The sequence below is a fragment of the Notamacropus eugenii genome, chromosome 5, assembly GCF_028372415.1.
Source record: "Notamacropus eugenii isolate mMacEug1 chromosome 5, mMacEug1.pri_v2, whole genome shotgun sequence".
Taxonomy (NCBI): Eukaryota; Metazoa; Chordata; class Mammalia; order Diprotodontia; family Macropodidae; genus Notamacropus; species Notamacropus eugenii.
Window position 1 is genome coordinate 283,134,845 of NC_092876.1, and position 72,089 is coordinate 283,206,933.

Below are 72,089 nucleotides of genomic sequence, written 5' to 3' on the forward strand. Positions count from 1 at the left end.
GGTCTACAGAGTAGTGATAGGTTGCCTAGCAACAAGTTTCCATTCCTTTTGTACACACACACCCTCTAGCATATCTGTTGGCATTTTGTGACATCTCTGTCTCTTTTATTTTCTTTCTAAAGAAGCTATTTTACTTTAATTAGATTTCATTTTTGTAAAAGAGGGGGGGAAGGGGAGAGTGAGAAACCCAATGTGATTTGCTGAGGCCCTGTATTACACCCCTAAGGATGACCACAGTCATGATTTTTTAAAATACATTTTTTATCAATGCTTTTTTGTTATCACTTACCAATATTTTCCAATATTGGTATTTACCAGTACCAATCTTTTCCTCCCAGTAGAATCCTCCTTTGTAACAAAGAGATATGGTTAAGCCAAAGAAGGCAAAACATCTTAACAGCATATTCCCAGTTCTGGACCTATGTATAATCCATATACTTTTGCTAAAAGGAGAAGGCATGTGTCACCATTAATGTGCTAAAGTCAATTCATGACTACATTAATCTGGGTTCTGGTATCTTTGCATTATTTCTCCTTTTATATTATTTTATTTATATTATTATTTTTATATTACTTTATATTATTTTTGTGTAAATTGTTCTCTTCATTCTGTTTACTTCTCATCATCAGTTTATACAAGTCTTCTTAAATTTCTTTCAATTTTTTGTCTTCATCTTTTCTTACAACGTAATCCTATTCCATTACTTTCATACACCAAAATGTGTTGTCATTCACTGAATGATAGATATCCACTTTGGGTCCAATGTTTTGCTATTACAAAAAGTAGTGCTTAACATTTCTAGGGAGGATTTTCCCTCTGTCTGTGACCTCCTTGGCATATGTGATCACAGCATTCTTGTCCAATACTTTTGGTGACAAGGATAGCCATAGTTGGGAAAGAATAGAGAGGGATTTAAGCAGTCTGGATCAAGGAATAGCTGAAGACTTAATGTTAGACTGAGGTAAGAAAGGCTTCTTAGATTTTGTTTTTCCACCAAGAAGTTTCGAATGTTATTTATCTTTTGATATTAATGGTCATCTTAATGTTCATTGCTAGCACTTGACCTGAAATAATGACAATAACTCATATAAGCATAGGACTTTACATTTGACAAAATTTCGATTATCTCCTTTAATCAAGTAAATTCACTGCCCAAGGAGACTAATTTAAAGGTCACTTTGATGCTAGGAGAAGTTATTCCTTCATTTTGGGCTAAGCTTAGTTAAATCTTTTCAATATTTTGTCATCAAATCATTAGAGATACATTATTTCAGATGTTATCTGTAAAGCACTTTGCAAACCTTGAAGAAGGATACAAATCCTAGTTGTAATAATGATCATATAATTCCCAGTTTCACTCAAAACAAAGTCATGCTAGCCATGTCATCGTTTCTCTGTTGGCATGGTCTTCTTCAGCAAGGAAGGGAGAACACACACAATTGCTACTGGAGCCTAGTAATTTTCTGACTGATTTTATTCAGCCTATCAAAGATTTGCAGGAATCCATGGATCAGACCTCTTGCCTTGCCCCTTTCAATCACATGTCAAAAAAAACCAAAACAATGTAGCTGAAGAAATCTATAAATGAAATATAGCATTCATTCAACAATGCATTCACAGCTTTGTAAAAAAAATAGTCACAGATAGCATTTATATAGCACTTTATGTTTTACAAAGTACTTTACAAATATTATCTTATTAATAGTCACAATAACCCTGGGAGGTAGGTATTATTATTTTCCCCATAATAGGTAAGTAAAGTGAGGCAGAGAGAAATTAATTGACTTGCCCAGGGTCACATAGCAAATGAATAAGTACTTGAGGCAGGATTTGAACTCAGGTGTTCTTCTCAAGTCCAGAACTCTATCCATTTGCAATTTAAATGTAGTAGATACCTTTGAGATAAAAAGCCAATAGAAGCCCAGGTCACTGCTTCTCAGAGGCCTTTCTTTTCTTACTTTAGAGGATGGTTCGTGGGCTGAAGATAACCCATCCTCTGTTTGAATAGAGAAGAATCAAAATCAAAGATTTAGAATTCTTTGGATTCTTTAAGCCTATTAAATTAAACCACTTTCAATGTCTTAGAGTAATTTGGTTATTCATGAGAATAACACCTTTTCCAAGAGAAATAAAGTTAATTTTCCACTCTTCTGCAGAGGAGCTCATTAATTATACATTTTAGATTTCATCAATTTCAGCTAGATAAAACTATTCCTTTAACTAGATGTCAAAGAAGACATACAATATTAAGTTAAAATATACTGGAAGGCAATAAATGGTTATTTTATTAAAAAAAACACAATTCTGTTACTCATAAAATTTTCTCACTTAGTTCCCTAATTGAATGCCTAAGTCTCACATTTAGATAGTCAAGTCAATGTATAATAATCCTGTGAGCTCAGGAGGAGAAAAACTACCTAGAAATTTCTAAACTATTGAATCCCTTCAAGATAAAGGGTAGATGGATAATTTTTTTCCCTAAGTATTTTTAAAAATATTACATTGGCATCTACAGCAGCTCCATCCTTTCACAAAAGCATCACCATGCCTCTTATCCTGCTCTCACTAGGAGTTCACACTCTCCCAATTAGAAAATTGTCTCAAAAAAGTTTGCCACGTGTGATCTTAAAGCTTGGGCAACTTTTCTTGCCAACAAATATAGGAAAAGGAGGAAAGAGAGCTCAGTTTTTACTCTTTGGCATTCTTGATGATTTTTCCCAGGTTGGGGTTCTGTTTTCAACTCAACCGATTTTTCAAAAACTACTCTCTGTTTGGACAACCCCCCATCAAGATGAGCTGCAAAAGTAAATACCACACTCTCCTTAGACTCTGCAGGATGTGACTCTAGCCATCTTCCACAGTTCTCAGTATCTTCTGCTTGTTTGGTTCACTTTCAGGAAAAAAAAGAAACCAACCCAACCCCCCCCCCCCCCACTCTTTTCTATCTCTTCATATCAGATGCAAAGCATCATTGACAATATTCTTAATCTTTCTATTGTTTTAATGGAGGATGGGAGTGGAAGGGAAATAGTTTCCTTTTTTCTACATAAAGATTTGTGTTAACAATCTCCTTGTTAGGTTTTTTTTTTTAAGATAAAAAAGTTGTATTTACAATAACAGATGATAGCTACGTGGTACCATAGATAGAGTACTAAACCTTGAATCTGAAAATTCTGAGTTCAAATTCAGCCTCAGCCACTTAGAAGCTACATGATCCTGGGTAAGTAAGTCACTTAACTTCTGTCTGCCTAAGTTTCCTCATCTGTAAAATGGGGATAATTGCACCCTACTAATAGCATGATTAATGAGATATTTTTAAATTATTTATAATTAATTAATTAAATTATTTAAATTTAATTCACATATTTGTAATTAATGAGATATTTGTAAAGTGCTTTGTAAACCACAAAGTGCTATATAAATGTTACTATTATTAATATAGGAGTAACTTAATAACTATAGGAGTTGTTGAGTCTTTGCACTCAAATGACTGGTGCTTGTACAACTTCACCTTAATATTGTAAGGCCCAGCTATGGGTTCAGTAGACTCAAGACCACTTGGAAACATTTGGCCTCTTATCATGTTCATGTACTCAGATGTCAAATTACTGCTTGGGTAACCAGATATTAAGAAGACAAATCAGAGTGAACAATGATGTTGGTTTTGCATCCCATTCATGTTGAGATTACAGCTTCTATATTTTATGAATATGTTTGTTATTGAGCCGATCTTTTCTATTAGATTGTAAGATTTTCAGAAACAGAGATTCTGATTTCTGCTCCTTACATCTCTTCCCTAAAGTATACATTTCACTGCCCTGCAAGTCCCGCAAGTATTGCTCTTTAGATATTACTAGTTGAATGAATTGGGTTTTTTTTTCAGTTATTAATTGAAACTGAGGTGTGTGTGTGTGTGTGTGTGTGTGTGTGTGTGTGTGTGTGTGTGTGTGTTTGATGATCTATGTGAAATCGATTACCTTTGTTAATTGTCTCAAATTTGGAAGGAAGAACTTATTAGAGCTTATGTGAGTCTGAAATATCAGCAGAGCAATGGACCATTCCTACCAATGTTGCCCTCTTCATGTGGACTGAATGAGGTCTCTGCTTTGTACAATTGCCATTTAGTAGCACTGGTTGTCACTTATTGCGTGCTCTTCACTATAATGGACGAGGGATTTTCTGTAGGGGGCTTTATAAAGATCTTGAACAACAATCTCATGAGTTTAAATTGCTGGTTTACAGTTTTACCCTCTCTGAAGGGTGCTTTTCAATGGGATATGCAGGCATTGAGCCACGTGATTCCTGTGAACTCTAGTAGAAGCTGAGCAGCTAAATTCTCAGTATGAGGGCAAAAAAAAAGGATCTCTTGGTACTCTTGGGGAGGAAGAAGCAATTAAAATTTTGTAGGTTTTGGAGAGATTCCCTTCCTTTTCCTTTTTCATTCTGTCACCATTTTTGCTTTATTAGAAAACAAGCACCCATCTGTTTTCTATATAAAAGAAAATGTTTTTTTAATTGTATTTATTTGCAAGCCAGTAATTCCAAGCACTATGATTAATCTGAGGCAATAAAGAAATGACTTCAAGAAAGTACTTATATAAAGGCCACTACCCTTCAGTGTTCAGTTTTTCTCACATTCTCAAGTTCCTTGGGAAAACCTGCCAGTCGTCTTCAATTTCTGCTCATTTTTTATTGCATTTATCGCTGAATAAGGAAGGTTGGGAGAAGGGAGAAAATTAAATATTGCACAGAAAAGAAAAATACATGTGAATTGACTGAGCTGTCTTTCCCTGCTGTGAAAGAGCACACAATTTAGACTTTCTTAAAAAAATGTTTTATTGAAGACTTAAAAAGAAATCAAATGTGGAGGAATCACTTCTAGGCTCACAGTACTGGGGTATTGCACATTCTCTTTTCTGCTTGGAGGCCCAGGCACATGCTTTGGATGAGATTCAATTCTGGGGAGCCCGGCTTCTAATAAGAGGGCTTGAACTTCTTGTCCTTACACTCTTTAGTTCATTAAGGCCCCCACTCAGGTGCCCTGGGGATGTTTTTGTTTATTTTCCTCCAAGAATGTTGAGCATAAAAAAAGGGGTCTTAATGTACAGTATGAATGAGATATGGAATTGGTCATTTATTTCTAAACATAAAAGGAATACTAAACACAGGACATTCACAAGTACATATTTGACAAAAATGCCCTTAAAAACAGGATTCAGTAATTTAACTTATAACCACTGTTTCAGTCTGCTGGGAAGCTGATACTTAAACCTCATCAGAGCATAGGCAGTTTGTAGGACTGCTAATGAGGCATTTTCCATTTCACCTTGGCTCTCCACAGTCCCAGACTCTCCTATTATATGTCTGCTGGTAAAAAGGATAGGCTGGGGCCTATCCTCTTGTTGATGGTAGTCCACTCCAGAAGTGATGGAGAAGTCACCACAGCATTCCTGCCACTTTGTGTTTCTGACCCAGAACTTCCACATCTCTCAGACTCACTGAGTTACCTCTATGCTTAGGCATATGTGTCTTGGGAGAGGTACCTGTTCAACTAAGATCAGAAAACAAACAACAATATACAAAAAAGGCAGCCCAATCCCAGGCTTAGGCTTGCATGGGGAAGAACACATTCAAACAAGAGACATAGAAGAAAGACTTGAAGGGAGGCAGGGAAGCCAGGAGGTGGAGATGAGAAAGCAGGAGGTTCCAGACTTGGGAGATAAGCTAGTGAACATGCTGGGAGTTGGAAGGCAGACGGTGTAATTTGGAAATAGTAAGGTAGGTTGTATCAGAGTGAAGGGGACGGTAGGGAAGGAGAGGGTGTAAGGTGTAAGAAGATTTGAAAAGTAGGAAAGGGTCAGGTTATAGAGGACGTTAAAGCCAAACAGAGAATTCTGTATTTGATGCAGAAGATGATAGGGAACCATTGGAATTGATTGAAATAGAAGGAATGATATAGTCAGACTTGAGCTTTAGGAAGATCAGTTTTCTAGATATTTGCATCTAGGAAGGAAGGACAAGCTGAGGGGGCAGACTACTCACTTCTGCATGTTCCCTGAGTCATTCCTCTGGCTCCCAAGACAGTAAGAAGACTCTATCATCTCAAAAAGTTCAAGATTCTCAGTGATGTCACTTCTACCTAGAAGTCCTCCAAAACTTCCTGGGGGTCACCTAGAATTAGAAAGGGCAGCTCTGACTCTACTTCATTGTATGCTCTCCCTACATGAACATCACAATAATTTCTAGAAATAGCCACACTGAATCCTACAGCATGACCCCAAGTTTTACCTTCCTTTGTATTAGGGAAAAATAGTTATGAAAGAGCAAACAATACAGTGACCAAGTCTGATGATGTATGCAATACTCTCCCCCTATTGTTGCCAAGTGTTTTGTCAAGAGTAGCCTATACACTTTTTCATTCATTTATTAAATGTTTCAGTCCCACTCTGGTGTGGTTGTGATCTTGTAGATTTCCTCCAAGCAAAGAGCTGAAGTCATGGCTTGAATGATCGATACATATGTTCAAATTTATCTAAATGGTCTTTAGCCCCTTGTACCACCCTATGTGAAAGCAGGCACAGACATGGAGCTCTAATGAAATTATTACATTAAAGGAGTTTTGAGTCAATATGGGTGTGTGCTACTTTTCCTCCCTCCTTAAATTTTTTATTCAAAAGTAATTATTTTTGAAAATAAAATTTTTTTCTTGGCATTTTTCTGTACATATATATATATAATCTAATATGTGTGTGGCATTTTCTGTTATATATAATATGTATATTTACATATATGTGTATGTGTGTATATATACACACACTACATACATACATACATACACATGTATACAGTATGTGTTTATATTCATTATTTGGCCAGTCATCATGAGTCTAAAAAGTATTGTACTAACATAGAGTGTGTTTTTCAAATAACTCTAGGAGAATGAGGAAAGTGAGTACAGGTTATCTAATGACAATGATATAAATCTCTGCAAGAAGAGAAACAGCATGTAGCACCCGGAATTCAGTGATTACTACACGTGCTGATTCTTTCTAGAGGATGTTCCTCTGATATCTAATATATGACAAGAAGATCTAAATTCTGTTCAACAGTGATTTGTGGGATTGGCTCCAGTCTACTTCGTGAGCAATTCCGGTTATGCCCAGTTGGAATATCATATTTGCCCATTTCTAGCTATCCAGATGAATGCAGGACAAAGCATTTTTGAAATGTTTCTTGCATGCAAAGTAGTGTGCATTGGAGATACAAATAGAAAAGCAAGACAGTCTCTGCTTTCAAAGAGCTCACTGTGAAATGGGGGAAGACAAAACATATTAGAGGTTTCAGCAGCAGGTCAGATAAAAAAAACATGGCAGTTCTTAGGACACGGTCCAAAACACTTGATAATGTATCTTCTTCAACATAATTCCCATTTGTAGAACAATATCTGTTTCTAATACTGAACCAGTTAGTAGTGTCAAGGATTTTGATGACAAGAACTTTCTTTTTGTAGGTGAGGCTGCTGAGGAAGAAGAGAAGGCAGCACTTGTAAAGGCATTCTCAGGTTGAATTTCCACAAGGCTTGCTTCTCTGGACTTTGGTAGGATGGAAGCAAAATTGGTGGCTTCTATTTCCTGTGACTCTTGGGTTTAACCTGCTTGTCAGCAGCAGTTCATCAGTGATAAGTATGAGTGGTAGCAAGAATGGTGGACCATTGACTTCCCTGCATGATGACTTTGAAGGCCAAACTAGAAACAGGGTTGTTAACCTGAGGTTCTTGGGCTGTAGATCTTGGGCTACCTCAGGCAGTAAGTCAGTTAAACAAACATTTATTAAGTGCCTACTATATTGTTAGGCATTGTGCTAAGCATTAGGGATACAAGGAAAGGCAAAAATAGTCCCTGACTTTAAGGAACTTATATTTTAATGAAAGAGGCATGTAAAAAACTATGTATATATAAGATAAATAGAAATTTGTGTAGAATGATTTTACATGTGTATGTATACATGTATTTGTGTATGTATGTATGTGCATACACACATACATACATTGTGTCTAATGTAGCCATCTCTAGAGTGAGGTATGGGGAGGAAAAAAATAGATATTTACATGATAAGTTTATTATATATTTAAAAGGAATTGCAAGTTGTACATAATAGATTTGCAGTTTTATGTGCAATCTTTTTTTATTATGCTATGTTATAGAAATCTTTGCTTCATTCTATAAATTAAAAATAAAATAATAAAATAAAAATAATAAAATATAACCTTAAAAATATAAATATAGGGTAGATGGAAGGTAATATAAGAGGGGAAGGCACTTGTAGCTGGAAAGATCTCTTGTAGAACTTGAGATGTGAGTTGAGTCTTGAAGGAAACCAGGGAAAGTGAGAAGCAAAGGTGAGGGGGCAGTGCATCTCCAGCATTAGGACCATCTAGTGTAGAGGAGATGGGCTTCAGTGGAAGAGTCAAGGCCAGTGTGGCTAGAAGGTGCAGTGCAAAGAGGAGAGTTAAATAAAAGAAGACTGGAATAATGAGAGAAGAGGCCAGATTACAGAGGAGTTAGAGGAAAGTTGAGAGGAAAAAAAGAGACACCAAATGTCTGGGTCACAAAGAGATTTAAATAACAGACAAAAAATAAAAGAGTTTATATTTGATCCTGGAGTTAATAGGCAGCCACTGTAGGTAGGTCCCTGAGTAGTAGAGTTATATGTTAGGCCTACAGTTTAGTAAAATGATTTTGACAGCTGAACGGAAGACACATTGCATGGGGAGAGATGAGGCCGGGAGGCCAGGTTCGGGCAAGATGCTACGAGGTTCTTTATTAGCGTGGTAACTATGTGAGTATAGAAAAGCAGACACATTGAAGAGATAATATGAAGGTAGAAACAACAATATTTGGCAACTGATTGAAAATGTGGGTGAGTTAGTGGAGAATGGGAGATGGCATAAAAGCTGTGGGCTTCGGTCACCAGGAAGGTGGTGATGCCCTTGAGAGAAATTGGAAAATCTGACAAGAAAGACAAATTTTGGGGTAAAGCTAATGAGTTGTGTTTGAGACATTTTGGGTTTGAGATGTGTATGTTACATATAGTTCAAGATGTCCAAAAGGCAATTGGAGATGCAGACCTGGATTTCAGGAGAGAAATTAAGACTGGATAAAGAGGTCTGGGCATCATCTGCATGGAGAGGATAATTCAAGCTCCCGAAGTTAATGAGATCACTAGGTTAGATGTAAGTGGAATGAAATGAGGGTCCAGAACAAAGCTTTGGAGAGTACCCACATCTAGTGGGTATGATACTGGTGGTTGTTTTACCTTCATTCTGGAAGAGGACCATGACGTATGGAGGCTGATGCCATGACTTATAAGTGAATTGGATTTAAATGGGGGAGGGCTGGCCAAAGTCACCAACCTTTTTCTCTCCTCTAGAGCCATTTGGATCTAATGGTAAGATAGAGATCAGGACGACTGGAGATGGCCCCAGATGCAGTGGGAGATATTGGCCTTTTGAAGTTAAGGTTTCACTTTGAGTGAGGCAATGCCCATTCAGTGATTAAGGCTAGTTCCTAAAAAAAGAAAAAAAAAGTTAAACAAGACCATCTGATGTAGTGATTGCTGACAGAATGAATCATTCAGCACTTAGAATCTACCATTTAACAGAGAGGAAGGAAGTGTGTTTTAACATTAATCATTGGGAATTGACAAATATTTCATATTTGCTTTTAATTCTGTTGGCTTTTAATGTTTTCATTTATATTATTATGGTTGTGCATTCCACCCCTTAGGTTCCATTTTGCCTCAATTCATATAAATTTCCCTTGTTTTTCTAAATTCTTCATATTCATTGTTTCTTAAAGTGTAATAATTTTTGGTTACATTTATATGCTACAATTTGTATAGATATTACTTTCCTTGATAGTACAATTCTCATTTTCAGATTTTTGCTGCTAAAATATTTTGGTATGCTTGAGACTTTTCTCTATGTCTTTACCCTCTTTGTGGTATAAGTATAGCAATGAGATCATTGGTTCTGACTGTATGAACAGCTGAGTAAAGGGTCTTACATAATCTCAAATTGTTTTCTAGGAGTTAAACCAAATTCGCAGCTCTACCAACATTATATTAGTGTTTATGTCTTCCCACAAGCCCTAAACCTCAAATGTTTCTATCTTTTACCATCTTTGGTTTCTAAATGGGGGTTAGGCGAAACCTCAGGCTTATTTTAATTTGTATTTCTGTTCTCTGTGATTTGAAGCAATTTTTCATAGTATGTTTATAGTTTTATAAGCTGACAGCTTTAGATCTAGAAGGAATTTTAGAGATCATGTATTCCAGCCCTTTTTTTTATAGATGATGAAGCTGAGGCTGAGAGGAAGTAAGTGGCTTATCCAAAATCACACAGGCAGCAAGTGATATAGTCAGGACTCCTTCCTCTGACTCCAAAATCATTGCTTTTTTGACTATATTATTTCCAGCAGATAAACTTGGAGCCAGAAAGTCCTGAGTTCAAATACAGACTCAAGTGCTTACCAACTATGTGACCCTAAGCAAGACAACTTCTTTCTGCCTCAGTTTCCTCTTCTGCAAAATAAGGCTAATCGTAGCACCTAATTTCCAGGTAGGAGGATAAAACGATAATATTTGGAATGTTCTTTGCAAATGTTAAAGTGTTACGTAAATGCTAATCATTCTTCTCCTCTTCCTGCTCCCCCTCTTCTCCTTCTTTTCCCTTTCTTTCTCCTTTTCCTTCTCATTCTTCTCTTCCTCTTTTTCCTTCCCCTCCTCCTTTTTCTCCTCTTCTTTTCTTCTTTTGAAAGCTGTTCATATCTTTTCATCACTTACCTATTAGAGAACAGGTCTTAAAGATTTGAGTCAATTCTCTTTTTGTCCCCAATTTGTTTGTTTATTTTTAGTTTTCAACACTCATTTCCACAAAATTTTGAGTTCCAAATGATTTTGTTTATGGAAAAGCTTTTCTATTTTGTTTAACTAAAATATTATATTTTGTCTGTGATAATCTTTATTCCTTGTCTGTTTACAAATTTGTAATGATACAAATGATAATGGTATTTGTGATAATCTTTCATTCTCTTCCATTTGGACCTTAAATAGTAGAAGATGCTAGTCTCAAAAAATTTTTCTACAAAATTGCTTTCCAGCTTTCCTGGAAGTTCTTGTTGAATAAGGAGCCCCTCCCTCTACAGCAGCTTGTATTCTTGGGTCTGTCTGAACATAGCAGAACAATGTTGTTCACCTCCAGATCCTACACATCTACTTTGTTTAGCTGATCTACTTTTCTATTTTAAAGTTAGTATCAAATTTTTTTAATGATGAAAACTTTGTAATATAAATTTGAGATCTAATAATGCAGTGCAACCCTCATTTCTATTTTTTCATTTTTTTCTTTGTAATTCTTGGCCTTTTATTCCTTCAAAAGGATTGTTTTCTTATTTTTGTCTAGTTCTTGGTAGTTAAATTGGTATAGGATTAGATCCATAAATTAATTCAGCTAGTATAATAATTTTTATTATATTGGTAAAGCCCCACCAAGAATATTGAACATCCTCTAATTATTTAGGGCTTCTTTTGTTTCTCTAACGATTCTTATATTTTATCTAAATCCTCTTTGGGTCTTGGTTGGTTAATTCTTTCATACTTAATGCATTTTGTAGTTATCAAACTTCCTTCTTGAAGAAAGTATTTGTGATATATAAATATATGTTCATACATATAATATGTGTATACATGTACACAGCAACGCACACATGTTTACATGCATGTATATATGTGTACACATATATGATAAACACACATATCATGAATGCTTCCTTTAAAAAGGAAGTTTGATAACTATAAAATAAATATATGAGAGTTAAATTCAGCTAAATTTATGTATTTGCATGTATGAGAGTGTATATATGCATAGCTGTTTTATACTTTGTTTTTGATAACCAATGACATCACAGGGTAGTCTCTTAGCTTGTGTGTGAATTGGATTAAATGAGACATTGTTACACAAAGTCATCAGCCTCACTCTCTCTCCAAAGACAAAAGTCAAGATGACCAGCAATGGCCCTGGATGCAGTAGATAACCTTGGTGTCTTTTATGCCTGACCAGGCTCTAACGCTCCACAGTATCCGTTTCAGCCACCTCCTTGACCATTAGATGATGTTCTCATCTGTCCATTCTGCCAGGAGAAGTCTTCATGTGTTTGGAGGAGATAGACATGCCCCTACCTCACTGACAGGGTTGAGGTATTGGTTATCCTCAACCTGGTTTAGCCCATCTGCTGATAGAATTTTACTGGACTATGGCCATTGTATATGTTATATACCTCCTTGGTGAGAATTGGGTGACCAACTTTGGGACACCAAAGGTAAATAAGTAGCTCTGAAAAGGGCTCAGCAAGTCCTCACACTAGAAGTAATAGTCCTCTCTTAACACCCTGTATACACATGTATGTGTGTGTGTGTGTGTGTGTGTGTGTGTGTGTATACACAAAAGAACTTTGGATTTGATGGTGCAACATGAGAGACACTGGCACAGGACCACTCACTACGGCGTGCCCACATAAGAAAAGGTGCTGTGCTCTTTGAGCAAAGTGGAATTGGGATAGCACAAAGTAAGTGCAGGATGTGCAAATTTAGGATATCCACCCCAAATATTCACATGGACTGTCTGTGCCCAACCTGTGGTAGAGCATTCCAAGCTTGTATTGGTCTGATCAGCCACATACAGACACACTCAAATTTCACTTTACAGTGGTGATGTCATGTTGGTCCTATTTGAACATGAAGGACAACAACCTATATATATATATGTACATATGTGTACATATATGTATATATACATACATATACACAAGGCTTCTGTGCAGTCTATAATCCTTTGACCTCTTTTGTTTCTAGATCCTCAGCCATACTTTCTAACATATTTTTCCACCATCTTCCTCTCTGCTTACCTTTACATCGAAGTCACTGATCTTCTAAACATATACTGATTTAATTTAGAGGGTCAACTCAGTTCCTAAAATTTCTTTTCTTGTTTTTTATCTCAGATGTCAGAGCAAAAGTTGAAGCTGTCTTCATGATAATCTTTTTTGCCTTGACTCCTCCTGAGCACCCACTACAAATCATAATGCCCAAGTGTTGCATGAAGTGATAGTTCTTATTCTTTTTGACGAGACTTGATAAAAACAAGTTTGTCACTTCTTCCCACAAATGGGGTGAAAGGGGGAATTCTTTTCCAAAGGGAGCCCATGAACTAACATTTCAATTAGTTATAATTTGCTTCTTTCTTCTTGTTTCATTTATATCACGATACAGAGATCACTATGACTCACTTTCTTCAGTAGGAGCTCAATTTACTGGTCATTAGACAAGGATCTCATCATCAGAATATCAAGAATTAAATTAATGTTTATAAATAACTTAAAGCCTTAGCATCCTCTTCTCCCCCTTTCGTCCCACTTCACTGTAATAGCCACATAGGACTAAGGGATATTTTGCATTTTTGTTTCATGAGCTTCCATTAAAAATAATTCAGCACTCAGCATATAGCTTGGTAGAAACTCAGAAGGCAAACAGCTGGGGCATATTGGAAGTCTTTTCAGCATGGTAAAATCAGACAAAATGTGCTCCAATGATCTTGCCCTTGAGAATCCAGGATTACCTCCATGCTATGTTGAGAATATGAGGTATCAGAAGTCAGTTTCCATGAGGGAAACTGCCTATGGATGATGAAAATGATGTGCAATTTGATTTAACTTAATGTAAAAATGGATTTCTCTGTTTCATGCTAGCCACATAACTGGATTGTGAGTTCTTTAAAGGCAAGGAACTTTTCTTCTGCCTCCTATGTATTTTCCTCAGCATCTTAAGCAATGGTTCTTAATCTAGGGTCCATGAATGCCTAAGGAGTACATGGAAAGATTTCAGAAAGTCTATAAACTCAGATGAGAAAATGACTTCATCTTTATTTTCATTAACCTCTCATTAAAATTTAGCATTTCATTCAGTTACCTAAAATCATTCTCAGTGGGGGTCTAGAAAAGGTTAAAAACCCTTAATCTAGAGAAAGACCCATAGTGGTGATTCAGCTAAATTCCATTCCATTCCATTTTACCCAATAATTTTTTATTAAGGATATAATGTGCAAAGCTCTGTGCTAGGCACTAGAAAGGATAAAGAATAATTAAGACATAGGGCCTGCTCTCATGGAACTTACAATGTAGCAGGAAAAGATATGGACCCCATGTAAATATGAAATGTAATAAAATCAATATGAAATAATTATAATTAAAAATGGAGTATAATAAGATTCTAAGAGAGATAACTCAAGCTTTTCCAGATCAAAGGAAGGAAAGATTATTTCTGAATGGATGAGTCAGGGAAGATTTCATGGAGAAGATGATTTTTAAAGTGGGCTTTGGAAGAAGGATAAGATTTCAAAGGGTATAGGTGAAGGTGAGTGGAGGGAAAAATGGGAATGGTATTTCTGAAATCAAGAAGAGTCTAATTAAAAGCACAGATATGAGAAAGAGTTGAACTTTACAGGAGATGGTCAATAATTTAGATTGGCTGAAAAGCTAAGGAAGTATCCAAGTTGTGGAGGGCCTTGAACTTCAAGGGGATTATACTTTAAACTCATTGATGGAAGTTGAGCAGAAGCCTGACTTGATCAAATCAATGAATAAATCAGATTAACCTGGGGGAGATCTAAAAGATGGATGAGAAAAGGGAGATTCTGCAGATGGAGCCACCAGTTAATAAGCTACTTCATTAGTTCAGGTCAGTGGTAATGGGGTCATACCAGAGGAAAAGCAAATGAGAATAGCCAAAAAAAAAAAAAAAAAAGTGGGACACAAATCCAGGAAAAATTTCAGAGGTGGAATCAACTGGACTTAGTAACTGATTGGAGGTAGAATTTTAAAAAAGTGGAAATTGAGTTTCTTTCAAACTGTTATTCTAAATCAGATTCAATAGCAGAACCCAAAGTACATCATCTCTCAGATAAAGCTAGTTGTATGCCAGACAACTCTGTTACAACTGAACTGTAAATGGCTCACATCAGCACATTCTGTCAACTTTATATAAACCTCATTTTATGTAACATGATTATAGATCTTCCAAACACTGCTTTGTACCTGCAGCTTGTGGATAGATTTTCTTACTATTCTGTGCCAGCCCTGACTGTGAGCATAAGTACAGACTGGTTAAGAGGACTCGGGAGTAGGAGGCAGGAGGCAAATATCATTGTCATTTCCTTCCTCTTTCTGGGTCTCCATTTCCTCATGTGCAGAATGGAAAGAACAAGTCATAAGAAGACTTACATTTGAAACAATTTTTACAACATCTCAAATCTGGCAAATAGGGAAATTTTCTCATAGAATCTATGGGAGAGGCACCTGATTCAATTCAAAGACAAGAAAGAAAGGGAAAAAGAAAGGGAGAAAGAAAGAAAGAAGAAAGGAAGAGAGAAAGGAATGGAGGGAGGAAGAAAGAAAAATAGAGAAAGAAAGAAGAAAGGAAGGAATAAAGGAAGGGGGGAAGAAGAAAGGAAAAAAGAGAAAAAGGAAGACAGAAAGAATGAAGGAAGAAAGGAAAGGAGGAAGAAATAAAGGAAGAGAGAATCCTCACCCTCTAGGATTTTACTCTGCTGGAGCAGGAAAGGAGAGGAAGCAGTAGTCAAACAATATGTAAACATAAATATGTACAAAATAATTTCCAAAGGGAGAAAGAGTGCTACCAATTGGTGTCTTTCTTTTCCTATTTTCCAACCGCTAATCTTAGAGTCCATACCTATTTTAGTGTAACTAGAAATTGGGGCTAGTTAAGTTGCGTAAATGCCACAAGCTCCTTGTAAAAAAAGGGTAGTTAATTGTCACATGAATTCGTGACTGTCTGCAGGTATATTACTGGCAACACGCTTATTCAAGGGCACATCTTCCTTTCATTTTATTGGTGATGTCTTCCCACCTCTCCACCCCACCCCTCTAATCTGGTCCCATGCTGATCTGGCAAAAGAAAGCATCCCTGAGAGGCTCTTATTGGCAATCTGGATTCATCAAGTGGGGAATTAAGAGTGATACAATCGGAACTTATCTCATTTGGAGCCTAGATATGCATCTTATGTGCCCAGTGCCTTCCATTTCCATGCTTCTCTGGGGGAAAAATCACTAGTTTGAGATACGCCTCCTGTGGGATACAGAAATGTTGTCTCACTATGCCTTCTAATTATTGTGATGAGCCCTCTATATTTTTGGCTCTAGGTAAATGTCCAATAATAGTTTTAATAATAGTTTCTGCAGCACATGGATTTTCCCTGGAGCCTGCCCATCCTACTAATGACTAGGGCCAAACCTGCTTAGCTTATAAGATCTGGCAAAATTACAGTGTGAACTGGTAAAGCTGTGGGCTGTTGTACAAATTATCCTGGGTCTGTCTCTTGTATTGCCCTGCGGAGCTTATCTAAGCCCAGAGCTTCCAGAGGCTTCAAAAAACGCTGACTTCAAAGAGAGTGCTGCACTAATATGAACTCCACAGGGCATGTACATAGCAAATAAGTAGCAGGCCCACAGAGCCTACCCTTTAGGTAAGAGCAAAAAAAGTACTTGGTCTATTGGAAATGTTCACATTGACAGTTAGGAGAGTGTCATAATTATGTTTCAAACAGTTTGAGAACATTCTTTTCAACTTGGAAAAAAAAATCATTCTTATAAGCCAAGCAAAGAATTATATGGTCCCCAAATCCCCAAACCCTCAATCCAAGGGGGATTATGAAATTATTTTGGATGACTGGGATAGAGGTCTTTCCAAAGGGTGGGGTTTAATCACATGAGTGACCTAAAGCAAAATTAAAATCACCCCCACCCCCAAAGCAATGACCTAGAAATCTGCAGGATGCAGTAATGGGCTTTCAAATAAATCAAACCCAAACAAACCAAACAAACACAAAAACTCACTGGAACATCTCCCATTGGCAGCATACAAAGTGGTAATAACAAGTTTTGGAAAACAAAGTTGGATTCTGGAGTATTAATGCTAGTGTAGGGACTTTAACCCAAAGTCAACACTTGTGAGAAATTTGGAATGATCCACTTCCCACAATCTCCTTAGCTCAGTGTCTGACAATTGTAATTATTCTTCATCAACCTGACAGCCAAGTTTGCTTCCTGTGGTGATAATATACCTGCTACTATCCTGATGACATTGGAAAGATCGTTCTGTCTTTGATAGGTATGCTCATTTTTGAAGTCAATATTCTATATTATTCTAACCACTTTTTACATTATTCATTAACTAATCACCATTCAGACTTTTGGTGATAGCATATAACTTATGAAAGATGGAGAAATCCAAAGATATCCCTCCTGATTTTAAAGAGTAGGCAAGTTCACCTGTGACAAAAAAACAAAACAAAACAAAAAAAATGAATCAAATAAAATACCTGTACAAAGCTGGCATTTATTTCTCTCCCTCTGACATCTGCCAAGTGTTTCACTGACCTCATGTCATTTGTTCTTTTTGCATTTTTAAAATTCTGAACTTAACTGGCACCAAATAAGATGACATTTCCATATATATATAAAGTAGAATAGAAAAAGTGGAATGCACACAAAGTATCTTCTGTCTCTATTATGAACAGTGAGATTTTCTTTTTAAAGCTCCAATGAACAAGTTACTTTCAAAACTGTCTTGCTTGTCTATACTTCCTACTGACTTCTATGCATTTAACAAATGTTTAAAAGATTTTCTTTTGCTATTTTTTTTTTCATTTGGTAACACCACTGCTATCCCTACTCCTCCCATCTCATTTATTCCTCGTGGCAACTTTGTGAAAGTAGGTGTTGTGGTGGATGAAGCCCTGGCTCTGGAATGAGGAGGACTTTAGATCAAAACTGGCCTTTAGATACTTCCTAGCTGGGTGTCTTTGGGTAAGTCACTCAACATCTGTTTACCTCAGTTTCCCCAAAAGTAAAATGAGAAAAATAATAGCCCTCATCCTGGAGGGTTATTGTGAGTTCCAAATGAGATAATATTTGCAAAGTACTTAGCACAGTATCTGACATATGGTAGATGCTATGTAAATGCTAGCTATTATTTGTTTTAGAATTATTATGTCATAATACTGTAAATTACATTATCATTATGTTATATATAATATAATTATTATTATGGGATTTTTACTTTTTACAGATGAGAAAAGTGAGACACATTAGATGAGATGGTACTTGGAAAATATTCTATGGTCATTCTTGGGAATTCCATGAATATTGTTGAACTTATCCAAGCATTGTAACTGAATAAAAAGAATTAATATATAAAAAGTAATTAAAAGATTTAAATAGCCACAACTTGGGAGAAAAAGTAAACAATGTAAGTACATATGCATGGAAGGAGATAATAAAGGGAAAGAAGGGGCTGGAAAAGCCTACATGCCGTGTTATAACATAAGGGATAATAGCTTGAAATGACAGAGGAAAAAGGAAGTTAGACAGTAATCCTTTAATAGAGAGAGCGCGCGCATGATAATGAATCGAGTGAGTGAATAAAATGGCTGGGCTCCGTTAGGGCCTGTGAGCCCATTGACAGGACAGAAGCCTGAACCTGAATATTTGGGTCTAACTTTGGGTGAAGTGGGAGTAGTCAGTAAGTGATTAGTAATTCCCTAGATAAAAGGGAATTAAACTGAAGACTATATTTCTGTTTCTTCCAGGGTTTAAGATATAAAAGCAGGAGTTATGGAAGTAAAGTCACATGGTGGACGAGTGTCCAATGGGAGTTTATTATGGAGTAGAGGTAGATATGAAATGTAGTAATTTCATCAGGAAGACAAAAAGAGGGAATAGATAAAAATCTACACTTTTCCTTCCTTGCTAGCTAGCTGAGCCTCCCTCTTGTCTTCACTCCTCCCTAGGCTTTAGCTGCATCATTTATTCTCTTTCTGAAGTATCGTTCCCTCTTATGAGTGTTTGTTTTTAAGTTATTAGATTACTTGAGTTAATAGTGGTATCATTCTCTAGATGGCATGGCCAAGGTGAAATGTACATGGTGGTCAAGTGAAATTAATTGGAGATACTGGAGAAGAGAGGAAAATGAGGTTAGTCAGGATTGCTGAGCCATATAGTAACAGAAAAACAGAAGGCCAGTTATCTATCACCAGATAGATAGGAGGCCAAGGTACACACACACACACACACACACACACACACACACACACGTGCGCGCGCGCACGCACACACATGCACGCACATATGTGTATATATTATATATGTGTGTATGTATGCACACATATACAGACGCATATACATACATACATACATACACACACACACACACACACACACACACACACACACACCAGTAGACAGAAGGCCAAGGATCTGTGTCTAAGTAGATAAAAAAACAGGAATGGTGTCCAGAGAGTGGGATAAGAGGACCAAGCATTGGTGCCTAAGTAAATAGAAGGCTAGACAAACTATTTAGAGATGCCAGAAAGGCTAATCTTGGGTGGAGAGAAAAAATATATTGTACTTTAGGTTTGTTGGCCTGAATACTTAAGTGAAAGAGCCAAACATCTGATATATTCACTATACACTTTAAAAAGTTGATTGGTTAGAAATAGACCAATAAGTACTATTATTTAAAAATTTTTTGAGAAGTTTTACTGATGCCTTGTTGGTTTTTACAACAAAGTAATTTCCTAATATTTGCCCTACTCCCTAGTTCCCTTCTCTTATAACAAAGACAGTTGAGCAAAACCAACCAATCTCAGGGACCATATTTATCAGAGTATGCAGTAATCATCATTAATGGTCCGTCTTCCTCTGTACTGAAAGAAAGCAGGTGTGTGTACTTCATTGTAAGGCCCAGTCTAAAACAGTCCTCAAGGTTCATCCTTACATAAATTACTTAAATAAATTACTGATATATTTAAGTGTGGAAGTTGTATCCAGCAATGCAGATCATAATTCATCTATACCTTCTCATCTTGTGTGATTATAATTCAGATCCTTCCATATGTTCTCCATAACAAATCGACTAAATGAACCGAATGCTTTTCTCTGAGTCTGCTAATATTTCATGGATACCAGTGTAATAGTTTAGTTCTTCATCTCTTATCTTTTGATCATTCTATATAAAGGACCCACTGACTCTTCTGGGGATGCATGCCCTTAGTGATGTTTCTTATGCCACTTCTTACAACCAAAGCATCATTGGAAATATGCTGCAGCCTACTGTCCATCATCATGCATCTTGCCATTGTCCTTTGGATCAACTGCAGTTTTCGTTTTTCATTATATATACCATATAGCATAACAGGCAGAAAAATGTGACATTTGCAGAAGAGAGCAGCTTGGGTTTATGGAAAGCAATGTGTGATTTCCCAAATGCTATCCTTTCAATTCATTTCAGGGAGCATTATTAGATACCGACTCTGGGAAAGGCAGCTAGGTGTCTCAGTGAATAGAGCACTGGGCCTGGAGTCAGGAAGATCTGAGTTCAAATGTGACCTCAGGCACTAACTCTGTGACCCCCCTGCACAAGTCACTTAACCTTTGTTTGCCTAGGAGACAGCTAAGGTAGCTCAGTAGATTGAGCATTAGGTCTGGTGGAGTCAGGAAGACCTGAGTTCAAATAGGACCTCAGACACTTACTAGCTGTAATTGGACAAATTACTTAATCACTGTTTGCCTTAATCCTTTGGAGAAGAAAAGACAAACCACTTCAATATCTTTGCTAAGAAAACCCCATGGGCAGTATTGGTGTGCTGTAGTCCACAGGGTCACAAAGAGTTGCACACGACTGAATAACAACCGTGGGAAAGGCACTGTGCTATTACTGTTGTTGTTGTGTCCAATTCTTTGTTACCCCATTTGGCGCTTCCTTAGCAAAGATACCAGAGTGGTTGGCCATTTTCTTTCTTCAACTCATTTTATGGATGAAGAAATTGAGGTAAATAAAACCCTTGCCCACAAGGGATTTATATCCCACCAAAATTCTATCCTTATATTATGAAAGTAATATTTCTTTAGATTGTTATTATTTGCATTTACCCACAGTGCATGACATTTGACTCTTAACTGTTCTATATTTGCTTAATTTTTCTACAGCACCACATTGATATGTTACCCTGTTAATATGCAATGGGTATTAGAAAGGAAGGGTAAGGATGAAGAATCACCAGGAAGAAGCTAGGTCTCAGTAAATGCCAGAAGTTGGAAAGAATTAGAAAGGAAAACATTTAAGATGAAAGCAAGTTGGTTAGTTTTAGAGCAAGCATTCCAAACAACACAGTAAAATGGGCAGATAGATCTGGAGTGGGACATTGGAGAAATAGGGTTCAGGGCTATAGAAATAAAGGAAGGAGAGGCTGGGGATGAACAATGAGGTTTGTACATTGATTGCCAGGGGCTTTAGAATATGAAGGATTTGAGGCAATGCTAACCAATGAGGAATGAGTTCAGGCAGGGCATCATTGATTGGAGACAGGTCTGTTGAGGGTGGCAGGTGATTAGACTGTTCAAAATCACTCTTGGGGATTCAATTTTGCGGCAAGAGGTAATGTTGTATTCTGTGAGGCCCGCAAGGTTGGCCTAATAGCACAAAGTCTAGGAGAAGGTCTGGCCTGGGGGAATGAGGTCAGGAGGCAGGAGGTGGTAGTTAGTGGTGGGTTTGGTGGTTGTGTGACCTCCACAGTGTATTGGAGAAACCCTGGGGCAAAGATAGAGTCTGAGAGGTGGGTGGGCCACCTCTGGAGCTGTTTCAAGGGATAAAGTCAGAAGTTGAAAGCTAGCAGCCAGTACAAGGACTGACTTGAGGTTCAGGAGAAGGTCCTGGGTCAGAAACAGAAGTGGGTAAACAGATTGGGGATGAAATAGAACTCGGCGGGAAAGCCTTGAAGCAAAGACAGAGGTCGGAATTGGACCTGCCACAGGCCCTAGAGCAAAGACAGAGGCAGGTGGCTAGATCTCATAATACTCTTGCAGATAAATTACAGTGAGGTGTTGGTTAGGTGATAGTATATTTGCACTGATTCTGAATTGATTGAATGAGAAGTTTCTGATGAACACAGTGATCAATCACGATTTCAGATGACCTGTGGCAAAAAGCATCTCTCTTCTCTGAAGACAGGTGTGGACTATAGGTAAAGAATACTATAGGTAAATGACTCTTAACAGTTCTATAATGATCAATATGTTGATTTGTTTGGTTTAACTCTACTTCTGTGCTGCAAAGAAGGATTCTATTGAGAACTGGTCTGATAGGAGTCATTAGGAAGTGACAAAATGTTGTTAAAAAAAGAAAAACATAATTGATTGAATAATCTACCCCAAAGAGTAACAATTAATCGATGGATGTTGACAGAAGAGAGATCTGTAGGGGAGTGGTTTTTTCTGAAGGGGCCTTTACTATTTAACACTTTTGTCAATAAAATACCTGAAAGCATGAGTGGCATGTTTTTCAGTTCTTTTTCAATGAGCATTCTGTCTTTATCAATGCACAATCTAGCGTTTAATTTTCCCATATCATAAAACCCCTGGAAGAAGTTGATCAACGAAATGGCCAACCCATAAACATATATGAAGCAAAAATAAACCACACAACGAATTTCCATTTCATTGGACTTCCAATTCCATGGGACTTGAATGCTTAAACAACGACACTGATCATGTCATTATTTCACACATTTAACACATTTAAATAGAAAAGTCATGTGGAGATAAGGTTTAATAAATTTTCAGATGATATAAAGTTGGAAGGAAATGCTAATGCATTGTCAGCATCCAAAAAAAAAAAACAAACCTGGACAGTTAAAATTATGAGAAGAATCTACTAAGATTAAGTTTAGGAGAAAAAAACATAAGGTTAAAAAACTTCAATAATGCAAGTACAGGTTGAGAGCTGGGGCTAGGTATTGGCTTGCTTCAAAAAATCTGAGAGTTTTAAGTGACTTCTTAGAATTGAATACTTTAGTGGATCTGTGATCCCACTGAAGCAGTTGAAACAGATTGTGGTATATCCCCACCTTCTTATAGTATGCAGTTTCTGTCTGTGGACTCCTGTAAATCCTCCACCGACAGTCCATCCAACATGCTGGGGGGCCTTTCTTTGATTGTCTTTTCATTATATAGACATTTTGTGTTATCTCTTGCTCTTACCACGTGACTGGTCAATCTCTTTTTCCAATCATATTTCTCTTTGATGATGGATTACAAACTCAGTTTGAATCAACAGTGTGAAAGCCTGACAAAAATTAAGATAATTAGGACAGATAGGTGGTGAAATGCACTGACCCTGGAGTCAGGAGGACCTGAGTTCAAATTCGATCTCAGATACTTGACACTTACTATCTGTGTGACCTTGGACAATTACCAATTGCCTTGCCTTTTCCCCTCCAAAACAAAAAGTTAAGATAATTTGAGACTGCATTGTGAGACATGTTAAAAACAATGAAGGTGATAATCCTACTATCCTCTGGACTCAAAGACTATACCTGGAGTGTGATAATCAATTCTGGATGCCAAATCCATATCTGAAAGGGATAAATTGTGCAATAACCAAAGGGAAGTGAACAGGATGATCAGAGGACTGGAGATTCTGTCCTATGAGGATTGGTTGAAGAGTTGGAAATATTTAGCCAGGAGAAGAAAAGATTGGACATGGTAGCATGACAAATGCTAGCTATTGTGTAGGAATGTTAGACTTGTTCTGCCTAGCCCTAAAAGACAGATCCAAGAGCTTGAAGGTCTCTTAACTCCTAGGAAAATGAGAAAGATGCAGAAAGGCAGATTTTGGAGCAATAGAAGTAAAAGCTATCGATTAGGACTTCTCCAAAGCAGGAAGAGCTCTATCAAGGTCCATCTTAAATCACATCTCCTAGATGAAGCCTCCCTTGATTACTCTAGCTGGATATCATCTCGTTATCTGAAATGTAGCTTTTTAAATACTATTTTTATGGAATTTCTCACATATTGTATCACTGATGGATTTGTACATATCTTTCTCCCCTACTAGATTTTAAAATCCTTTAAAAGTCCTCTAAAATATGGGAAGAACCATATTTAATCATTCATAGTGCCAATCATAAAACCTGTTCTTATCTTTCCCTCTTCAGCCTGTCTTTACTGAAGCTTACTCAATAATTGGAATGGGATTCCTGCTGACTTCTCCAACTTACCCAACCTCTGTTCCTGTTGAAATCTTACTCTTTAAGTCCCTATTCAGGATGCCACCTCCTCAATTAGGTAACCTCAGATTCTCCCATCTAGAAGTAAGCTATCTGTCCTCAAATTGCCCTCATATTTTAGCCCTCTGCTCTGTATTTATTTTCTTCCTTGTATAATAATTTTTAGTTTACATGTAGAATCCCTCCCAATCAGTTTGTAAACTCCTTCAGGGAAGGTGCGACACTTTATTTATCTTTGGATTGCTAGCACTCAGTACAGTGACTCTTGCTGCTGCACCTTTGGTACCACTGGATCTTGTCATCTGCCTTGCCACCATCTATGTACCTCACTTTCCAGCTGAAATCATCACTGAATCAGTATTTCTATTGTGACTAGAAAGGGTGAGCCATTCAACTGTTCCATGGCTCCATTTACAATCCCTATTGTTGCTGTTGGTCCTGTGTTCTTAAAGAAGACCATGACATCCAGAAGGTGATGTCATGACTTGCACATGAATTGGATTTCAGGGAGGATGGGCTGTACAAAGTCATTAGCCTCATTTTCTCCTCTATAGTCATCTGGACCCAGTGGCAAGATATAGATCCACTGACCAGAGATGACCCTGTATGCAGTGGGAAACCTTGGCTTTTTTAAACTAAGGTCTTTCCAAGATCTCAATTTGACTGAGTCAACTGCCCCTTCAGTGATCAAGGCTAGATAAGAAATGAGGCAAAGAATGGCCTCTTCTACCAAGTATAAAGAAAATCAATCTGGGAGGGGAAGACCCTCAGGGTTTCTGACCAGAACAGAAACACTTGCTGCTTATATTTACTCTGAGCCCTTCTGGGTGCAAATAATGACCAGGTAGGGTTTGGGCTGGGACTTATTGTTGGCCAATCAATGAGAGACAGAGTGATTTGGGTTTAACATATAGTGCTTAAGAAAGAAACCTAGCCCATCATGCCCAAGTCCAAGATATCTTTCTAGGCTTCTACAATCAAAAATTTACATTCCTTTGGCCAGAGTACCTACAGGTAAGGGTATCATACCTTACCTGGACAGAGGAAGAAGAAGGAGAAGCCAGAAGAGAGACAAGGAGTAGAGGGGAGAGGAGGGGACTGCTATGCTCTAGCCACCATTCCTCCATATTGTTTTGTTTTTCCTTATTAAAATATAAGTTCCTTGAGGACAGGGACTATCTTACTTTTGTATTAGTATCCCTAATTCTTAACATAGTGAATACTCAGTAACTGTTTGGCAATGATTTTCATTTATACATTCATTCAGTGGCATAAATATTCAGTGAACTCATTTCAATTCAATAAACCTATATTAAGCAACTAATATTTACAAAGCACTGTGCTAAGCAACTGGTATGATACCAGAATAGATATGACTTGATCCTTTCCCTTATGAATCTACAGTCTAATAGGAGGATAAAATACTTATACAAATAACTGCAATACATAGCATTATAATCACAATAAATGAGTAGACTAGGCAAAAGGTTATGTGAGGTCTGAGGAGAAGGAGGTCTTGGACATATGAAAGTGGGCCTCATGGAAGAAGCAGTACTTGAGTTAGGTCTTGAAGAAGTAAGATTTTTTAAAAAGTAATTTTTTATTTTTTCCAATTACATATAAAAAATTTTTTTACATTCTTTTTAAAAATTTTGAGTTCCAAATTCTCTCTTTTCCTCTCTCCCCCTCTTCTTGAGAAGATAAACAATTTAATATAGCTTATGCATATGTAGCCATGTAAAACATAATTCCACATTAGCTATGTTGTGAAAGAAAATACAGACTAAAGGAAAATAAAAAACCAAGAAAAAAAGGTTTAAAAATGTATGCTTCAATCTGTAGTTCTTTCTCTGGAGGTAAATAGCATTTTTCGTCACAGGTCTTATAGAATTGTCTTGGATCATTATATTGCCGAGAAGAGTTAAGTCATTCACAGCTGATCATCATACAATATTGCTGTTACTGTGTTCAATGTTCTTTTGGTTCTTATCAGTTCATGTAAGTCTTCCCAGGTTTTTTTCTGAAAATTTCTTGTTTCTTATTTCTTATAGCAAAATAGTATTTCTTGTAGAGGTTATTTGTTCAGCAAAAACTATATGACCAGGACATGCTGATTGACACAGAAGACCCACGGGAAACTGTTCTGGTGGGAAAGATGTTATGGCATCACAAGAAGAAAACAGAAATCCTGCTTTGTTGGAAGCATGAGTTGCTCCTCCATATTTGCTCTGGCTAACAGTGTTACTTAAGTATGTGATTCTTTGCATGTGTTCTTTATGTATAACTACTCTACCTGCTGATAATATGAATAGTTGTAGGAAGATGTACCCCTGGTTTTTGGAAGAAATATTTTATTCCTACTTTTTTTTTTTTTTGCTGCTTTATTAAATGCCTATGCTTTGAACTATGTGTCTTCTGACTGACTAGAAAAGTTAAACTCATTGGTGGGGGTTTGTGAGCTATGATTTTGAACAGAAGATTGGATCAAAGGATCATAGTTCTAGAACTAAAAGGGATTTCAGAGGCTCTGTAGTCTAACCCTCTTAATTTATAGATGAGGAAACTGAGGCCTGCGGGTATGTATGGAATAAAGCTGCTTGTCCAGGGTCACACCAAAGTAGCCTTTCGTGGGGTATCCATGAATAAGTTAAGTGTCTCCAGGTACTACAATAGAAGTATACAGAGACTAAAATGCTTACTTGGAGCATTGGGCAATACCTAGATAGAAAAGATTCTGTTGCTTCTCATAACATACAAATCCTACCCTTACAAGGAATCTCAGGCATATTAAATTTGGATCACCATAATTATAGAAAGATTACAAACTAATTGAATTAAATTTGGCCTTAATCATATTGTTATTAGTTAAGGGAATGGGGGTAAATTTTGAAACATAAAGTGAAATGATAAAAGAAAATGTTCAGGAAATTTGGAACAATTTAAAAAAATTTCTCCAGTGGGTTGTTCTCTGTGGCTGTCCTTTTTCAACAGCGATGTATTATATTCTATGAATGGCACAGTAGCATTCTAAGCAGGTCTGCTCTAAGGACTCAATTTTGTTTCTTGTAACCCAACAGAACTAAGGTAAATTGTGTAGAAGAGGAAATTTTTAAAAAGGAAAATACAAAATAATGTTTGATTGCCTCACAGCTCAGTAGGAAATAATTCTGGCTTATGCTAGACAAATCAAGTCCTCCTAGACAAGTCCTCCAATATTCCATTTACACTGTGTCTGTTGCAAATTCTTCCATTGTGTGTTCCCCTTATAATGGGTTTGCTCTTTTGACAACTGTAAATTTAACCCAGATGACAGAAAAGGACAAATGAGGAAAAACAAACATTTGTGCTTATAATTAGTACCACACAATTTAGCATTTAAATATATTTGTCCGAATATAGACCTCTTTCCTGAGTATAAGTTGCATCTCTCAAATGAGAACTCTATGAAAAAAAGACATTTATTTAGATATCCAAATATGTATTTATTTACATGCTAAAGAATGATTACATGTGTAACCTGAGCCCCAAAGTCCATTGGTATGAGATTCTCTCATTGATGGATAATAAATATATATATGCATATATATATATGGATAATATCCTGTGTCTGTGCAGAATTAGAAGAAAAAGGACAAAAGTAGAAGTCTCTTTGAAAATCGATCCTTTCCAGCTTTGAGAGAAGATGGATGATACAAATACCACTTCAGGATGTTGCAACAAAGACTCTGTGAAGAAGATACTGGAAGTCTTTGTCATGGCCTTATCCTTAGCTTGCTACACAAAAGATTTTGAGGAATTTTTCCCTTTGGTGAGATCTGGGACTCTCTTGTTTGAACTGAGATACTTTCCTCCCAGTGGGAGAGCTCCTTCACTCTATATTGTCTGGAATATGTTCTCATGTGTATACTTTCTCTGGTATCTCTTTTCCTATCAATTTGGATAAATTAGTTTCTTTGCTATTTGCTATACATGTATTCATTATGGGACTGGTATTTAGTGGGAAAAGAGTTACTCCTTGGATATAGAGGTTGGGATCCTCCTTTTCCCATTGAGAAATAGCAAATTGAGAGTTTGGCTTGAGTCTGAAAACTACATTCCCTACTAGAGCTTCTTACACTGTGGGTTGTGACTCCATGGGGTTATGAAAAATTTGGCAATTTTCTGAATGTGCAATGACTAAAAATTAATTAAAAAATCAAACTTGTAATGAATCCAAGGTGTTTTTGGTAGCACTTGTCCATGTTGCATCATGCAACTTCATTGTACCCTTGCTTCTGAACACAAAGCATGCTCACTTTGCACTGTACATACATGCCCACACAGTGCCAACAAATGCTGCCAAAATGTGAAAAGGGGTTCCCTGTGGAAAAGGTTTAAGAAGCCCTATCCTAGACTAATAATATTTAAGGGAGCAGAAAGATATAATTCTAGCCCAATACCCTCCTCTCTGAGGAGAGCAGATTAGTTACTAGCCTATAGTCCCAACCTTTTCTTCCTTTCCTGGTAGGAGTGAGAGCATCCCTTGAGAAAGGATGGGGAAGAGTTGCTGGAGATGCCCACTCTGATCTCCCATGAGCCTCATAGAGACAGCCCTGTTGCACATAAAACACTTGATTAATTAACAAGGTGGTCAGCAAACTAAGACTGGAGTGGTACATAGCCCAGGCAACCTGTTTTTATATAGCTCTTGAGCTAAGAATAGGTTTTACATTCTAAAATACAAACTTTATTTTGAAATATAAAAACCATTTTTAGCTTCAGGACTGTTCAAAAATAGGCTACGGGCCAGATTTGATCTTTTTTGTTTGTAGTTTGCTTACCCCTGGATTAAAATATATTTACTGTGAAAAATGAATGTTTGGACAATTGAGATTAGGGGGTCTGCACTTAGCCCAACTGGGGTCAAGGGAATGAATACTAACAGCAAGTAGCCATCAGTGAATTTATAGGGAGAATCAAGCTGATGGAAAAATAAAAGAGGTTGACAGGAACCAATTTCAAAATCCACAATCGATTCCCATTCTTATCAGGGGACTATATATGTGGGGAAACAGAAGCCAATGAAGTACAATGATAGTCTGCATTCACATTTTTTACAAGCCAGGTTTGGGGAGTAGGGGGAACGGTGCTTTGCATTTGGACAGTTACCTTTGTTCTCTAATTATTTAATCTTGATAGAATACAATATTATTCAAAAATATTACCCCGCTTAAGAACGTTAAATGACGCCTATGGAACAGTCTAAACTCTTTTGCTTGGACTCAAGGCCATTGATTACCCATATCTTCTCTTTCCAGTTTAACTAGACTGCTTACTGTCCTTATACATAGCTTATATTTGCCTGCCTCTGTATCTTGGCTCCCTCTGCTCAGAGTGCCCTTTCCCATTATCATGGGAAAATGTTTTGTTTTATTTCCCTCTTGGCTAAATTTTGATCAGCTTTCCTGTTGCAATAAGAATGAAGGTACACCATCCAAAAAGGAGCAGGTAACTCACAGAGATATCCCAGCTTCACACAATGAGAGCCAAATTTGGATAGCTCTCACCTTCCAATTCCTAGAGATACATGGTGGATAAATGAGGTGAAGATTTCGTGCCTAGACTTGCTCCACAGAAGTTGTATGTACTTGTCATGTATAGACATAGTATGCTATGTGTGCTAAATGAATGGACTAGCTTTTATTAAATGATTACTATTTACCAAACGTTGGATGTTGGGGTTACGAATGGACAAATTCAAACAGTCCCTGTTCTCAAGGTGCTCACACTACATTGGAAGAGAGGACATTTAAAGGATTTCATCTTCAGGATTGATAAAAATGCCCAGAATTTCTAAGACCAAATTGGCAGAACAGATGGCAAGACTCAGAGGTTCTTAGGGTTCATTAGCAGGTCAGATAAAAGTGTTAAGGGGTGGCCTGAAGATCTGGCAGATGGTGAGGTCCAGTGGTCAAGCAGAGCAATATTAAAGTTGCTGTCTCTCCTCTAATCCAAGTGGTGTGAGCAGTCACACTACAGTTTCAGTGGGAACTGGGTGACCCTAGGGTAGAGATAGGAGGAGAAGGAAAGGCAAGAGGGGAGAACACCCCTTGTCATGGCGTTCTTTATGTGTACATAGGGCAAATAAAGATCTTATATAATCGAAAGGAATATTTATCATTAGCTTAAATTAGAAGATCTTAACCACTTTGACAGTCTGGGGGGTACCTTTCGATCCTCCCTCCCCCAAGTAATCAGAGTTAAGTGACTTGTCTAAGGTCACACAACTCTAAATTCTGAGGTTAGATTTGAACTCAGGTCCTCCTGGCTGCAGGGTTGGTACCCTATCCACTGTGCTACCTAACTGCCCCTGGATCACTTTTCAGAAAAAAATGTTTTTAAAGACATAAAATGAAATATATAGGTTTACAGAAGAAATCAATTATATTGAAATATCGTTATGCAAACAAAAAACCAAAACAAGTTCATGAACTCTAGAATTCAATAATAGCTTTCAAGTGAGAAATCAGGTATTTGATATTCCAGACCAAAGTTGGTTGTGTGCTAATTCCTTTGGGAGACAGGAGAAAATAGGAGAGATAGCGTCGTAATTCCTCATTTCCCGAGAGCTTTCAAAACTGTCAGAATTTGGGTCCACTTGAGTTTCTGTTGGGTCAGAGCTTTGACCCCTATACTCCTGAGTGATCCCTGACACCTTTTTCCCCACCCCAATTTTTCAAGGCGCTAAACAAAGCAAAAAAAGTGAGGCTAAGGCCAACTCTCTAATAATCCCACAACACAGGGATTATTCAGTGAGGATAGTGATGGTGTTGTTTCAGTCATGTCTGACTCTTTGTGACCCCTTTTGGGTTTGTTTGCTTGTTTTTGGCAAAGTGTTTTTCTATTTCCTTTTCCAGTTCATTTTACAGATGAGATGACCCTGAGGCAAACAGGGGTAAGTCATGTAGCTAGTAAGTGTCTGAGGCTGGATTCGAACTCAGATCTCCTTGATTCCAGACCCAGGGCTCTATCCACTGTTCCACTACGTACACAGGACATCAAATCAGAAGCATTCTTCTCCTCTAGTGAAGACACAGAACTGGCTAGTATCTGCCTACCTGCTGCTGTTGCATGACAGAGATCACTGTGGGCTGAAGGTAAGCCGGACTGACTGGTTGAGGGAGTGGTGTCTTCCTCCTTTCTGATTTATTGAGTGGCCACACTTTGACCCATAGACTACATTTAAGAAAGCAGAATGGAGGTGGGCTGTGCAGCAGGAGTACCTTAAGGAAGATAGCCTACAGACTTTGGTTGTACCCCGGCCCTCATTGTGTGATGTGGGCAGATGAGGTCCACCTCAAGTCCTCCAGCTTTATGTCTCTTAGGTTCCTCACACTTGAATGGCTTTCCTTGTATCTCTATTCTCCACTAGTGTCCTCGGGGTCACATGGGACCCTGAGTAGTCAACTTTGGTTTGAACTTTCTCAGCTTCTGTTATATCCCAACTAGAGCAACTCCTGCTTCAGGGCCTTGGGAAGGGGGCACGGATAGGGGAAGGGTGTTTGGATAGGGTGTGATGGTAAATGTTTAACTACCAGCTGTCTGGAAAAAAATTTAACATCTTCTCCTTTACTTTGTTTGTCTAGGCAATCAACAAAGCAATAAATTAAGCTGTAAGTTGTAGCCTTTGCTGATTTCTGAGGTGCAAATGAATCAAGCATTTGACAATTAGCTCTTGCAAATTGCTGAAGACTGGCTCTAGTACACCCTGTCAGGACAGAGACCAGGTGATCATTGTCTCACACATATTACATTCCTCCACTAGAATATAAGCTCCTTAGGGGATTGTCTTGTGGACAGGGGCCCCACAGTCATAGACTCATAGTATAATACATGTGCAATCTCTGTCTGGAGAAGGGAAACTCCTTGTGTAATTTTGTTGTATTTTGGGGTTAGTATCTTTGTTTTTTGATCTTTTATCTTTAGCCTTATACAATGCCTGGCACATTATAGGTGTTTAATAAATTGGTAGAGTGTGGATGGATGAGGAGACTCTGCCACAATCACCATTAGCCGGCACTTTGTATTTTCCTTTAAAAACAGTCTTTTCCCCGTAATTCATCTTAGCATTTACATAGCATTTTAAGTTTTGTAAAGTGCTTTACAATATTATTACTCTAGACTATCTAATTTATTATTCACAACAACCATGGGAAGTAGATGCTGTGATCATCTGTGTTTTACTGAGAAAGAAGCTGAGGCAGAGGGAGGTTAAGTGACTTGCCCAGGGTCACACAACTAGTAAGTGTCTGAGGCTGAATTTGAACTCAGGCCTTCGTGACCACAGGTCTAGTGCTCTCTCCATTGGCTACATTTCCAGTGCAGAAGGGCCGCCTCCTTTCCAGTGAAAGCCTACTTGGGAGACAATAGTAACAATACCTTTTATGTATATTATTTCTGCAAACTTTCATTCAAAATTCCTCACTTAACTTTCACAGTTACATAGTGATGTAGGCAGGGCATTAACATTCTTTCAGGAAACAAGAAAACTGAGACTCAGTATAGCTAAGGTAAAGTGATTTGCAAGTGACGGACTAGGAACTTAAATTTCAGGATTTCTTTCTCTTCATCTATGACACAGCTTAATTGACTTCCTTTTTAAATATGTAGTTAATATACATATAGAGAGAATATAATCATGCTATAATTATTAAATCATGTACATATGTATCCTAAATTAAGGAGGAGGTTATAGATGTATATATAATGTACATTACATATTAGGAGAAAACCTTAGCAAGAATATTTACTCACCTTATATTTTTTGATTTGTAGTCAGAGAGACAAGGTAGTGCTTTGGAAGGACCCTGGGATAAAGAAAACTTTGGTAATATTTTCAAAGACCACCAGTGATTCATTCTATCAAAGGGTTAAGTCACTTCACTTGACATATATTCTGAATTTTCACATCTGTACAACAAACCACTGTGTGCTAGATAAGGCACTGTATTTAGTTAGAGGACCTGACTGCTACTTATCTATGTCATCTTAGGCAAGTTACCTGTGACATCCCAAGCCTCAGTTTCTTCATCTGTAAAATGGGGGGAGGTTGGACAAAATCAGATCTAAGGCTGGAAAGGACCTCAGAGGCCCCGTAGATCAATCCCCTCATTTTAAAGATGCATCTCCTTCTGCATGGAGAATCTGTCACAATCACATTACCTAGCAATGAGTTTCCCAACTTGTACCTTTTCTCCGAAACTACCTTGTAGTTAACTTTTTGTTTGTTTGTTTCAGTTGTATACCCCTTATTTGAACCCATGTTGAACACCCAGTCATAGTTCAACACTATATTCTACCCTAATAGCATTAGCTAATTATTGAATGTGTCTTAATCTCCTTGACAACAGGGAGCATATCACTGGCTTTTCTTGTCCGCTAGCAGACAACTGAGATAATAGTTAATAGCTACCACTTAAATAGAACTTTAAAGTTTGCAAAGTGCAAGGCTCTATTTTCCATTTGCAGATGAGGAAACTAAGTCTCAGAGATGTTAAGTGACTTGCCCAAATGCACCTGGCAAATAACGTCTGAGCAAGGATTCCAACTTGAATCGGAGATCTCCTAACTCCAAGTCCAGAACTTTCACAGAAGATATGAAATATATACTTGTTTGACTTGCCTTTAGAAGTAGTGTAGTGCATTATTATTCTTACAGACAGGGCTCAGCCTCAAAGAGAGCTTAGTATATGTAGTGTCATTGTCACAGATTTGGGTTTAGTCTTTCGGATGATGATGAAAATCATATTGATGAGAGCGGTGAAATTCTGAAACCACGCAAGTCTTCTGAATTCTGGGTTCAAAGGTTTACTTAATATTAAAATATGGGCTTCTTCTAGAACTATTTTTACAAAGCTCAAAAGGATGTTAAAAAAATAACTCTGGAAAATGGCGGGAACTCAAAGATTGGTGTTCTGCCCCCAAACCCTAAAATTTAAATAGGAGTTTCCCTTTTTCTTTCCCTCCCCCAACTCTGTTTTTCTGTCTCTCCCTCTCTCTTCCCCCCTCCTCCACCTTCTTCTTCTCTGTCTTTCCCTTCCCTTCCCCCTCCTTTCGGCAATCTCTCTTTTCTCTTTCTCTCTCCTCCTCTCTCATCTCCTCCCTCTCTCTTTCTCTTACTTTTTCTTCCTCTCCTCCCTCTCCCTTTCCTTTCCTCCTCCTTTTCCTCTCTCTCAACCTCCCTTTCCCTTTTTCTCCTCCCCTCTCTCTTTCCTTTTGTCTCTCTCCACTTTCTCTCCTAACATTTAATGTAATATATAATCTCACTTAAAAACTTCAGAAGGGAAGTTCAAAGCTAATATCTAGCATATGACCATTTTTTAGATATATAAGAACCTCAGGCAAAAAGAAGTGGCCTCTGAGATAGGGGAAAGAACAATGAACTAATTTTATAAACTCATTCAACTAAGCTATTGATGGAAAATGCTATTAGAATCCAGCTACTTACCAGCTGTATAACCTTGGGCAAATCACCTTGGGCCTCAGTTTCCTTATATGTAAAATGAGGTATTTTGATTCAATCAGGGTTCAGCAAACAGTGGCCCACCAGCTGGGTGTGATTTTTATTGGTACATCTGGATCCCCCTTAGTGTGAATAATGAATTCCCTCAAGTGGACACATTATTCCAGTTTACACAGAATATTTCCATTGGGCTGGGACCAATTACCATATTTTACATAGAGTGCTAATTCGAATATATACTATCACTTCAAGGGATTCATTACTCACATTAATCCATATCTAGCTGTGTATAGGTGTAGGGGTTTTTTTTTACGCAAAATAAACCAATGAGCTGGTGTGTTAACCTGTCTTATTAGCAGGTAACTGAGTTGTACCCATAACAATGAATGCTAGTTTTGAAGAAAGAGAGTTTAGGTTTAGAGTTCTCATGCTTGTGATTGCCTGACTTCTATCTTCTTCCTAACTGAGCTCTGTCCTGTCCCATATATGCCCTCAGGCAGACTCTGTCTACTTTCCAAAGTTACAATTAGCTAATCATATAGACTCATTCTACTAATTTACTGATGGAAGAACGTCTGAGAACTCTGGAGGAAAAGTGGTACACGGAAACAAGCATGGGCATTGGAGTCAGATGAGCTGGTTTCAAATCTCGAATTGGGTGTTTACTACCTGTTTGATGCTGGCCAACTAGCCTAACCTCCCCAGGCCTCAATGTTCACATCTGTGAAATGAGGACTAGAGAGTCTCTGAGATCCCTTCTCTGTCTCTAGAATCCTTTGATTCAATGACAATTTGCTACACTAAGCTCTCCCCAGGACACCCTACTCCAGTTTCTTGGCTGTACAAGAGCCTTTAGAGATGAATGTGATTGCTTATTCTCTTATATACTCCAATATTTCAATATAGCATATTGAATGCATAATATTCATCATCCAATATTTATATATCCAATTTTATATGTATATAATAAGTCCAATAATATACTCTAACATTTCAAGGATCCATGATTTTGTTAAAGTGTACATTCCCTCCACCAATAATGCAGGCAGTTCATCTATGCCTTAGTGGTAGTAATAACAACAAAAACATTAAGTCAAATGTATGTAGAGTTTTATGGTTTTAGAGGATTTCCCACATATTACCCCACTGCTTTTGGTGAGTTGTCATGGCTGAACTGCTGACCTGGTCCTCAGATGACAGATAGATGGTTTTTTTCTGGGCCTGTACTTGAAGTCACTGCGATTTGATGAAGTCTGACAGAATCTGCATTTCCATTGTCATAGTCTTTGAATACCCAACATAATCCTCACAACCAATATGAAGCAAATCGTTGTTATATATCCTTTCTTCTCAAAGAGGACCAATGACATCAGAAAGGCATTAACGTGTTTAAATTAAATAAATGAATTAAAATATTTAAAGTAGTGGGAATCAATCAGCACAAATATCCATTAAACACAGTGCCAGGCACTGTGTAAGATCCTGGAAATACAATGATAGAAATTAAATAGTTTCTACTATCAAGAAGCTTACAGTCTATGGAGGGGAGATAACATATGTGTGCACATATATATACATGTATGTATTTATATGTATATACATATATTCATGTATATATGCACAAATACACATAGCTATGTGCATAAATATATATACATACAATTTTATACAAAATATGCACAAATACAACGTAATTTTGACTTGAAGCATTAACAGCTATGGGATTTAGGAAAGACGTTGTGCTTAATTGACTCATAGAGCCTCAGTCCTGGCCCTGGTGCCTGATTTTTCATGGCAGCCTGCCTCCACCTTTATTTCTGTTCTTTCAGTTCTGTGGGTTCCTTGCAGCTTCTTCTTCTCCAACTCTTTGGGTCTCCTATACATCTTGTTGAGAGCTAGGTTCCTCCTTGATTGAGATTCAGAGATGGCAAGCTGGTTTCTTTTAAGGGCCACCAGGGTTTTGGCTAGCTCTCCTTGCAATTCAATCAGTGAAACTTCTCTGCCTCTTAAGTTTTCTGTGATGGCATCAGCTGATCTTGTGTGTGTGTGTGTGTGTGTGTGTGTGTAAGTCATCTGAGCTGTAAATATCTTGACCAGACTCCCCACATTAAACTCTTCCCTTACCCTATTATTCATTTTATGTCTCCAGCAAATCAACTGTAGTACTTTTGCCATATGAGTCCATATTCCTAATTTTTAATAGCTCTCTAGTGACTTGAAAGAAACTCCAGCATAATCCTTTGAAGTGTTTTCTTCCCAGTGTTTTATGGTAAAGCAATGATTATGTGGCACAATTCTTAAATAATCCAGAAATTAACATTCTTCTATGAGGGCCTACCATAGCTAGTAGAACTGGAGGTCACCCGTACTTCCAAATATCTGGTTATATAATTTTTAAAAACAGAAGTCATTTTACAACATTCTTAAAGGCTACTTCCTATCTTGATTTTTGCTTGACTTTGTATGTTTTCTTTTCTACCAACCTGCCTAAAAGCCTTCTTCAAGGCTGGGATCACCTAAAAGTTCAGGATCATAGACCTTCTGGGAAGTTGCCTTCAGGTAAAATCTGAAATCTTTTTGGAGTTTAGAGAATGCTATAGGTACCCATCTTTCCTAGTTCTGTTTTAAGCTCTTTTAGGGGCATGCTAAAGGGTGAATTATATGTGTGTGTGTATATACATACACATACATATGCATCCATATATATGTATATATATATTATATACACACATATACATCTACTTTTATCTATATGTATCTATATACATGTACAAACATATGTATGTGTGTATACATATAGAACAATGTTATTGATCAGCTAGTGGATTGATTTTTCCAGTCCCATGGACATATAGCTAGCAAGTACTGAAGGCAGAACTCAGACTTAGGTGTTGTGATCAATGCTCTCTCTGTTATAGATCATAATGCTTCTCAATAAGAGTAACAGTTTTATAGAACCAAAGTACTTTACCTACATCATGTAATTCTCCCAACATACTGTGGGGTAAGCCCTAAGAGTAGTTCTATCTTTATCTTGCAATTGAAAGAGCTGGAGCTCAGATAGGGGAAGTGATTTGCTTGAGGTCAACCAGCCAATGCTGTCAGTGCCAGTTGAAATCTAAATGTCATGGAGATGAAGGAGGCTCTTTATACACTCTTTGGCTTGTCTTAGATTCAACCTGGACTCGAGCTAAGAGGAGCCCATCGTAGATAGGGACTGGGTGCACCGCCCCAGTCCCTGGAGCCCTTCATTGATTACCATTCATAGGATTATAGTATCATAGCTTCTGAGCTGGAGAGGACCTTAGAGATCATCCAGTCCAAACCCTCATTTTGCAGTCTTCTGAATTCCAAATACAGCACTTTTCTCACGATATTAGGCTGCACATTTGGAGCCCTGGACTGGAAAACAAACCATACTGCAGTATTCATACCTGCTTGTAAACACCAATAAAACTTACTATAAACAAAATACCATATTTGATTTCATCAGCAAGAAGCATTCAAATTATACATTTTTTAATTGCTATTTATATTTGCAGGTAAAATCCTATTTTAATGAACAGGATAGATGACCAAATTGTTTCATTAAATTCAAATTATGTTTTAATGAAAACCTTTCACTGGAGAGTATGGAAGTTTTATCTGTTATTTTTTGTTTGTTTAAATAAAGCAAAGGCTTTATTCTCTGTACATAATTTGCAAATGATATCATTTTGGGGATGGATGTGGGTTAGATGATTTTTTTTAGGGCTGCCATGTGATGTGAGTCATAGGGAGTGAGAAACATTGAAGACAGTTAACAACCAGAAAGGAGAGGTATATTACCTTTATTTCTGCCTCCTGCTGTAACATCTGAAATTTTAACCCTTCCCTGTTTCTATCTCCTGTATCTCAACTGCTCCTAGGTGAGGCTGAGTTGACTGCCTCATTCCTAGCCCATCTCCTCTACTGTCAACCCCACTGAGACCCTGCAAATAAAAATACGGTTACAAGGAAAAGAATAAATATTGAACCAAAGGAACAATGTTTTCATTAAATAGCTTGACTGCTTTATGGATGCGACCTTATGAACACATCTGTTCTACAGAATTTTTTCCTTTAATAGATTTTATTGAAATCAAATCAGCAAAGCCTAGTTACTGTGGGCCATCCACTGGGATAGGAAAAGGGCTGCATGAAGCAGAGCTCATTAAAATGGGATTTTACCTGTTTGAATAAAAATTCGAGATGCTATCCTTTAAAATTGTTACTATTTTGTCAAAGGCATTTATTTTAATACTTCAAGGGTGTTTAATTTTATCCAAAAGATCACATCTCTGTTCCTTAGTAGGAAATGTTTTGAAGTTGTGGCTGAGAAAAATCATCCCCTAGTAGCCAACCCTCTAGTAATGAGCATTTCTGAACTGAGCTCAGAGAATTGTCATATCTCAGACCCTGTGGCCTCTGGGGGAGTTACACTTCTCACCACCTCCAGTCTTTCTTTTAGGCAGACATTCAATCAGGCACCAAGCATTGATTATGTGCCTTCTGTGTGCCAGGTCCTATAATAAATGTTGGGGATATAAAAAGAGGCAAATGACATTCCTGATGTCAGGAGAAAGCAAGAAAGACTTCTAGCGTATTGGTTGGACATCCTAGGGCAAATTTACAGATCTGTATAGATGAGTCACACAAGAGGGCAGGTATGAATTGATTGAGATCTATCTACACTATTGGAGGAAACATCCAAATCAGTGAGATCCCACATTCATTTGAGGATCCTCTATTTTCCACTCTCATGGTTATCATCTCTTTTCATAGACTACTTGAAAAGTTCTGTCCTCTCCAATCCATTCCCCACAATAATCTTGATAAGGCACAGGTATGACTATATTATTTTTCTTTTAAAAACAAAAACAAGCAGTTTATAATTGTGTATATCTAGATATTAAGTATCTATTTTGTTATTTCTGTTGTTAATTTTTGTAAGGAATATTGAATGATATGGATAAGACCCACTTGGCTCTTAAAGATCCTGGAAGCAGAGTTTTGTTCTCCCAAATCAAATGGTTTTTCATAGTCAATAAACAATCAAGAGGCACAATATGATCTGATATTCTTTAAACCAGGGATAGGGAACCTGCAACCTCGAGGCCACATGTGGCCTGTAGGTCCTCAAGTGAGGTCTTTTGACTGAATCCAAACTTCATAGAACAAATCCCCTTAAGGATTTGTTCTATAAAACTTGGACTCAGTCAAAAGGCCGTACCCAAGGACCTTGAAGGCCACATGTGGCCTTGAGGCCACAGGTTCTCCACCTCTTCTCTAAACCATTCAGTTAATTGTGAGATGGTAAAGATGTGGTCCACTGAGGAATATCACTTGTTCCCTACTAACACTTTCGCTGAGGATTATCTCAATTAATGTAGAGATGATTATAATAGATTTTGTAGAAGTATTGATTGGTAGTTATTGATACTTTCTTAGTTGCCTTTTTTCTGTTATTAATAAGGTTTTAATTTGCTTTGATGTCTTCCCCTCCTTAAGATTTCTGGTACCATCTCCAGTATGGATGCTCTCTGTATATTAAATTGATTCAATCTTTCTAAATTTTCCTTCTGTGTTCTCTTTGGTGCCAAGTCTACCTCCTCTATGAGAATCTTCGTAACTATGTTAAGGTCCAAGTATAGTGATAGTACAACTCCGTCTCTACCTCTCTAGTGTATGTGTATGTGTGTTTGTGTATGTGTGATACACACATATATATATTTTCTATTATACATATCAAGTATAAATATATAGTTATTTATCTTAGTGATAATATAGTAAAATAAGGAGGGCAATAGACTGAGATAGGGAAGAAGAAGAGGGTTTATTGAAGCAGTCAGAAAGTGGATTGTGTCCACCAAAACAAATCACGTGTACATCACACACAGACATAGACACGCGGACAGACAGACAAATAATCAGACAGAGAGACACTTTTTTTTCCCTTCCCTTGCTGGGCCCAGGTAAGAGAGAAGTTCATGAGATCCCTGCTCTTTCCCTTTTCCTCACCTCAGTATCTGAATTACTATTTCCTATGGTATGATAGTTGCAAGAAGTAAGTTCCATATTTTCCTTCCCCTTCTTTTCTCCATGTGCTATACCGTGCCGAGGGGATTTCTTTTTTGCTATTGTTTATTTGTTTGTTTGTTTATTTGTCAGCCCCAAACTCAGAAGTTGTTTCTCTTTGTTCTTTCGTTAACCCTGAAATGGGAACAAGGGGAGGATTCTTTGAAAGGACAACAATCTTTTCCTCTCCTTTTCAGCACATAAGCACTAGATCATCACTTAACACTTTCTGCAAGTTCAGATTTGTTTACCTTTATGAAATTTATTTTGTCCATTAAAATTTATTTTTTCCATTCATATTTTGTCCATCCATTTTATTCCATTCATATCTCAAAAAACTCTACTCAGCTCTGGTTTTCTCAGCAGGAATGCTTGGAAATAATTCTGTCCAAAGATAACAATTCTATGGCAATAGGTGAATCCATAGACCTTTTCTTTGCGTGCGGTGGCAGAGTCCAGCTAAATCTTTGCCACTGGGGAGATTTCTGGTGGCTTTCCCAGATAACAGTCAGGCCATAGTGAGCTTGGAGAAGAAGACCTAGATTGGAGAAAAGTGAGTTGTAAAGTATAGAGCACAGATGTCTCCAATGGCTATTTTTTTATTGTACGAATTTCTATGTGCAGATTTGTTTCCTTTTCCATGTTTTTGTTTTTGCTTTTTTACTTTATTTGGTACATTTAAAATAATCATTTTGAGGTGGTGAGGGGAAGTTAGACTTAGACACAAACTTTCAGCCATCTTGCTCTACAGTACAGGGTGTCCCAAATCTTGTAGTGCAATTTTAAGCTACTGAAGCTTTTTGGACATCTTATAGGACTGATCCTATATGTAACCTGTGCCTCATTACTGGTACTCTCTTTGTTGTCTTAGAGACTTGGTTCAGTCTTGAACATTTCTCAGTAAAAATCTCTGATTCATTTTGTCCCCACCCCGAAGTTTTCCTTTGAATGTCAGAATCTGGTTAATATCTCTCAAGACCCAGACCTCTCCAAATAATTAAGGTTACCAAGGTTTTAACAAGGTATAAGTTTATTGAAAGGTAACCAACCATACTTTTTAGAAAACTTTCTTTATTTTTCTTGGGGTTTTTTGTATGTATATATGTTTTCTTTTAAAACATGACAGTTATGGATATGTGTTTTTCATGACTTCACATGTACAACTGATTTTTTTTTTTTTGCTTTCTCAAGGAGTGGGGGGGGTAGAGCAAGAAGGAGGAAGAGAATTTGGAACTCTAAATTTCAAAAAAGAATGTTAAAAAATTTTAATGTATAATTGGTAAGTATTAAATGAAATAAGTAAAAATATATTAAAGCCTAAAAAATAAGCAAAGTTAGAAGAATGATTTTAAAAAAAGAGAGAGACATAGTTAACCAACCAAACAAAATAACAGCCAGAGAAGGTTTAAAGTCTTGGTCCACTTAACAAGGAAACGAACTTTTTTAGTTCCCAGGGTTCAGTCACATAGGCTCTGCAAGCCTCCTGGAATCAAAACATCCAGTCCTGTTTCATATACTGCTGTTACAGGTTCTAGGCTCTGTAGTCTTCCTTTAGCCACCTTCCTTATCTCTGTGATCTACATCCTCTTTGTTTGTGTTTATTGCCTTGATCTCAGCTCTTGGCCACCATTACTGCCTGTTTGCCTCTGTAAGCTTGGTTTGCAGCATGGTTGCTAGCTTGGCTCAGGATCTCCTTGCCATTGACCTGGCAACCAGCACCTCTGTCCTCTGCTGCCAGCTTGAATTCCTCATTGCCCCAATCTAGGGAGCCCTGTTCATCTTTATATGTCTTTATATATCCTTGCTTAGATTTTTTTATATCATGTATACTTTAGCACTTTTTTTTCCTATTCTCCACATGAGATTGATCAAAGAGATGCCTTAACCTCCTTGGAGCCATTTTGACTTTCTGCATTGGTCCCCTCTGTCTGTTTCCTGGTCCTTTTGACCCCCATCTTCCTAATGTCACAAGCTATGGCTTCCTTCCCTTGTCTTCCTGAGTTATATTCAAGGTCTCATAGTGTGTGAAGTGTTTTAATCTGGCTAAAGCCAATGCACGTATCAGGCTCTCACCTCCTGGAGCTACTCTGTATCTCATCAAATAGAATGTTTGCCTCTTGAACAAGAGCCTCAGACCCCAGACCACACAGCTCCAAGACCAGAATCACCCACAACTGGCCCTCACCATATTTAACTACCCTGTACAGGACCAAGGATTCAGGACCTCATCTACAGGTAGAAACACTAATACCAAATCTACTCTGCCTTCTCCCCTAACACATAGGAGAGAACTATTGCAACCTGTTCCATTCTCTGGATTCTTCAGGATAGGAGCCCCAGTCAAAAAGTGGCACATCTCCCCTGTGGCTAACAACCTCTGCTCCTCTAATCCCTGTGATACAGGGCTTGTCTGCATGCAAATACAGACAAAGGTCTGGCTGTCTAAGTGGATTCAGGCCCCTCAAACACATTTCTAATTCTCCTAGGCTCACTTACCTTAACCCTACCCTTTCTCATGGTTCAACTCACCTTTACCTGCCCCTTTCATTGTGCTGTAGGAAACCCTGTTCTATCATGAACAAATCTTTCACTTTACCTGTTTTCTCCTGTGTCGTTTCAATCTTCTGTCACTCTTGGACACCTTGCTCTCCCCATTGCATCCTTGAACATCTTCTCCAGTGTTAATAACCCCTAAATAATAGTTCTAGGAGGAAAGTCATCATTCTCCTTATTCTCCATTATCACTTCCAGGTGTTCCCTCTGCTACCACTGCTTAACAGTATAAGACTATAGTGGATGAGTCCTGGACTTGGGGTCAGAATTGACTTGGGTTTGTTACTAGTTAATTAGGTATGACCTTGGACACAGGACTCAATCTCTTCATTTATAAAATCAAGATAATACTTTGTCTGTCTACTTCCTGGAGTTGTGAGAACCAAATAAGATAATCTATAGGAAAGGTGATTTAAAAACTATTATTATTTAATTGTTCTTTATCTCCTTATTCTTTCCCTAAATCTTCCCCTTTACTCATTGCCTCTTTTCTCTTCTGCCTGCATTCATCTGCTGCAATCAGGAAAACTTTGTTGTTCTGTCTTGGAACATTATCTCCTCTCTCTGCCAAGTCATTTCCCTTCTGTACTTCAAAATACTTCTCAAATGTCATTCCCTACAAGATACTTTCCTTGTTTCAATTCTTTTCAATTCAGTTAGCATTTGTTAATGTAACAGGTTTGGTGCTGTCAGTATTTAGGATCATGGGGCAAGTGGATGTCAATCATTCAACATTCCATCCCATATTGTTATATTCTGGGCTCTTGGCATAGAAGCATCTGCTAGCTATAACATATCCACCCCATCTATCAGTTTATCCTGTGGCTTCTAGACCCAGGTCATTGCTTCAATCATCCATATCTCAATGGTCATAGTTTAAAATAGTTTAATTAGATTAGATGAAAGCAATACAAATTAAGAAAACAACAGATACATGTCATGGCACACAATTTGCTACTCCTTCCCAATTCTATCTCTAGAAGACAAAAATTTCATTTGTGTTGGAGTCCTGTTTCTTAGTCACAGAAGGTACAGAGGACCTGACAAAGGAGGTCATTAACATCTAATATCCCTTCTCTCAGTTATGCCATGAGACATTGAGAGACATACTATCTAAACTTATAATAGATGTTACAGCTTTTCCTCTTGCTGGGCAGAATGATATGCACTGGTTAACAAAAACTATCACTTTCTCATGTTTCCCAAACACTGGTCCTGAAAAGAAAGTCAATCGTCCTTCTCCTGGCTTACACCTACTGGTCACTGTTGGTGTCATCAGCTTTCTCAGCTGATTCTGGATCTGGATTTTGTCTGTGCCCTTCTACAATCAGGAAACTTTATGGCCTACTGTCATAGGCTGGCGAATGCAGTGAGACACACCCTCTTGCTGTCTGAGATTCTCTTTCCTTCAAGATACAAGCCCAGGGTTCTTCGACTAGGACTGTGTTCTCCTACCATCTATATCAGCCCTCTCTCCTCATTCCTTCCCCTGTGTCCATGCATCTCAGGAAGAAAAAGAGCAGATAAAGTTATTAGGGATGTAAGAGTATGATCAAGGAATTCACACATCTCTATCAAGCACATATTATGTGCAGAGTATTGTCCTAGGAACTGAATGTGACACAGTGATAGATGAAGCATGGATGTCCCTGCCCTCATGAAATATAAAATCTAGGGGAGGATTGCAACACACACACACACACACACACACACACACACACACACAAAAACTATATTACAAATGTAATATACCAACAACTTCAGTTTCTTCTTGTCATCATAATTCATATCTTTTCCACATATTTAACAATTTTTGCACATTGCAATATTTCAGTTTGTCTTACAGTCCTCTCCTGAGCTATATGCTCCTTAAGATAAGGACCTATTTTCTTAGTCGTTGCACAAAATCTAGAAAGGTGTTATTTTAGCAGTTTTTCCTTCATGGTTTCTAGGGAAAAAAGGATGCGTCATCAATGAAATCGCGGACTTTTCCCCTCCCCTCAGAAAAGAAGCAACCAACTAGTATTTAAAATGCATGTAGAATACAAATTACTAAACAAATTTTATGCACATGCATTAATGAGCAAAAGGAGATATTGGGGATAATTTCTAGGGGACTGTCTTTAAACTACTCATCGGAATGGTAATGCCCAGCCATAGTCCCATTGTATCATGGAGCTTCCCTGAAATCGCTAACAATTTAGCCATTTGCTCAAAGCCCAAGCCGGGCTCTATTCCAAGTTGCCAGGTTCTCCTCCGGAAATTAAACCCACATTCTAATTTTCAAAGTACCTTAACACTATTGTTTTACTTAATCCTGACAGCAACCAGGTGAAATATATAGAATAGGAATTATCATTCCCCTTTGAAGAAGGAGAAACTGAGGTTAGAATCATAGAAGTTTGGAGTTGGCAGATCTTTTAGAGACCATCTACCCCCAATCCTTCACCTTAGTGATGAAGAAACTGAGGTTCATAGGGTTGGAATGCTGCCAGAGATTATGCACACACACACACATATGTGAATTTAAGTATGTGTGTATATACTTATATTTATACACATGTGCATATATCTATGTATGCATACACATGTACATGCAATACACATGTGCATATACCTATACCTACACATATACATATACAAACATACATACATATGTACATACACATGCACACATATATATACATATATATATATATTTGAGTCAGAGCAGAGGCTATAAAACTAGATCTACTCTCAGTTCTATACTCAGTTCATTGAACTATACATAATTTTCCCAACTCATCTGGAGATGTACAAGATGGGACTAATATGACAGGAATGATTCACTGAAAGAGGCTGTAATCCTTGAATTAACAGCTGAAATTTGACACTGTTATCCCAGGCTATTCACTGAGACTCTAGAAGCAACAGTGAGTCAAATGGCAGATCTTTGGGAAAAGAAAGAAGGTTAAGGTACACCCTAGGGAGGGGATAATTTCTACTTGACTGCCTGTCTTTATTCCTTGCTTACTAGTTATAATACCATCGTGTTGGACTGAATCCAATCTTGGCCAGATACTGAAAGACTAAGTTTCAAAATACAGGGTATTGGTGTTGTGTCTCATAGAAGTCATACTGGATTTTGAAACTGTTGTCTATCAGTGTTTGCTATCCTAGAGAGGTGAGAGATTTAAGTATTGCAATCTCTTTTGGTGGGAGAGGAGTAGGGAACACAGGTATGTAGGTAAATATTCGACAATTTGTCGTTTAAAAAAAGTATCTTTATAAACTTCAATCTGTTAATCTGTATTAACATTTTCTCCATCACTTTCTTAAGTGTAGACCACAGACAAAACAATAAATCAAGCCCCAGTTGTCCTTTGCTAATTTCCAAAGTGTGATGGTCGCAGGGCTCCAGCATATCCCCTAAGGGAGGTAGGGAGAATAGATCTGTGATTTCATTGTTAAGGAATTCCCAGTAAGGAAATTCTCTTTATAAATGTAGATCTATTGAGGTTCTGCAATTTAGAAGCTTAGAGAATTATCTGGGGGCATTAACATGTTAATTGACCTAGGGTCCTATATTTAGTATGTGGTAGCAGCCTAATTCCTTATCTACCATGCTGCAATGCTTCTCTGTTGTTAATGACGAGTACTGCATTTCATTAAAGTATTACTGTTCAGTAATTTGTCTTTCTCTTCACTTGATCACCAACTGTCCAGATGGTAGTAGAACATTACCACTCCCCTCCCCCAACTCCCTACCCTTACTACTACTCCTACTTGTACTATTACCTGCTATTACTAATACCTGCTACTATTACTAGCTAACATTTTCTGTAATGCTTTAAAGTTTGCTGTGAACTTTGTAAATATATCATTTGATCCTCACAACAACTCTTGGACATAGGTACTATTATCACCCCCATTTTCTAGATGGGGAAACAGAGGCAGATAGAAGTTAAGTGAGATATGACCTCAAATCTTCCTGACTCCAGGGCCATTGCTTTAGCTACTACGTCACCTGTGCTGACTGGATATGTTAGATCTAGGGTACATGGAACATTGGAAGAATCAACTAATATTTAAATGATTTGAATTATTTTATTAATAAAATAAAATTAATTAAATTAAATAATAATTAATAATTTTTAAATCCTCCAGTCTATCTAGGTTTGGTTTGTTGCCATCACGAAGTCTTCCCTAGTCTTTCCACCTTCCAATACCCTCATACTCAAAATGACTTTATGCTGATTTTGTTCATACATCCATACACACATTATTTCACTTCATAGAACATAAGCTTGTTGAGGTCATGGACTATTTCATTTTTGTGTTTGCATGTCCAGTTTCTATGCCTGTCACACAGTAGGCACTAAGAGTATTTGTTGATTTATTACTCAATGCAATAGTTATTAGCTAGATCTCTTTGAAAAATTTCCTGTCATTTGTAAAATTTCCTTTTTGCCTATGAGTATATCTGGGTTTGTTAAGGTTAGAGAACTGCCCATGAAATGTTATAGAGGGAAAGGATTTAACCTCTGGGAATTTTGAATCTCTATGGATGATATATATTAAAATGCCACCAGCATTGCGATTTGGGATAAGTACTTCTTTTCCTCATATGATATTACATAGGACGAAATTCTTCTCAAAGTTGTCCGGAGACCTATAAGAGATAAGCTTCTTTGTAGACAGCAAGCTCACTATCCTTGCATACTTGTATCCAAAATAGCACCAAAATTCTCTTTACTGCTCGTGTGTCCCAAACTGAAGCATGAGCTCAGAGTAGTATTTTAGTTATTGGTTCAGTTTCCGATGTCTTCCTAGAGCTTTTTCAAGCTCTCTCCGTCCTTATGACCTCGTAGCTTAATTTGTGTAAGCCATGTGATCAGCTGTTTACTGAGTTCTGCTGTCCTGGGCCAAGTCCTTTAGATAACATAAGAAGACATATTTAGTGGTACAGTTTATGTTACCTTTCTAAAAGGTCCCGTATATTATTTGCTTCATAGGCACAAATAGAGTCCTTTGAGGTTGTGCCATGATAGGAAATGGACCAACCAAATGGTAGGATTTGATAGGTAATGAAGTCAGAACCACTATGAAGTCATTTCTTATAACTTTCTCCCTTTTAAAAAATTTAAAACAGTAATATATTATGGATGGTTTCCTTTACTGGTTACATCAAAATGGTGTAGCCAAAGCAAATCATTTCCATCCGTGAAGATGTTAATTTGTTCCTTGTTTGCCAACTTTAATTAGCAAACATGTATACTATATTCTGTACACATTTATTTTGATTTTTGAGCTAAAACTTTGATTTGTCTTTGATATGTGTGACACTCAAAAGAAATTCTCATCACAGGGCCCTCACTTTAAGTCTTCTATAAAGCAAAGCTGTTAAATATTAATTCTCAACTTTATTATAGACCTGTATATACATAGATAATATATTCCACATCCTTGCAGGAGTGCAGTTCTCCACTTCCAAAGAATATCCACAGATAAAAATTTCATTTTTCTATCTTTACTGGAGTGAAAGCTCCTCCTTCATTTGCATTTTCTTGATTTGCAAGTGTTTCACAGAGTTCATTTTCGATAGCAGAGAATTGGTCATGATTTTATTTTAAAATATAGCACACTGTTCTTATGCCAGAGACTCCTTAAGTGGCTATTTCTGTTCTCCGTTCTCAACAGGAACAAGTAAATACTGCACTGCAAGTTATTTTTAAATGTTTTTTAAAAATAGTGTTTGTTATTTCAAGGCATTAAGGAGTAAAAATCATCTTAGAAAATGCTGGTCAGTTGTGTTTATTGCTTTATGTCAACACATTTGTCATTTTGAGAAAGTGTCACAATCCTGGAAGAAGATTGCTTGTACTTCTTGACTTGGATTCCAGACCCACTCTGTGCATCTTTAATTACATCTCAAAGAATTTGTTTTTGCGCATCTGTAGGAATCTGCCTTTTCATCCTTTTGCTACAGCATGTGCAAATTAGGAAGATTTATATTTTTTCCTTTGGTGATGTAGCTAGTCCTTTAATATGAGAGACTTGCCTATTGTATTTCACTTATAATTTTAGCTTTCCCACAGTACAGAGAAAACTCTTTGTTGCCATGTTTTTGGACAACTCAGTTAACATGGCAGATACCTGAAGTCAAGTGGACTACCATGGGGAAACTTAGGTTCCACATCCTAGTTCTGCTTCTGTCTAGTATGAGAATTCTCAGATTTCGGTTTCCTCATTTGTAAATTTGTCAATACCCTTGGATTAGATCTAGGATTCTTAATTTTTTTTGCATTGTGGACCATGTTGGTAGTTTGGTGAAGTCTAAAGGACCCTTCTTAGAATAATGCTTTTAAACGCATAAGATAAAATAGGTAGGTTTGCAAAGGAAACCAATTATATTGAAATAAATTTATCTGCATCTTAATTTATCAGCATGCCTGGGAGGTACTCTATGAAAGCTTGGTGAATTGATGGAAGGGAACTTCAGGAGTTAGGGAGAAGCCCTCTGTGGGGTGGTAGGTGGGTGGAGCAGGCAAGAATCACGACTCTCAACCTCACACACTAATTCCTTTTTAAAAATCTATATTATGTCATCTGGTTACAGTATATGAAATAATTTATCTTCATTGCTGTTGAAATTAGAGAAACAGGTGAGGGAATAGCTTACTGCTCTTGAAATCCAGAAGGTATGTGTAGCTGTGAATACGATAGTAATTCTAACTTCTGACGTGATGGTGTTCTTAGTCCACATTTTTGGGTTACTATACTGTATCTAATCAAATTCATATAAGTAATGCCATGCATGCAGTGCATCTCCCATAATTCTCTTTGGAGACAGTGCACAGCTGCTCTAGGGAGTATTAGCTGCTTCTTAGGAGCTGGTATCTTCTTTCATTAAAATCACAGATGGTGGGGTGTCTTTCCCACCATGACAGTTAATTTGAGCTCTAGTCAGGTGAAGGGGTGATGTATGTCCACAAAATAGTTCTTTAAATATAAAATTCTCATATCATGTCCAAGTGTCATGTATTTTCAGTTGAATCACCAGTGCTGCTCCTTGTTGAGAATCATTAGAGTGTGAAGATACAGGAAAAGAAAATAATCTTGTGCCCATGGGGGGAAATTATTAGTGAGGGGAAACTATATATCTTTGATTTCTTAGAACTTTTATTCCACATAGATAAGAAAAATATTAATGGTAATTTTGTGTTGGAAAAAGCATATCTATTTGCTGAAATGAATTCATTGATTTCTGTATTTAGTTGTTGTTATTTGGCAGCTCTCTGGACCTCCACGATGAAGTGCAAATCGATCTCTTGAATGGTTGCTGATTTTGATTTTCTCAGTTGCTCACACCCATAGGTCATAGGTTTTCATCCATGAGATTTTAGCTGTTGACAATTGAAAACCTTCTATAGATCATGTGTCCATGCATTATGGTACTATTTTGTTCCTTGCCTGGCTAGTGAAAAATCACTTAGGCTAAATGCAGATTTCTTTTCCTGTTTCAGTGAATAAAGTCCCAAGACCATAAGAGAGCTAAGACAGATTAGGGAACTTCCACTAATCAAATACCCAGATCAGACAATTTATGCTCCAGAAGGAAAGGAAATCAGGAATATATGTCATATATGTTATAGCAGATATATACATATATGTGTATATGTGTTTGAATAGTAGTATTTATTATATTATGATATAATTATATAATGATATTATAATACTATTAAAAAATTTTGAAGGGGATAATTTTAAAGAAACATGGGATGATGTGCAAAGTGAGGTAAACAGAACCAGGAGAACAATTTATGTAATAATAGCAATGTTGTAAAGACATACAACTTTGAAAGACTTAGAACTCTGATCAACTAAATCTCCCACCACAATTTTAGAGGATGCAAGATGAAACATGCTACTCAGAGAGGTAATGAACTCAGAGTACAGACTAAAACATATATTTTGGACATGGCTAATGGGGGAATTTGTATGGCTTAACTCCATGTGTTTGTAAGTGCAGTTTTGTTAGTCTTGCTTTATCAGTTGGAGGGGGAGGGAAATGACCAGATTGATTCTGTATCATCTTTTAATTGATCCTATTTATTTAGTTAATTGATCTCATCCTTTAACTACACAAGTCATGGTTCTTTGTTTCTGAACTTAATTCAGAAATTCAACTGGCCCATAATGAGTTAAATTTAGAAATCCAGTTCTTGTGCTAACCACAATTTTCTTCTTGCCTCAAGGAAATCTGTTATTCTTGGGAGATGTGATTGAGCACCAGGGAATCTGGTCTAAATACCTTAACTTCACCAAACTATCCTTCAAGGATGTCTGGTTTGCTAAACAAAGAAGTCTGGTTCATTATCTCTAATATCTGTAAGTTGACTCCATGAACATTTCTTAGTCATAGCAAGAAAGGAGAAGAGTTATAGCCAGCCCCTCATTCCCAATTTCCAACCAAGCATATTGCCCCTGATCCCTCTGCTCTGTAACCAGTCATATTGATTTTGCCATTCATGATGCCAATCTCTTGTAACCAATCACAACTTGTTCCCCACCTATGAAGTCCTATTTTTGTTCTATATTCCCCCCAAACTGTGAAAGACAGCTATCTTACTCTTTGAAGTCTTTTGGCTGATGGAGGTAGTCACTGACCTGTTTTATTATTAGATTCATACCCTATTAATAAATTTTTATCTTGCTCAGAAAAAAACATGCCTCAGTCTACCTTTATTGAATTTCACTCATGTCAAGAGAGAATGTAGATCTGAAAATAAAATTTAATTAAAAAATGATATTGACCCAGTCATGCAGGGTAATGCAATGACCAATAAGTGATTCTGAACAGTGGAGGGGCATTTTGGCATAGGATTTTTATTACAAGAATGAGAAATGTGATGGATCTCCCCTATCATTCAGTTTCCCACTATCTCATTCTACTTTTTTGTTATCTATTTAAAGCAGAGATTAGATATTTCTGCACAGATTTCATTTGCCAATCAACCAATGAACAAGCATTTATAAAGTATTTACCATGTGCCAGACACTGTGCTGAGAGCTGGAGATATACAAAGAGAGACGAAAAGAATCTATGACCCTTATAGTCTATATATCATTCTTGCTCTCTATTCTACAAAAATAGCTTAAATTCTAATTAGAGAGATTAGAATATACAATATAAACACAGAGGGAAGAGAAGTCAATTTCAGAAGTTCTGGCTGTAGCAGCTGGGTGACCAAGAAAGGTCTCTGGAGGAGTTAACAATTCAGCTGTGTCTTGAAGGAATTCTTTTTTGTAACACGCGTGTGTGTGTGTGTGTGTGTATGTATGTATGTATGACCATACATACACACACATATATATACTTTACTTTTTCCAATCACATGTAATAACATTTTTAAACTTTAGCTTTTGAAAATTTTGAGTTTCAAATTTTCTGCTTTCCTCCTTTTCCCCCTTTTTGAGAAGGCAAGCAATTTGATAGCAATTATACATGGACAGTCATGCAAAACATATTTTTATATTAGTTATGTTGTAAAAGAAAACAGACCAAAAATGAAAAAAAAAGAAAAAGAAAAACATCTATATTCAGACTTCATCAACTCTTTCTCTGAAGGTAGAGAGCATTTTATATCATAAGCCTTTCAGAATTGTTTTGGATCATTGTATTCCTGAAAATAGCTAAGTCATTCACAGTTGATTATCAGACAATACTATTGTTACCGTGTACAATGTTATCCTGGTTCTACTAACATCATTTTGCTTCATTTCATATGTCTTCACAGGTGTTTCTGAAACCACCTCCCTTGTCATTTCTTTCATAGCACAATAGTATTTCATCACAATCATATACCACAACTTGTTCAGTCATTCCCCAATTGATTCCCTCAATTTCCAATTCTTTGCCACCACAAAAAATCGGATACAAATATTTTAGCGCATATAGGTCCTTGGAGGAATTATTTTTAATGCCATTTTATTTTTTCCGGTTACATGTTAAGACAGTTTCTAACATTCATTTCTTTATGATTTTAGTTCCAAGTTTTTCTCCCTCCCTTCCCTCCTCCCTCCACAAAACAGCAAGCAACTCAGTATATTACATGTGTACAATCATGCAAAACGTATCTCTACATTAGTCATGTTGTGAAAAAAGAAACAGAACAAAGAAAAAACTATGAAAAAAGTGAAAATAGTATGCTTTGATCTGCGTTCAGACTCTATCAGTTCTTTCTCTGGACATGGATAGCATTTTCTACCATGAATCTTTTGGAATTGTATTGGTGGATCACTGTATTGCTGAGAAGAGTTAAGTCAGTAATGGTTGATCATTGCACAATGTGGATGTTACTATGTGCAGTGTTCCCCTGGTTCTGCTCACTTCACTCAGCATCAGTTCATGTAGCCTTTCAATGCTAAAGGATTTTATAATTGATCCTAGAAGTAATAGGGAACCAGTTGAGTTAACTGAAGGGGTAAGGGTGATATGTCCTGGTCAGACTTTAGGAGAAAAAAAATCATTTTTGGCAGCTAATTGGAGGACAGATTGGTGTGTAAAGAGACTTGAGTCTAGGAAACCAGTTAGAAGGTTAATAGTCCAGGTTAAAGATCATAAGAGTCTGTGTTAGGGTGGTGGTTATGTGAGGGAACAAAAGGAGACATATGCAGGAGATATCATAGAGAGAAATGACAAGATTTGGCAATGGATGGAATATGTAAGATGAGAGAGTGTGGAGTGTCAAGGATGACACCAAAGTTTTAAACTTGGAAGACTGGAAAATGGAAGTATGCTTTACAGTAATAGGAGAATTGGAAAGAGGAAAGTATTTAGGGGAAAATTAAAGAGGTCTGTTTTGTACATGCTCAGTTGAGGCTATGGGACATCCAGTTCAAGTAGGGAATGCTGTGAGATTTGAACGTTGGCAAGAGACTTAGCACTACATAAATTTATCTGGGAGTCTTCTGCATAAGAATGATAATTGAACACATTGGATCTGATAAGATTATCAAGTGAGAGAGCACGGATGAAAAACAGGGGTTAGGATAGAGCCTTGGGGGCATTCTCACAATCAGTGGGTAAGACATGGATGGTGGTGTTCCAGTTTAAGAAGCTGTAAAGGAGTGGTTATAGAAGACCACAAGAAAACCAAGAAAAAGCAGTCATGAACACCTAGAGAGGAGAGAGTGTTCAGGAGAAGAAGGCAATCAGCAGTGTTAAATGTTGCGGAGAGCTCAAGAAGAATGATCATTAGATCTGACAGTTAAGAGATCAGTGATGACTTTGGAGAAAGCAGCTTCAGTTGAATGATGAGACAGGAGGCTAGATTGCATGAGGTTGAGAAGTAAATGAAAGGAGAGGAAATGGACTTTCTAATTGTAGATGGCTAATTCAAGGCACTTTACTGAGACAGGGAGGTAAGAGTTGGCAGCTATGGTAAGATTCAGTTTTTAAGAATGGAGGAAACAGGTATGTTTATAAGCAGCAAAGGAGAAATCAGTGTACTGGGGAAGATTTAAGATTAGGGTGGGGATGGTGGTGGGGCTAATCCCCTAGAGAAGATGGGAAAGAACAGGATTAAGGATACATGTAACAAGGCTGTCCTTGGCATGACAAAGGGAATGTTTTCAGAAAAACATGGGAAGAACTCTATAAACTGATGCAAAGTGAAGTGAGCAGAACCAGGATAGCCTTGCATACAGTAACACCAATATTGTAATGATAATCCACTGTGAAAGACATTTTCTGATCAATGAAAGACTATCTCATCAACACAATGATCTAAGACAATTTCAAAGGATTTATGATGAAAAAATGTTATCCACCTCCAGAGAGAGAACTAATGAATTCTGAGTACAAATTGAAGTATAATTTTCTCACTGTCTTAATTTTTCTTGTTTTTTTTTTTCAAAATGGCTAATATGGAAATGTTTTGCATGATTTCACACATAAAACTGATATCATTTTGTTTGGGTAACAGGTAAGAGGGAGGGAGAGAATTTGGAACTCAAAATAATGTTAAAAATAATTATAAAAATTTAAAAAGAAAAAAAAGAGAACAGATAAAAAACTTGGCTTTGGCAAGGAGAAGAGCCACTTACCCATTGGGATTGGAGGAAAAACAGAAACTAAAGGATGAAGTTGATTGGATTTGAGTATAACTGGGGAGAAGAGGGAGCCCATACTTTTGTTTCCTTAATATGACACAAGTCCTTGTACTGCAAGAAAGTGGAGAGGGATGGTGGATGTGACCTGAGGAGAGAAGAAAAAATTGGGAACAGATGCTGTAGGGAATGGGGTAGAGTCAGTCAATCAAGAAAGAGCATAAGGATCACTTTTCATCATAAAGCACTAATTGAGATTAGATAAACTTAATTTGTAGTGGTTCCAACCAATGCAATTGTGTGACTTCCTCTGGCAGTATTCAGCAACATGAAATTTGGAGAAGAGAAGTTTAGAGGTTAGGGTAACCCAGGGCTGAAGTCTGAAAAGGTATGAGCTGCAATAGGATATAGGGATAAAGGATTTTCTATTGGACAAAAATATAAGTTTTAGCTAGTTATATCTATGTTCAAATATTGTGAAGGGAAGAAAGTATGGCTAGAGGAGGGGAGATGGTCTGAGAGAGCAGGGATGAGTGTAGTGAGGCAGAAGGAGAGAGGGAAGTAAAAGGGGTTATGATCCAAGAGAGAAACCAGATTTCTGGATTGCAGAGGTCTGACCTTTGCGGGTAATGGTGAGATCAAGACTATGTCTGTGTAGCTGAGGGAAGTACCTGCACTTCAGGTTAAAAGAGCTGAAAAGACTGATGATCTGGGAGCTCAGAGTGTTTGAAGGGACAAGAACAGACGTCCTGACATCCCCAAGCATGAAAGAAGGGTTGGGAAAAGAAGAAGACTTCTGCACTAGGCACTGAACTCCTTGCTGAGCAGACAGCTGCTAAATAGATGGACCTGAAAATGCTAAATAGCCAGGGGGAGAGGTTGTTGAATAATGGAAGCAGAGGAACTAATCTGTCTGTCTGTCTGCTTCTTTCTCTCTACCTCTCTGTTTCTGTCTCTTTTTGTCTCTGCCTCTTTCTCTGTCTCTCCCTCTATCTTGGCCTCTTTCTGTCTCCATCTCTCTATTTGTCTCTGTCTCTTTCCCTGTCTCTCTGACTATCTCTTTCTTTGTCTCTGACTTTCAGTTTTTCTCCCTGTGTCAAGTGTCAGTGTGTCATAGTGGACAGAGAGCTGACCTTACTTATAGCCAGGAAGATCTGTATTCAAGTTCTGTCTCTGATATGTACTGGTTGTGAGACCAGGGCAGTTCCCTTAACTTCTGAATGTTCTAGGCAACTCTCCAAGATTATACATTTTAGCAAAGCTGCCAGTCTACATTGGTAGAGGAGTTTCCTCACCTGGGATGTTTTTATGCCAATGAAATCACTGGTTCAGTTCCTTTTCCTCTCTTGTTACGTGTCAGACACCGTGTTCAGTGTTGCGCTCAAGATTTACCTTCTGCATGAGGCCTCTCCAGCCACTAATGCCTCCCTCTCTCAAGGTTAACTTAAATCTATTTTGTATGTGTAATGTATATACATATATGTTTCTTTTTTTATATATGTTTCTTTATGTGTATTTGTACTATTATTTATCTACCCACCTATCTATAATTTGTCTATCTAGCCATCATCATCATCATCATCATCATCCTCCTCCTCCCTCTCTCTCTCTCTCTCCTACACACCCTCTTTCCCTGGTAAGAATGCAACCATTTTGAGAGCAAGGTCATTTGCTATTGTTTTCATGTTCCCAGTACTTGGCACATAGAAAATGCTTAAATAGTTTTTACTTAATTGATTGATTATTTGACCCAGTATATGTGGGGATATGAAAAAAGGTATAGCTAGTACTGGAGAAAGTGTCTAGGGAGGGACCCATATTCCTGCAAGTACAAGAAGATGGAAAAGTATGTAGGAGGAGGAGGTCTAATGGGAAGGGAAGTTTGCTAACAATTAACGAGGGTTCATTCATAGTAGAAGAGTAGTATGGAATAAGAACTAGTGAGAAGTAGGGCTGAGGTGGATGGAGATGGAAAGGCTTAGCAATAGTATCAGCAGAAAGGAGTGTTGTCAAGGTTACCTTCTACAGTACATCACACAGATTTGGAGAGGAAGAAGGAAAGTTTGCTAACCATAGTTCCACCCTAGACTCCAAAGGATAGGTGGGGGCTAGGTTGAGGTATGCTTGGTTGGCACTGGGTGGTCCCATTGTTGACTCATTCAAACTGCTTGATCAATAAGAAAACCATCCTAGGTCATGACACAGATGTTTATTTGAATTCTGTTTCTGGGCTGAGACTAGGTGCTGTCATTGTGAGAGGCAACTTCGGTAATATAGCACCCAGGGCACCCCTATTTCACATGTGGAACTCTGCCAGATTTAAGGTATTCTGTGGGTCTGTATCCACTCAATACCACAGCTTATAAACTGCCATCTAATTTTTTTTTTAAAGTCAGCCAGAGGACATATTAAGTTCAAAGTAGTGTTTTAATGAAATAGTATTGTATGAAAATTTTCATACTGAATGTATTCTACTGAATGTGGCACCTCTTTGGCATCTTTCTCTGTTGGTCCCCAATGGTCACAGAGTAACTGCTCAACTGGGCATTGCTCTGTTGGTCTTATGGGGGCTCCTCAACCTAGTAGTTTTACTGGGCTTGACTTTGTTGGTGGTGGACATGTAGTCATTTCTAGATATTGCTCCCTGCTGCCAACTTCCGGGCATCATCTCTGCAAAGACACTAGCTGGCCATCTCAAACCCTATCTGCTAGAATGGCCTAAACTTTTTTTCCTGACAGGGGCAGCTGACATTTCTTTAAGTAGCCAGCCAAAAGCCAGGCAGAGCACCTCCAGACTAAGAGTATACCTTGCCCTCCCCCCCTTCCCTCCCCTCCCCTCTATTCCCTTCCCTTCCCTTCCCTTCCCTTCCCTTCCCTTCCCTTCCCTTCCCTTCCCTTCCCTTCCCTTCCCTTCCCCTCCTCTCCCCTCCCCTCCCCTCTACTCTCCTTTCTTCTTCCACAAGGGATGGTGCTCTCTGGAAGAATTCTTTTTGGTGGTTCTATTCTGATCATAGCAGAATGCCCCAGGAGTCCTTCCACAGACACTTTGGTGAGATGCTGTCACAATTTGTTCTTTGACATTTTAAGGGGCCACAGTGTTATGTTGTCACCTTGCCACCCACCATCTCACTCAGGGAAAGTAACAAACAAGGCTGGGCTAGCAGTGGAGAGTGATAATTTCATGTTACCGTTTCCTAGTCTAGAAGAATAAAACAAGATAGATGGGGAGGGGCACTGAGGGTTTTTAAAAATTAAAATATGCATATCCTTTTTGAGATTCAAAGGCTAAGTTATTTTGGCCTCATAAATGAGATTTCATTTTAATAGAAGTTTGCTTTGTGAAACCAGCATCACATTATGTCCTTTTCATTACTGTAGAAAGAGAGCTTGATTTGAATGTCCTGGTAGCATCCTGCACCGGCTGAGTGTACCAGCTTAGCCAGCACAGTATCAGCGCCAGACTCCCAGAACATTGTGTAACTTTTCCCACCTGATGCTAGCCACTATCTGTCATGTTCAGCTCTGATTTTGAAAGGCTGCCCAACCTCCCCTGCATCTGACTAATCTTACAAGAAAGATGCTGCCTCTTGTGTATTTGGATTATCAAGGAGCCCTTCCCCCCACCTTCTCTGAATCCCTGCACACCATTAAATGTAGTTGTTTTTCAGCAGGGAATGTTGGCAGGTGTAATATGGGTGCAGTGTGATTCAGCTGTCCATGTGGTTGAGAAATCTAGGTTTACATAAGTAATGCTATTGAGTTAAATCCTGGGGCCAAAGCCAACTATGTCTATGAGGCTTGCTCTTTAAGTTCCTTTAAATTGTATGTCTGCACATGCCTGGTGTCATGAAGGTTTAAAAGTTTTATGTATAATTTACCTCCTTTCTTCTTTCAGGAAAGATTCTTAAATTCAGTCTACTCAGTATGGATACTCCAATATTTCAGGGATATTTGGTTTTATCCATGTGGGTATTCCCTCTACTAACATATATTACCAACCCTCTGTCCCCCAGGAGGCATATAGTAGGTTTAGGTGTCCTCCCCTCCTCCCAATTCATTTTTTGGTAGTCTATCTTCTGGTAACAAGCTTATCAGAACTTAACAAAACTCAGCAAGACTGGTACTAGGACTATTCACACACAGTTAGATCCATATTCAAAGCCTGCTGGCATTGTCTTTAGCAGCTTAGGGTCATGTCCCAATCACAAGGAGTCATAAAAATGGGACCTTAGTCTACTCAATGTGGGTAGGAAATAGAAACAAAGCAAACAAGGAAAATATTTGTAAAAGAAATTGTTGAAATGTCTACAGCTCTATCAGTGAAGATTTCATCTCCAGGTAGGAGTTGGTAAGTTCTTTAACAACGAGAACCATTAATGGGGTTAAGCAGTGTTTTAATGCATAATTAATGCATGCTGACCGTAATCTGAGGCAAACAAAAAGTTGGTGAGAAAAAGGGAAATGGGGTGGAGAAAATAAGAAAAAGAGGAAGGGGAGAGCAAAGAAGGACTGTTCTACCAAACGAAAGTAAGTCCATCTGTGCTTTGTCAAATTTCTCTCACTTTCAAAAATAAGGAACAATACTGTGGATAGTAAAGAGAGTAACTTTGGACTTTATGTATATTGAATTATTTCCGAATGATTAGAGATTTTCCCAATCATTAGAGATTTGGAAAAAGAAGCTAGAGGACCACTTTTTGAAATTCTGTAAGATGATTCCTATTTCACTGGTTGGACTAGATGCCACTCGTGGTCCCCTCCAGATCAGTTTTATGGTAATGCAAAGGTTCTTTTCCCTTCTGTTTACATGGGTAGAATTGTTCTGTGCATACAATACATTTAAATGTTCCTGAAGCCATGTAATTATGTTTTAGGGTGAGAAGGATTTCTTTCCTTCCTTCTTCCTTCCTTTCTTTTTTACTTCCTTTCTCCCTCCTTCCTTTCCTTCTTTTTTAATCTTCCTTCCCTCCTTGCTTCCTTGAACCATAGACTTTTAGAGTTTCCATGAAGGCATTTGGAGATCTAGTTCAACCCTTTTATCTTGGAGACGAAGAAGCCAAGACTCAGAGAAGGAAGAAAACTTGCTCAAGGTCACATCAACAGTTCCTGGAAGATCTGGGACTAGAATCCAAGTCTCTTGAGTTCTAGCCCAGTGTTCTTGCATTGTACCATGCAGCTGACATCCATTCAACAAATATGTCGTCAGTGGCTCGTGTGTACATAGCCCAACCTTTCATTCATCTGACTAATCTTTCAAGATGATATTGAATTCATCTCTAGGCATGAGACACCGGAACATTTCCTGTATAGTTCTCCTGTTACAGTTTTCATTTCTATGCTCTGAAAACAAGGCTTAAGGACTGTTTTTTTTTCTTTGTTGCAATAACAGCCATTTTTTTTTGAAAGTTCAAGCTTAAGTTCGAGAGGATGACAGTGGAATGGCTTTAGCATGTCCTACTTGGCAGGACCTACTACTAACACCTTCACTCACTTTGAGGGGAAAAACCTGACTATTTTCTTGGACAAACTACTTCAAATACCATTGTTTTACCTAATGGTCCTCTTGTTTATCCACTGGCTGATTCTTTCTCTTACCTAAATCAGAGACTTGTGGAGAAATGTGGTGCCAGACCTTTCTCAGTCTAGGCTGACCTTTGTTTTAAAATGGACCTCAGGGGTCCACCTAAAAAGTTAACAAAAGGAGATTTACTTTGCCAAAACAAGGGAAGGAGAGCACAGAAAGGATATCCAGTGGGTATACAGCTTTGATTCAGGTCAGCTAGGCTGATATTAGCCAAGCCTGAGATAAGAGCTGGACCCCCCTTGAATTCTAGCTATTTTTGTGTCCAATTAACCAGGAAGCTATGTCAATGACCCAAGCCTTAGTCTTTTGAGGCAATTTTGGGAAGAGAATTTCAATACTTTTAAAGAACCTGTATGAAGCAAGGCCTTAAGATATTATTTCTACCACATGAGGCTTCAATAAGTTATTTGGCACATGAAAATTATGATTGCTGACATTTTAACAGTAATTTAAGGCTTTAAATGTACTTTAAATATGCTATCTCATTTGAACCTCATAGCAAGCCTGTGCGATAGGTACTATAGGCATTATTTTTCCCATTTTACAGATAAATAAAACTGAGTCTCAGAAGTGCTAAGGGACTTGCTTATCATCATGTAATTACTGAGTACTAAATGTGGGAGTCCCTGACTCAAATCCTGTAATCTATTCATTAAAACAAATTGGGAGCGAAGTGGACTTCCCCCTGTAGTCTGGGTGCCCCAAATGGGAACAATGACTTTAAATACCCCTTGTGTTAAACTCTTATTATCAACCTAAACTTTCTCTTCTAACCTTCTTTAGGAGAAGGAAGCTATTTTTTGATGTGTCCTCTCCCTTTAATCAGAGAGAGGTTTTAGGTCAGTAACTTAATGTGGTTTAATTTAAGTCAACTTAAATAGCTTACCCAAGCCTTAATCATTTGATCGTTCTTTGCTGAATCTCCTAAAATTAATATATATCCTTCTAATATGGAACTACCCCAAACCACATTTAGGAGTTGCTTTAACTTTAAAGCCATGCATTTAGTTTTCAGAACTTCAGGTTATGGGATCACTATATTTTATTATTATGTTTTAAATATGTATAACTTCAAAAAATTTGTGTATATTTTTTTAAACAAAATGCGATAGAGCCAGTAACTGAATTTGTTGCTTGGGGATTACTTTAGCTTCTTAGTATTATCCTATTATCTTAAAAAAAAATACTATGCTCTAATTGTAATTACTTTTGATAATTTTTTACCCTAGGAGGTAAATTATTAATTAGGGTGTGCATTATAAATTATTTTTATATTAGGTGATTTTTGTCTGACAATAGTTTCAAGTTTTTAATTAAACTATTTCCCATGGATTTATTATTAATAGCTTTGGGCTCTATTAAATGGAAGGCTAATCAGATTTCCACCCTATGACTCTGCATGCAGCCAGAAAATGATTCTGCCCAGCTGAGCCAGCTGGTAAATAGTGCGTGGCTAAACCCAGATGTGAGTGAGTCTGTGTCTTGTGCTTAGCCCTGATCACAAAATTCACAGGATCATGATGGGAACACCTCTCCATTTGCTCTGTAAGGAGTATTTCCAGGTGAAATATTCATTTCTCACATTTTTGTACCATGGTTTTCACCATAGACTTCATGCTCATATTACACACTGGCACAAATTTTGCAAGGAACCAGTATACCCAGGGTTTGAAAGAAATCAGCTTAGAATCTAGATGCTAAAGAAATCAAGCTGTAGGCAGGTATAAATTAAAAAAAAATGATTAAGATAAAAAAATGAAAAGGAGAAATGAATAGATGTGTACCTTTTAGAGGAAACCAGTTTTTTTTTTAAAAAAAAACCTGCCATGCAAAAATCCTATTGTACAAAACAGATATGTTAGAGAGTAATTATTCATTTTGTATAAGAATTCTTTACATTTGCCAAAGAACTTAACTCATCATTCCCTTTAATAGCAGGCAGGTTTTCCAGTTCATTTAATATATGATTTGATTTTCAAAAACATAATTTGGGAGCAACTTTTCAAGAGCACAAGTAGAATCTATAATTACAAATACATTTACTGTGTAAATAAAGGGATTGTACCTGTACTAATTATGATCCAAAACAACAGCTCCAACCCACTCTTATATTAATTATATTAATATTAGATAACAAGACTACACTATATTACAAAATATAATATACAATAATATATTGATATTAACCCCCCTACTCTTAACAAGCTAATTAATAGAAAAAAATAGCCATTGATTGCCTATTAAGTTTAAGTCATCATGAAAATTGTTTTGGGGGAGATAAAAAGAAGGATATAGTTCCTGCCCTTGAGGAGTTTACAATCTAGTTGGGGATATAAGACATATATTTGAGCAAAAAAACCAAAACACAATATCCACACCAGTTCAATGATACAGATAAGACTGTTATCAGAAATAAAAAGAGAGTGATGTGACTGGTGAGAAAAGTGCTTTAGAAAGAAGTAGGATTTCATTTGAGCCTTCAAGAGTGAGTTAGGTTTCAATAGAGAGATACAGGGAGGGAATTCTAAGCGTGTAGAACAGCTTGAGAAAATATGAAATTAGGAGATCATTAAGAAATCATTTAGTTGAGTAATAGTAGGGGTGTAAGCCAGGTGAAAGAGATTTGATAGATTAGGAGGGGTATAAGGAAGTGGAGAATCATCTATTTGAGAAATTTGGCTTGCAAAAGAAGAAGAAAAATAGTCTTAGCTAGAGGTAGCAGCAGGGTCAAATAGAGACTTCTTTCAAGATAAGTAATACCTATGAAGAGAGAAGAAAGAATTAACTCTATCCTCTTACATATGCTTGAAGTCAGGATTTCTCCTGCTGTGTATTCAGTATAAACACAAGTCAACAGAATCATGTGTGGACAGGGCCTTCAGAAAGAAGGCCTATAAGACCTGGATGGACAGGAGGCCAAGTCTTCCAACACATGTCTAGATTAGGTCATGGTCTTCTTCGAAAACAAAGGATGAACACAACCTGTAAGTACACTGAGCCTGCTCATCCTCTGCCTTCTGTTTTCCAGTCCTCTTTCTCTGGGGTTTACTGGTTAGTTGTCCTTCCTTCCTTCCTTCCTTCCTTCCTTCCTTCCTTCCTTCCTTCCTTCCTTCCTTCCTTCCTTCCTTCCTTCCTTCCTTCCTTCCTTCCTTCCTTCCTTCCTTCCTTTCTTCCTTCCTCCTGAAACACAGAGCACTCTGAAGCTGGACAACAATAGGTCCCTGCCCAAACTCCACATAATGGCTGGCTTTGAGTGATTATCAGTAGTAACAGTTTCTGTTTCCCTCTCAGTTTGATTTAGTATTTTTTCTTTTGCTCATTAAAAGGACCATTCCCTGACCACTTTTTAAAGAGGCCTACCCACTCAATGGGTGTTACCTCTCCCTAAATGGTAAGTGAAAAGGCCAAGGTCTCCCAGAGCATCCTGGGTCATCCCTAGTCATCCTGATGAATATCTGGTCACTGGATTCAGATGGCTCTGGATCTGCACAGCCCTCCCTCACTCAAATCAAAGTCCAGAGCAAGTCATGTCATCCTTTCTCTGATAGCATGGTCTTCTTCAGCAACGAAGGACGAACACAAGAAGAACAACATAAGATGAGAGGCTAAAGGGAGAACAGAGCACATAGGAGCAGGTTACAGGAGAGAAAAAAGTTGCTAGAAATTGAATCATGGGAACATATATTTAGAGTGAGAAAGCCCCTTAGAGGTCATCTAGTAAAACATCATGATTTTATAGTTAAAAGGTAACATGAGGATAGAAGATCTATAGCTTTTTCCATGATAGCATGCTTGTATCAATAGAGATCTGCTGGTTAGTCAGTCACTCAGGTAATCAAGAAGTATTTATTAAGTGTATTGCCCAGGTGATATTCACAGCACTGGTGGTGACTATGAATATGCTGGCGTAGTTCTAAGTGGCAAAATATAAAAGACTCTCCATATAGAAAGCAGTAGAAAAACATTCATTTAGACACCAGAAAGCAAAATCCATCATGGTGACCAAGATCACAGCAGGGGGCAAAGCCATTCCTGAGCCTCCCCACTTCAGCCAGAGTCTTCTCACAAGCAAACACTCACAAGCCTGAGCCTTGTCTGCCCTGACCAGCTTGCATCCTCTCCTTTTTACCCCAATCATGCTCACTCACTTCCTCCTGGTTTTGCTCTACCCTTCCTGTTCCACCTGTTCAGCAAGCTCCTCCCACCAGATGTGTCTTAGGCTTCCAGGGGATTTAAATCGGTGACGTGGGTCTATTAATGAATGAGAAAGATCTTTCTGTTTCAATTACTATTACATTAAGCTACTATTATGTGCCAGGCACTGTGTTAAGTGCTAAGGATATAAAGAAAGGCAGAAGAGAAGAGAAATACAGAGAAACTAGGCCTTCTTAAACTTTGGCTTGGATACCCTAAGGTCCCACCAGACTGACTTTCTCACTGTTTGTTACACATGACACTCTATTTTCCTGTCTCCTGGACTTTTATATTTAGTTGTTCACATGTATCATAGTTGTGCCGAGGGCATACCCTTTGTCCAAAAGATATATCTATCTATCTATAGATAGGTATGTATGTATGTATGCATGTATATATGTGTGTGTGTATGTGTATATGCATATATGTGCATGTATATATACACATGTGTTTATATATATTTTGCATCTCATTTAAAATTAAGCTTAGTTGTTAATTAAAAATTAGTTTAGTTAACTTTTAATTTCTTTAGTTTAATGAATAAAAATAATATCCTTACTTTATGATTGAATATTCAATAAACATTCCATTAAAAAATTCTTTAGGTGTACACCCTAATGAAATATACTGGACAATGTCTCCAACCACCTAGCACAGAGTGAATTTAAATACTAAATAGTAATTGTTTCTCTTTTACCCAGGAACCCTGAGGGTCTTCTCCCAGTTTGATGTTTTTTCTTTATTAAAGGGGCCATCCCTGGAAGAACTACTTAAAGAAGCCTATTCGTTGAATGGGTGTATCTCACTCAAAGTGAGAATGCTATAAGACCTTAGCCTGAAAGGGCCAGGGTTTCACATTGCATCCTAGACCACCTCCAGTCATCCTGATGAATATCAGGCCACTGGACCCACATAGCTCAGGAGAAGAAAGTGAGGTTGGTGACCTTGCCCAGCCCTCCCTCACTCAAATCAAAGCCAACTGCAAGTCATGTCATCATCTTGATGTCATGGTCCTCTTCAAGAACGAAGGACAAACACAAAAACAACAATATACAGTATATACATAGTATATACAGTATACACACATAGATGTGTGCATATATACACATACACATATACAAACACACATACATACATACTATATAATCTCCCCTTCCTCACTAGAATGTGAACTTCCCAAGACTAGGAAGGGTTTCACTTTTGTCTTCCTACTTTTAATAACTAGCCCAGTTCCTGGCACTTAGGAGATGCTTAATGAATGCTTGATAGATTTATTTACCTGTCTAAAGTTTATCTGTCGAAAGGAGGGTTAGGATCCGAGTAATTTAGACCATGATGTGCTTCCCAGGTAGCCAAAGGTGCTTAGGAAAAGGTTTTTATGGACAGAGATGGAAGCTGATAGAAGTGAAGAGAGAAAAGGGAGAATCAGGTTTCTCCCATATGGAGGGAAAGACCTACCCAAGAAAGATCTGGACTCAGGACTTAAGACAGATAACCACATAATGGTTGAATTTCTTATGACTTTGACAACCTAATCAAAGATTGTACCTATTCATATGTACCAATTCATACTTTATCTCAGATTGCCAGTATGCATGAAGTTGGTAGCTTTGTGTAGGTGGAGCTATTGACAACTTGGAGGATTTCCAACAGGACCTAGGAACCAGGCAGTATTGCATTCTGATCTAGTCAGTCCTAGAGCAGTGGCCTCTAGCTAAACCTCTCCCTTCCTGCCTTCAGGCATTTGAAATGTCAGTTTGAAATGACCACGTTTCACAAAAGAGAGGATAAGGCTCTTAGTGTTTGGGCATTTCAAAAATCATTGGACCATAGGAAATGAAGACTTACCAGTAGCTAAAGTTCAAGTGCTTAGGCTAAGAAACTTTCTCCCTTCCTTGCTCCCCGTGGCATGTCTGAAAGATTCTACTATCAGAATTTCCTTTAGTCTCTTAATGTAGTGACAAAAGGAGCCATTATACTAACCAAAAAATTGGGGGAATCCTGGATAGTATAAACAGGTGTATGACTTTTAGGATCCATGAAAAAGAGACCATCCCTCATCAAATCTAATGCCTCAAAATCTACTGTTTGAGATTCATTTTTAAAAATTTTGAATTTCATAAACAAATAAAATGAGGTTTCCTTCAATACATTATGTAATAGAATTAGGAATTATACATGAAATTGTGATTCTTTTGAGTTTCATTTTTTCTATTTGAGTTTGACTTCTGCTCTACAATATCCCTGACAAGGGTCATTCAGCTTTTCCTTTAAGACAACTAATAAAGGGAAACTTCTTCCCGCCTCTCACCCTCACTCCCACCTTGGGGCAACCCAGTCTACTTTCAGGTAGTTTTAACTGTTAAGATCCTATATTCCTGAAGGCTGTACCATTTCTTCAATCAGCACGTTCCATCTCATCATGTTGTTTCATGTGGACGTGTCAAGGAACTCCTCAGAATCAAATGCAGTATTCTCTTATTTGACACCTAGTCTCCCCCCTCTCCCCTATGCACCCTATAATCCAGTGAAACTGCCTTCCTTGCTGTTCTTCTCAGGATATGATACTATGTCCTCACCTGGGACCTTTTCCCTGGCTGCCTTCTATGTCTAGAATTTCCCACCTTATCACCACCCCTTAGATTCCTTCAATTCTTAGTCCCATTTTCTGCAAAAAGCTTCTTCTTAATCCCCTTAATGTTAGCACTTTCTCTATGTTGATTATCTTAAATTTGTCCTATATATAGCTTGTTTGTATATAGTTGTTTTCACATTGTCTCCTTGATTTGACTGTGATATCATTGAGAGTAGGAACTATTGATTTTTTGTTTTTTGTTTTTTTGTCTTTCATTTTATTCTCACTGCTTAGCAAAATATTTGGAATAGAGTAGTGCCTAATAAATGCTTGTTATCATTCTGGAGAGCCTTTTGGAATTATGCCCAAAGGGCTATAAAACTGTGCATACCCTTTGATCCAGCAATACCATTGCCATGTTGATATCCCAAAGGGATTTTTAAAAAGGGTCAGAGAAAGGACCTACTTGTACAAAAATGTTTATAGCAGTTCTTTTTGTGGTGGCAAAGAATTAGAAAAAGAGGGGATGCCCATCAATTGGGGAATGGCTGAACAAGTTGTGGTATATAATTATGATAGAATTTTATTGAGCTATAGGAAATGACAAGCAGGCAGATTTCAGAAAAAAACCTGAAAAGACTTACATGAATGGATGCAAAGTGAAGTGAGCAGAACCAAAGGAACATTGTACATAGTAAAAGCAATATTGTTTGATGAAGAACTATGGATGACTTGGCTATTCTTAGCAAAATGATGATCTAAGCCAGTCCTAAAGGACTCATAATGAAACACGCTATTCACCTCCAAAGAAAGAATTGATATTGTTTGAATAAAGACTGAAGCATTCTATTTGCCTCTCTCTTTCTTTGTTTCTTTTTCTCTCTCCCTCCTTTCCTTCCTTCCTTCCTTCCTTCCTTCCTTCCTTCCTTCCTTCCTTCCTTCCTTCCTTCCTTCCTTCCTTCCTCCCTTCCTTGCTTCCTTCCTCCCTTCCTTCTTTTCTGTCTTTCTTATTAGATTACTTCCTAGATACCTTCTAGTACTAAATCTGTGAGTGAGAGACTATGATGTTCTGTCATCTTGTCTATGAATGTGGCTCTTGTCATAGACTATGTCAGTTTTCTGAGGATCCACATAGCTAAGAATGAAGAAACTAATCACTAACAGACTAGATACCTAGTGATGAATTCCTTGGCTATGACATCCCATGATGCCTTCAGGTATCTGTGGTCCCTATACAGTTTTGCTGTGCTGAGAAAAGGGGGCAATGGATGCTAAAAAGCTTACAACTTCTAGTTTGTCTACATTTTTATCTATTGGTACTTTGAATGTCAAATCCAGTGATGAATGAATGTACGTAAAAGTAGAGAAAAATGAATAATATTAACTTTGATATTCTTCCTATAAATGAAATCAGAAGATAGATATCATGACTAAATAGAAGGATTCCTCTATAGGTTTTTCTTGGAGAGGCAAATAAAAGATTTGGGTTTTATGGTATATACAAAAAGCTGAAGTAACATAATTTAATGAGAAACTTTGTCTTACAATACAATACTTATTTTAAGCAAAGGCAAAAAGACCAGAATGAAGATCAATCAATCAATAAATCAGAAAACATTTACTAGGTGCCTACTATAGTCTGGCCGTTGTGCTGACCAAAAGCAATTGCAGTTTATGTGCTGACATCTAATGCATAAGGTAAGAAGATAGAGAATTCTATTAAAAAACTCAGACCTTCCAAATTAAATCAACACATACATTAATATTCAGTGACTTTAAAACAAACAATCAATCAACAAACATTTATTAAGCAGCTATTGCGTTCCAGGTTAGATGAGGGGATGGAAGTGCAAAGAATGAAACAAAGAATTTTAACTGATAGAAATCATTTAGCTTGATGTTTTTTTTCCCAGGTAGAGAGATATGGCAGCCAATAGCAATACTTGTTTAGAATATAAACTCCTTTATGAAACATTATGGAGAAGGGTGTTTAAAGATTAAAAGCAATGCTATTTCATAAGCACTAAAAAATTCAGGGGAAAGAAAAATAGATTACAATACAACTTGATGCCAGACTCAGTTAAGTCAAATCATCCAGATGACATTTAAAGATGACATTGGAAGAAAAACAAGTAGATAAAAAATGGAAAAGATCTGTAAAAAATTTCTATAACAAACTTCTTTTCCCATCAGTTCTAATAGAACCATTATACCTGGAGCCTAAAATCACAGGCTCTAATGTATGCTAAATAAGAAAGCAGCTCTAGCATTAAAAAAAACAAAATGAAGAGAGTAGCTACATGAGACCAAGTCACAAGATGCCCTTGCTGAAGGACAATTCTGAGGAAGCTGAAGGTTCTATTCCCAAGATATATGAAAGAGTGAAGAATTTCAAATATTTGGAAAAAGTCACAAATATTATTATGGAATACATCAAAATGACATGTAATTTCCTAAGAAACGTACCAGACATAACTTTGTTGGACAGTCTGATTAATAATATTAAGCAAGACAAAAAACAGGGAGAGGTATTCTTTCCAATGCTGTTTGCCAAAGTCATAGAGGATGGAGAATAGAGTCCAAATGGAAGATATTTCCTTTAGTTGGTGAGGTCCTCTAGCTGCTTACAGATGACATGCTTATTTGTGTCAAATTTCAGAACACTGCAGACTCCTAAGTGAGAATAATAATCACTGCAAAAAAATTTTTTTGGCTTAGCTATCTACAAAGCAAATACCAAGTGGATGAAGACTGTTGTCTAGACTAGGATATGCAGTGGGATAGACAACCCATATTGCTCATCCATCAGTACATATGTGTTAGACAGATGGTGAGGATGGACAATATACTGGGCTTAGAACTGAATACAAGGGAGAGAGAAACTTGGATTGCCTTTGGGAAATTATGTAGTACTTGAAAAAACCCTCAAAATCCTCTTGAAATGAGGCTCATCTTTTAAAATATTTGCGTCTTTCTAATGATACTATATGACTGAGAAATGGAGGACTTCACCAACTAAATGAAATCTTTTCATCTGGACTCTGTGCTCTGTGTCCTCCATGATTTTGGCAACTGGGCTTGGAATTAAGAAGACTCATTTCATGAGTTCAAATCTGTTCTCAGACACTTAGTAGCTGTGTGAACCTGACCAAGTTACTTTTCTGTTAGACTCAGTTTCCACATCTGTAAAATAAGCTGGAGAAGAAAATAGCAAACCATTCTAACATCTTTGCCAGAAAACCCTAAATGGGCTCACAGATGCTATTGAAATGATTGAACAACAATAACAATGTGATGCATGACAGAGACTGACCAGATATAGTTGACCAAGTGATACATTCACTGGTTAAGAAACATGGGTTGGCCCCATGGTGAAAGACTGGTGGATCCTTTCCTGGCTGGTTCAACAAGGTGTAATGGATGTTTGTAAGTTATTTTACAATGGATAAAATAGAATCTTATGATTTCATCCAACCACGTTTCAATTAAAAAAAACAACATACTATTTTGCCTTCAGATTAAGTCATTTATTCATTTGTTTAACAAATGCTTATGAACCACCTCCATGTATAAGGTATTGTGTTAAGTGTTGGGGGATGGAAAGAGAAATTAAACACTTCTCCTACCTTTGAGGAGCTTATAATGCTATCTCTGTCTACCAACTTAGAAATTATTAAATAGATTTGGTCCTTCTAAAATGTTGTTGAACCAGTCAAGTTGTAAGCTCCCTCTCCCCTGAGCCCATATCTTACTTATATTTACATTGCCCAAGGAACTTAATGTAGTGCATGGCAACTAGTGTGTGTGTTCATCCTTTGTTGATGAAGAAGACCATGCCATCAGAGAAATAATGACATGACTTGCACTTGACTTTATTTTGAGTGAGGGAGGACTGTGCAGGTCACCAGCCTCACTTCTCCTCCAGAGCCATCTGAATCCAGTGACCAGATATTCATCAAGATGACTGGGGATGACCCAGGATGAGGCAATTGGGGTTAAGTGACTTGCCCAAGGTCACACAGCTAGTGAGTGTCAAGTGTCCGAGGGGCGATTTGAACTCAGATCCTCCTGACTCCTGCACTGGTGCTCTATCCACTGCACCACTTAGCTGCCCGTGGCAACTAGTAGGCACTTAATAAATGTCTAATAGGCCCATGAAAAGTTGCTAATATTTCCATTGATGCTTATTTTTTTTGTAAAGAGAAATTATAAAATATGATTATGTCTATATAACAGTGGAAATGACCATAGTCCAAGTTTCCCTCCACCCCCCTACCTAATTATTGGTGATTATGTCAA